General features: G+C 44.3%; 2 protein-coding genes across 10 annotated transcripts; both read left to right on the top strand.

Moving 5' to 3' along the window:
* Positions 1-37,571: 37,571 nt before the first annotated feature.
* Positions 37,572-53,843, top strand: TEX48 (testis expressed 48). Of its 7 annotated transcripts, XR_009215154.1 has the most exons (6): positions 37,572-37,725; positions 37,891-38,598; positions 48,420-48,527; positions 48,788-48,864; positions 51,941-52,072; positions 53,531-53,843. XR_009215154.1 is itself a non-coding variant. In XM_058445088.1 (5 exons), the coding sequence occupies exons 2-5, from the start codon at positions 48,524-48,526 to the stop codon at positions 53,632-53,634; spliced, it is 363 nt and encodes a 120-aa protein (XP_058301071.1). In that variant the 5' UTR covers positions 43,704-43,824; positions 48,420-48,523; the 3' UTR covers positions 53,635-53,833. The 7 variants fall into 7 exon arrangements, 1 of the variants encoding a protein (XP_058301071.1); XM_058445088.1 differs by lacking the exons at positions 37,572-37,725; positions 37,891-38,598 and adding an exon at positions 43,704-43,824 and having other exon boundaries at positions 48,742-48,864; positions 53,531-53,833; XR_009215151.1 differs by lacking the exons at positions 37,891-38,598; positions 51,941-52,072 and having other exon boundaries at positions 53,531-53,833.
* An 8,526-nt stretch (positions 53,844-62,369) lies between these two features.
* TEX53 (testis expressed 53) lies at positions 62,370-63,986 on the top strand. 3 transcript variants are annotated; one of them, XM_032162686.2, is made up of 2 exons: positions 62,370-62,624; positions 63,659-63,986. In XM_032162686.2, exons 1-2 carry the CDS (start codon positions 62,516-62,518, stop codon positions 63,760-63,762), a joined length of 213 nt encoding a protein of 70 aa, XP_032018577.1. In that variant the 5' UTR covers positions 62,370-62,515; the 3' UTR covers positions 63,763-63,986. The 3 variants fall into 3 exon arrangements, 1 of the variants encoding a protein (XP_032018577.1); XR_009215148.1 differs by having other exon boundaries at positions 62,529-62,715; positions 63,684-63,782; XR_009215147.1 differs by having other exon boundaries at positions 62,529-62,715; positions 63,659-63,782.
* Positions 63,987-71,541: the final 7,555 nt, after the last annotated feature.

Genomic DNA, 71,541 nt, shown 5'->3' with positions numbered 1-71,541 from the left:
GCTAATCCAAGCAGACACTAGCTGTAGATTCAATCATTAACAAGAGGGTCACACTCCTGCCCTCAGCAAACTTACATTCTAATGGGAGGAGGAGGGGAGAGGACAAGGAAAGAATCTTCTAATTACCAAAATCCACCCACAAAAGGAAGAGATGAGCCATCTAGGTGGACCAGGAGAATGCGTGAGTGTAGAACCTGGTTTCCAAAACCCCATGGGCGACAATCAAGAGTCATTGGATTAGATTCTGTTGGAAAAGATAATAAACCAACTAGATCAGATCTGGTGTCTGGGAAAGGGAAGGACGAGGAGATGTTGCTGAGCCAAGATTGCCCAGAAGTGTCTCCATCTCCTGACCTCTTGGCACAGTGAGCCCCTCCATGGACATGAGTGGCCTCCTTGCCCAGCCTGGCATGGGAACCTGACGCCCTCGTCCTCCTAAATGGCCCTAGGAGGGACTCTGCCATTCGCATCTTCTGTGTTTCCTGGATAAGTAAACAGAGGAACAACGAGATTACACAGCTTGACTGTGTTCACGTGGCTGGCAAGTGTCAGAGCTGAGCCTGCAGGCTGGCTCCACCAGGTATGTCCTCCTGACCACTGTGCTTTGAAAGAAGAAAACTCTCTCTCATCACTCCAATTCCAGAGTCACCAGGCAACCCTGTGACAAGTTGGCTGCAGGGAACAAAATGTCCTCCCAAAGCCCTGGAGCATTCCAGATCACATGGGGGTACATTCCTCTCTGGAAATGGATCCCTTGGCATCAGGTTTATAAATATAGATGCCATGTCTCTGAGTTGCCTGGTGTAACGCCAAGTCCTGGAGCCAGGCAGAACTGGGTTCACGTTCTACCTCTAGTCCCTGTAAGCTGTGTTGCCCTGGGCAAGTCAGGGAAGCTCCCTGAGCCTCCGTATCCCCATCTGTACAGTAAGGTGTTGACAGCTCCCACCCCAGACTCTTTGACAGCACTGAGCATGTGCCTGGCATAGAGGCAGGGCCCAGTCAAGTACCGCTGGGTTGCTCTCATTCTCAGTGGGCTGATTCTGAACTCACAGACCTGGGGGCCACCAGCCCTTACCATAGCACCAACCCCAACCCTGGCAGCCTCACCAGGATAATTGCCACTTTGTGGGCACCAGTCTGATTGTCAGCAGGTCATTCTCAGACAACCTCATGGGGCCCATTCCTCTCTCCCTCCTGCCTTGGGCTCCCCCGGGGATCAGAAGCCCATTACCATAATGGCTGTGAGAACCTAATGAGATCAGATATATCATTTGCTAGGGCTGCCATAGAAAAGTATCACAGACTGAGTGGCTTAAACAGAAATGCATTTCCCCACAGTTCTGGAGGCTAGAAATTCCAGATCAAGGTATCAGTAGGGTTGGTTTCTTCCATGGCCTCTCTTCTTGGCTTATAGATGGTCACCTTCTCTCCATGTCTGTACATGGTCTCCCCTCAGTATGTGTCTGTGTCCAGATTTCCTTTTCTTATAAGGACCCTAGTCACATTGGATTAGGACCCACCGTGATGACTTTAACTTGATTACCTCTCTAAAGACTCTATCTCCAAATATAGTCACATTCTGAAATACGGGAGATTAGGACTTCAGCAGATGAATTTGCATCATTATATGCATCAACACATGGATCAAGTATATATAATGGATCAGGCACAGTGCTTGGCATATGGTAAGCACTCAATAAGTAGTGCCAAACATGAGGGTGATGACAGAGATGATGACTCTCCAGGCTGGAAGCCACTTCAACAAGATGAAAAGCCACGGCTCAATACCCATCAGGATGTCCCTCTGGGTTAATGGGAAGCCCTGGGATTTGGGAGGCCATGGACCTAGTGAATTCATGCATACACTGGCTTTGGAGTCAGATCCATGGGGGTTCAGAGCCTCAGGGCAGCACTCACCCACTGGAGATCCTAAGCAAATCATCCCACTTATCTGAGCCTCAACTTTCCTCATGTACTGAGACAGCCAATGTCAAGGGCCTGGCAGTGAGAGGTGCCCAGGGAATTGCTCTGTCTGTGAGCAGGAAAACCAGTTTTGAGTCCCAGTTTGGCCACCTTTAAGCGCTGACCTCAGGCAAGTCACTCTCAGTCCCTTCAGCTCTTGATGGGGAACAATAATCCCGCCTCATGGAGTTGTCGAAGGGTGGAAGTGAGTCAAGGTATGTGAAAGTGCTTTGTAAACTGCAAAGTGCTCTGCACAGGTCAGCTGTTGCCCTCCTTTGAGGATGCAACCCTGCAGAGGTCTTCGTGAGAGGGCGCTCACACCCACACACCCGATTCCAAGAAAAACACAAGAGGTGGGGCCCCTGTGGTTTCATGACTCACAGAGGCCACTCCTGCCGGTGCTTTTTGACTATGCAACCAGGTTTGCTAACCACTCCCTAAGGCTGCAACTCACACCCCCTCTTCCCTGGTCCAGAAAGGAGGCATGGCAGACCAAAGATGACTTGGAAATTTATTAGAAGGCAGGGGGAGTGGGGTGTCAAGGATGTAAACAGGGAAGTCAGGAGGGCCATGAATTTTCTGATTGGGGAGAGTGGAGAGGACACCATCTTTGATAAAAGGAAACCCAGGTAGAAAACTTCAGGAGGTGGCTGGAAATGCCAGATAGGAGTCAGGAGAGAAGTAATGAATGAAGATCTTACCTACAGTGAGGCTAGAACTGAAGATGTGAAAGCCAGAGAATAGAAAAGAGAAGAAAGAGGGAAGAGTGGGAACAGGAAAGGGAAGAAGGAAGGGCATGGTATAAAGGGCAAAACCTTGAAGAATGCCAACATTTAGGATTTTAGGGAGAAAAAGGAAACAGAGAATTAGACAGGTAAAGCAGTCTGAGATAAGGGGAAGAGTAGATCTATCAGGGTCGAGAGATGTATTCTTCAGCTCAGGCTGTCATAACAAAATACCACGGGCTGGGTGACCTAAAGAACAGACATTTATTTTTTCACAGCTCTGCAAACCAGAAGTCTGAAACCAGGGTTTCAGTATGGTCGGGTTCTGGTGAGGGCTCCCTTCCTGGCTTGCAGGTGGCCACCTTCTTGCTGTGTCTTCATATGGTGAGGGGAGAGAGAAGAGAAGAGAAGAGAAGAAAGAGAAGAGAAGAGAAGAGAAGAGAAGAGAAGAGAAGAGAGAAGAGAATAGGAGAGGAGAGCGAAGAGCGAGAGACAGTAGAGAGAGAGGAGAGAGAGAGAGAGACAGAGAGCTCTCTAGTACCTTTTAAGCACCCTAAAATCCTGTTGGATCAGGGCTCTGCCCTTATGACCTCATTTAACCTTAATTATTTCTGTAAAGAGCTTGCCTCCAAATACAGTCACCTTGGGGGTTAGGGCTACAACTTTTGAATTGGGGAGGGACACAACTCAGTACACAGCAGGAGGGCAGAGGTAGGATGAAGATGGGAAAACGGTAGCCCAGGAAACACACACTGCCAGAACAGCACCCATTGGTAGCAAGAGCCTCTGCCAGCACTGGAGGAAATTTAAGCCCTTCCCCTATCTGTGTCTCAATTTCTCTGGTACACAATGTAGGAGCAGTGGTGTTCTCAAAGATCACCAGGATACAACCAACCTCTCTTCCAAGGGCAAATGTCCCAGGGGCTCAAAAAAAGAGCCAGATAGTCTTTCAAACAGCCCATTCAAGCCTAAAAGAAGGGAGGGGAGGTAATGCTAAGTTTAGAGACTCTAAATCCTCACTTGAGAGTGAGTGAGCCTGTCTCAGGCAGCCCAGGAGCAGCAGCAAGTGAAGAAGACACCTCCTGCAGCTCTGAGCTGTAAGAGAAGAGGGAGGGGGCTGCATACCCCACCCACCCAAATCCACCTCACTCCGAAATACAAACTTGTGTAGTGTTTCACTCTAGACGTAATTTTGAGAGCCACTACCTTCTCAAAAATATTTTGGTCATCTAAGCAAAGGCTGACTTCCATTTCTTCGCGTGTTTAATTAGGGAAAGGCTGTTTCCGTGATGTGAGTCTGTGAGTCTCACCCACTGAGTCAGATTGTCATCCATCCCGCAGAGTTTGACTGGAGCCCACAACTCCAATCCGGGGCCATAAAAGGGTTCCCAGCAACAAGAACAATGAAAAAGGGACGGCTGAGGCAGGGACAGCATAAAGAGCAGGAGGAGCCAAGAGGAGGACATCTAGTTGAGACTAGAGTCGGGTAGGGTGGGAGAAGCCTGGGTGGGTGGGGGGCTCCATGGAGGAGGTGCTATCTGAGCTAAACTGAAAGAGGAGGAGGAGTTCACCAGGGGAGCAGGACAGTGTTCCAATCAAAAGTACAGAAGGGGCCGGGTGTGGTGGCACATGCCCATAGTCCAAGCCACACAGGAGGCCAAGGTGGAAGGATTGCGTGAACCCAGAAGGTCAAGGCTACAGTGAGCCGTGTTCATGCCACCGCACTCAGCCTGGGCAACAGAGCAAGACTCTGTCTCAGAAAACAAAACAAAACAAAAGTGCAGAAGGGAGATAAAAGCTGTTTCAGGTTCAGGGGGTCTATGTTAAAGAGTGGGCTCTTTCCAGAAGGCAATAGGGAGCAACTGGAAAGTTTGAGCAGGAGAGTGGCTTGATGCAACTTGTTTTGTTTGCTCCTTTGTGTGTTTTGACAGGGTGCGAATTGCACAGAAAATATACTCATGGTGCTATTCATCTGCTTTTATGCATGCCTCCCTCCCCTTCTCTTTTCCCCTTTGATTTACTTTTTGTTTGAGGTAAGAGAGTTTTACTGTTCAGTTTCAGCAAGCCTCCAAGACACACATAAAATGAGATTACAGTAGTTGTTTTGCAGAATAAAACAAAGAGCAAAAATTTCCTATCTCATTTTAAAGCTATTATAACCTTGGTGCTTAAACCTGACAGGGATGGCATCATAAAATAAAATGTGAGACAAATTTCAATGTGGCCATAACTTATTTTTATCTTATACAAAATGCTAGCAATTTGAATTCCGCAATGCATAAAATACCTCATGATAGTAGTACCACAAGAATATTTCAATGTAAGATACCTGTTCTGAGCTGAATTATGTCCCCCCAAAATTCATATGTTGAGGTCCCAACTCCCAGTACCTCAGAATATGATTGTATTTGGAGATAGAATCTTTAAAGTGGTAATTAAGTTAAAATGAGGTTGTTAGGATGGGCCCTAATCTGACTGATGTCCTGGTAAGAAGAAGAAATTTGGGCAGAGACAGGTATCTGCAGAGGAAAGACCATGTGAGGACACAGGGAGAAGACAGTCATCTACAAACCAAAGAGAGGCTTCAGAAGAAACCAATCCTGCTGACACCTTGATCTCAGACGTCCAGCTGCCAGAACCATGAGAAAATAAATGTCTGTTCTTTAAGCCACTCAGTCTGTGGGACATTGGTAGGTCAGCCCCAGCAAAGTACTAGAGTAAAAGACCAAAGTAGAAAACCCATATAAACATATCAGTAAATGCAGAGAAAGCAGTGGCTACAATTCAATTCTTTTTAAGGCTTTCAATGAAGGATAACATACCTACAAAAAAAGTCTACAAATCCTCACTGTACAGTGATTTTTCACTAGCTAAACACACCTGTGTAATCAGCACTTGGGTCAAGAAACAGAACACAACAAGCATCCCAGAGCCCTCCCCATGTCCTCTTCAACACCAGTCGGGCTATGTGGGCTGAATTGTGTCCTTGTAAAGTTCATTGGTTGAGTCCCTAAATCCTCAAAGTGACTGTATTTGGAAACAGAGCCTCTAAAGAGGGTAATTAATGTTAAAGTTATAAAGTGGGGTCCTGATCCAAAAGGACTGGTGTCCTTATAAGAAAAAGAAGACAGCAGCAAGCCACAAGAGAAAATGCCATGTGAGGACACAGGGAGAAGGTGGCCTTCTACCTACAAGCCAAGGACAGAAGCCTCAGGAGAACCAACCCTGCTGACACTTTGATCTCGGACTTCCAGCCTCCAGAACCATGAGAAAATAAATGTCTGGTTTAAGACATCCAGCCTATGGTATCTTGTGATGGCAGCCCAAGCAGACTAATGAATGCTTCTCTCCTGTTTTAATTTTTATTACACACACACAAACACACTATATACATATATATATATACACACACACACACACACACACACACACACACACACACACACTTATTAATCTAGTTTCTTGTGGGGGCATGAAGAGGTGAGTAATGAAAATAGTCCCTGGCATACAGTTATGTCTAAGTGTTCACCAATAGCATAGTACTGAGTAAACAAGGCATAGAAGGAATTTAGGTAAATTTACAACACACAGGCCAGGTGCGGTGGCTCATGCCTGTAATCCCAGCACTGATCTCGGCTCACTGCAAGCTCCGCCTCCCGGGTTCATGCCATTCTCCTGCCTCAGCCTCCCTAGTAGCTGGGACTACAGGCGCCCGCCATCGCGCCCGGCCAATTTTTTGTATTTTTAGTAGAGACGGGGTTTCACCATGTTAGCCAGGATGGTCTCGATCTCCTGACCTCGTGATCCGCCCACCTCGGCCTCCCAAAGTGCTGGGATTACAGGTGTGAGCCACTGCGCCTGGCCGAAATCCATAACTTTTAATAAAATCCACTTTTATGTCTACTTTGTGTTTGGGAGGTATTGTTTGAGAAGACTTTCTCATTCCTTGGTTATAAAAATATTTCCCTATAATGTCTGGTCTCAAACTCCTGACCTCGAGTGATCTGCCCGCCTCAGCCCCCCAAAGTGCTGGGATTACAGACATGAGCCACCACACCGGGCCCTATAAGGTTTCTTATCAGCTTTATTGTTTAACCTTTGATATTTAAGTCTTTAATTTATGCTCTACTTTTATATTCTGGATAAAGTAGGTTTCTAGGTATAATTTGGTAGACAAAGTCACCCAGTTTTTCAAAGCCATCTGCAAGTCAATGAGACCTTTCCCATTAATGTGTGATACCATATTTATCATATGTCAATTTCCCATGTATGTGTGGTCTGTCTCTGAGCTATCTTATCTATTCATCTATTTTCCTGTCCTTCCATCAGAACCACACAATTCTTCTATTACTGTGACCTTGTAAATCATCTTAATATCTAGAAGACAAGTCCCTCATCTTTTTAAAAGCTGGCTCAGCTATTTGTGGACCTTTATATTTATTAATTTTAGAATATTTGTCAAGTTTATCAACATAGCCATCTGGAACTCTAATTGAAGAAAACTGACATTTTTACAATGTTCTGTTCTTCTATCACAAACATGAAACACCTCTTCACTTACTCAGAACTTCCTTTTATGTCCTTTGATTGAATTTAGATTTTTCTTCCATAGAGAACTTCTTTACTCCTTGATAAATTAATGGCTAGGTACATTTAGTTTCTGTTGCTACTGTGAATGGCACTTTATTTTCTTATGTTTGATGGTTGGTTCTGTATTTGCTGGTATGGACACATGCTATTGGTTTTTAGTAGTTGACCTTGTATCTGGAAATCTTGTCGAATCCTCTTATCAGTTCTAAAACGGAGTCTGCTGATTCAGTTGGCTTTCTATGCAGATTATTATAGCACTTACAAATAATGATAGTTTTGCCTCTTCCTTTTTTTGAGACAGAGTTTCCCTCTGTCACCCAGGCTGCAGTGCAATGGTGCAATCTCAGCTCACTGCAACCTCCGCTTCCCAGGTTGAAGCAATTCTCTGCCTCAGCCTCCCGAGTAGCTGGGACTACAGGCGTGTGCCACCACGCCCGGCTAGTTTTTGTATTTTTTGTAGAGACAGGTTTTTGCCATGTTGGCCAGGCTAGTCTCAAACTCCCGGCCTCTAGTGATCTGCCTACCTAGGCCTCCCAAAGTGCTGGGATTATGGCCAGGCAGGGTGGCTCATGCCTGTAATCCCAGCACTTTGGGAGGCCGAGGCGGGCAGATCACGAAGTCAAGAGATCCAGACCATCCCAGCCAACATGGTGAAACCCCATCTTGAGGCAGGAGAATTGTGAGAACCGGAGGCAGAGGTGGCATGACGGATTGTCCACTGCACTCATCTGGTAAAGACAAACTGTCTCAAGGGCTGGGATTATAGGCGTGAGCCACCACACCCAGCCTGCCTCTCCCTTTTCATCCTCACACACTTTTATACTAATTTGCTAGGCTGCCATTAAAAAAGAAACACACACACACCAGACTGGATGTCTTAAAGAGTAGAAATTTATTTTCTCACAATTCTTGTGATCTTTTTGGCTTGTGCATGGCTAACTTCCCCCTGTGTCTTTACAATGTCTTGTCTCTGTACCTACATGTGTCCTAATCTCCTCTTCTTATACAGATAACAGTCACATTGTATTAGGGACCAACTTAATGACCTTATTTAATTTAATTACTTCTGTAAAGACCTTGTCTCCAAATACAGTCCCATTCTGAGGTTCTAGCGGTTAGGATGTCAACATGCAAACTGGGGATACAATGCACCCATAACAATCTCACATTGCTTGCTCTTGGTTTCAACTGCAGTGACAATCCAAAGTGTTCGCATACTTTTCCATGTCACAGTTATGCCACGCAGGCACTGATGCCCTGAAGCAATGCATGGGAAAGAGGAAAGAGTAGGAGTCATGCCTGTCCCCTGGTGAGGCTCCCCGTCCATCCCCATCTGTCTCTGGCTCACATTTCCTTCTGAGTCAAGATTCCTTCCCCTGCAGTACCCCAGAGTTTTCCCACAGGTTTTGTGCTATTTCTTCAGCATCTCCATGCTTCCCTCTCCTTCCATGTGCCTCCAGAATTCAAGTTTTGTTGGTGGGGGCAGGAAGAAGGGTAGGGAGAATGAAGAAAACTATCTAGCCAGAAATCCCCATGATCTGATTGCACTTTAGAAAGGTCTCTTTGGCTGGAGTGTAGAAACTGAATCAGACATGGGCAATATTGGAGGCAGAGAAACCAGATAAGGGATTATGGCAGCAGATGACCTGTTGACATCCTACACAGAGGTCCTGGCAGTGGGCATAGAGAAATAGATGGTATTGACAGGACTCGGTGCTTTTTTACGTGTAGGATAGAAGGCAAGGAAAAGGTCAAGAATGATTCCCAGGTTTCTGGCTTGGGCCACTGGGCAAATGGTGCGGACTTTCACTGTGATACAGGATGTAGCAGAAAGGGGAGGTTTGGGGGTTGAGGGAGGTGGATGGGGAGTGCCCATAAGACATCCCAATTGAGGTGTTTAGCAGGCATTTGGAGCTCTAGCCCTTACACCCAGGGGAGAAATGTGGACTGGATGACTTTGGAAGTCAGCAGCATGTGAATGGTAATTGAAGTCACTGGAATAGATGAGCTAAAGTGAGCTTCCTGGGATGGTGTGAGAAGGAGAATAGAGGGCCCAGGATATACACCCTGAAAACCACAACATTTAAGGGCTGATCTGAAAAAGAAGAGACAGCAAAGAAGGCTCAGAAGGAGCTGCCAGTGAGATGGCAAGAAACCCAGGAGTGTCAAAAGAGCCAAGAGAAGAGCAGGTGTTAAGAAATGTGACCAAGATGGGCGCAGTGGCTCATGCCTGTAATCCCAGCACTTCGGGAGGCCGAAGAGGGAGGATCACTTGAGCCCAAGAGTTCAAGACCAGCCCCGGGCAACATGATGAAACTCCATCTCTTCAAAAATATATATATATACAAATAATAGCCAGGTGTGGGGACACATGCCTGTAGTCCCAGCTACTCGGGAGGCTGGGGCAGGAGGATCACCTGAGTCTGGGGAAGTTGAGGCTGCAGTGAGCTGTGATCACATCACTGCACTCCAACCTGGGCAACAGAGCAAAACCCTATCTCAAAAAAAATAAGTGTGACCAGAGGACTGAAAGGTGTTCCCTGGATTTAGGGACATGGAAGTCATCAGCCACCTCTGCTCCCAATAGGGGAGGCTGTCATTTTCACCATTGCGACAATAACAATGGTCACAATGATATCACCTTAGAATTATGTAACATTTTATACTTTTGTAAGCAGTTTATGTTCCACAACCTTCTTCTGTTTTATGGAAATTGTAGATCATAAAGTCACATTTTAAGGAACTAGGGAAGTTTGTTCCAGAAACAAACTATGGGATATTCTGAACATGCTGAGAGTCTTCAAATTCCCAAAAGCCTGTGCAGTCTTCCAAGCAGAGCTTCAGAGGGTGTGGACATCAGGGCCTCACTCAGATGTTTGTAAAATCAGAGTTGTCCAACAACAGGATGTGCTACCTCCAAAGATAACGAGAGCCTCACCCTCACTCTACCCACTCCACCTTCTCAAGCACTTTCAAGTTCATTGTCTCATTTCACCTTCAAAACAGTTCTGTGGGGAGAGACAGGTGGTTTTCCCTGAACTTACAGATGGAGAACCTGAAGCTCCACTTCTTGTTCCAAGAGCAGTGTTTTGGCCATGCCTTCCATTGGAGACATCTGGACTGAGCAGTCACCTGTCAGGGAAACCCAGCAAGAATTACTGCCCAGGGGGCTGGGCGCGGTGGCTCACACCTGTAATCCCAACACTTTGGGAGGCCGAGGCGGGCGGATCACGAGGTCAGGAGATCAAGACCATCCTGGATAACACGGTGAAACCCCGTCTCTACTAAAAAATACAAAAAAATTAGCTGGGCATGGTGGCGGGCGCCTGTAGTCCCAGCTACTCGGGAGGCTGAGGCAGGAGAACGGCGTGAACCCGGGAGGCAGAGCTTGCAGTGAGCCAAGATCGCACCACTGCACTCCAGCCTGGGCAACAGAGAGAGACTCCGTCTCAAAAAAAAAGAAAAAAAAAAGAATTACTGCCCAGGGGAAGGAGGCAGTGCATGTAGGGGCTGGGGTCCCCTACTAGCTGAGATTGCTTCTAGCTAAACAATCAGTAACAATGGTTTTCTTCACCACATGGGGTAACACTCTCTACAGATGAGGAAACTAAAGTACAGAGGAGACGTTATTGAAAAATAAAGGTCCTCCTAGGTTGCAGTGAGCCGAGACTGTGCCATTGTACTCCAGCCTGGGCGACAAGAGTGAAACTCCATCTCAAAAATAAATAAATGTATATAAAAATAAAATAAAGCTCCTCCCACAGACCCACCAAAGGCAGTGCTTCTACAGACCTCAGCAACAGCATTCTCATCTCACAGGGTTCGAACAGTTATTGATCGGTTATTGATGGATTTGTCTGGAGCAGTGTTCTCCACGCTGATGGAGCACTGGTCAGGGAATCTCTGTCCCTGTGCCCTGCTGCAACAACCCCTTAATGACTATGCCCTGCATGGGATCAGCAGCGCCCCACACTCAGACTCTGGGTTACTGCTCTTTGGTTCATACTCAGAAAACTCAGCTCTTCTTCTAAGAGTATCACCATGTCAGGGAATAAGGACACAAAGGACTGTGTAGAACAAATTATAAGCAGCGACACAACGTTACTATCCAGAAACAAGGGCAGCCATGGACTGTTTCAACTCTTGAGCAGAACTGATCGCTTCAACCTAAGAAAGTCACTGAGACTCCTAGACATCTTGGCGGAGGGTGGGGGGAGCGGGGAAGTGGGAAAGTGGATCCTCACGGATGAGATGGAAACTTCCTGCTAATTGGGACAGGGAATGCTTCTGCAATTAATTTGAAAGAAATGATAAGCAAACCAAGTATCTGTCAACAAGAGAACGAATTAATAAATTATGGTATTTCCACATAGTGAAATACTATATAGCATAAAAAAATGGATAAAAAAGGATATTCACATGTAAAATATCACAGTAGATTTTAAAAAGGGCAAATTGCATAAAAATTATGTCATATATGGAGTATGACATAATTTAATGTAGTTCAAAAGCCTGCAAAACAATGCTTTAGATGGCTTAAGGACGCACATGTGCCAGTACAGTAAAAGTATAAGTAAAATGACCAGGAATTATAAAAAGCTCATTCAGTGAATTTGCTACTTGTTGAGTAAGGAGGTGGCACAGAGGAGGATGTGATAGGAAAGGGGTGCACAGGAGGTTCTACCATATTGGAAATGCTTTGTTTCTTAGAATTGGTTGGGTATACCCACCTTACATTATTCTTTATGCCTTATTTCTTTCAAAATATGTTTCCTAATAAATTTTTGTGACCATGCTTATCCCCAAAGCTAGTAAGACAAGTCATAGCTATCACGTTTATTAACAAATCTGTCTCCTCTTCTGAAGTGTGAGGATATTCTTTCTTGAGGCCAGAACCACCCAGCTAACCTGGTCCCAGATTCCTGGTCCTCAGAAACTGTGTAAAATACTAAATGTTTATTGTTATATTAAGCTGCTAGGTTTGGGAATCATTTGTTCCACTAGAAAACTATTATGCGGAACAACTATTTTTGAGAAAGCAGGGACGCGATGAAATTGGTATTTTTCCAGACTATCTTGTAACCTCCTAAGGACCAAATAACCAAATTTATTTTGGATCTGCAAAGCCCCAGGGGTTAGTACAAATCAGGAAGAGCTGGTGGCCCCAGGCTTGGTGGGGGACAGAGAGCATGTTAGTAATTTCAGTGCAGCCTCAGCCGACCATTCTTGGTCAACTTTGCACTTTTTTCAATCAAATCTACTTGCCTCAAGGGGACACCCTCCCAAGGACAAAAAGTAGACCTTCAGGCTTCTCTGCAAACCTCCAAAGCTCAGGCAGGCATAGGGGAGGGGCAGCTGATGAATGATGGTTCAGAGGAGATGGGGAAAACATCCTCATCCTGGCCGGAAGTTACTGTGCAGCCATAAGGCACAAGATGGCCAGGAAAGGAATCAGAGACCTCTGACCTTCCAGCTCTCCTTGCAGCCTGGAAGGACACGATTCCTGGTTTGATGTCTTATTTACCACCTTAGGCCAACGCTTCGAGTTAGCACAAAGGTGAGGGTAGGGTAGCGATGGGTACAGGGATGCCTGTGGAAAAAATACGCAAAGGGAAAAAGAAAAACAATTTGGTAAAGCAAAGGGAGCAATCTGTTTGCCTGGGCTGCAGCATCCAAAGCTGATTCAGAAAGAAAGCTCTGCTGTCAAGTGGAAAATGGGTTTTTCCCTAAAGCAAGCTCTCAAAATTGTCCAAGAATTGAGTGCTCTGTCAGAGGGGGAGGGATGAGGTTGATCACAGAAATAGATATGGTCCCCTGAGTGGAAAACGTGTGTTATTTTCATTCCGATGTACTGTTAGGAGCTCAGCTCATGGGCATGGTAGGAAAATATTGTACTGGATTAGGAGTAATCGCTCTAAAGCTAAATTCATCTTCCCCATTTCTTGGGGGTGGAGTAGAGAATAATCAATTATATTTGGGCACAGTTCACACTATAACAAGGAAATATGCCCTCTGCCAAAAAAGGTTTAAAAGAGACGGAGTTGTTGTTTGTTTCGGGTGTTTTTATGAAACTAGTCTTTTAACAGAGCAAAACGTAAAAGACTAAGTAAGATCTTAGAATTTTACACAAAAGCCACGGAGGCCTCAGCCTTTTCCCTTAGAAGCTCTCCAAGGATCCCGTCCACCTGCAAATGGGAAAGCTGAGGTCCAGAAAAGGGAAGCTGCAGAGCCAAGGTCATATGAAGATAGTTGGCAGAGCTTACACCAGAACCCAGGAACCCACCTGGAAGAGGGCAACAGCTATGAAGTGTTTGAGCCTTTGCAGTCCAGATGGAGGATGAATGTGAGTATGAAGCACTGCTCGTTTTTTAGCCATTACTAACACTAGTCTTCTTGGAGAAAGCCTACTCTGGTCATACAAGATGCTGGTAAGGGAAAGAGAACTAGAAAGCAGGAGCTCACTGACCCAAGCAGAGCTTATAACCAAGAGCAGCATCTTAGCCTCTGGGAATTGAGTTTTCTTGTGCCTGGGCCCAGCATGGACTTCCTCAGAGCTGGGTTTGGGGAAAAGCCAACTTAGAAATATGGCAGCAGGGGCTACTTAAAAGAAAAGTAGCCATAGGCTGAATGAAAAGGCAGATAAAAATAGCAGGTGGAGTGTCTCAGTACCAAAGAGACCTGGGTGTAAATCCTAGCTCTGCCCCTTCCAGCCATGCGAGCTTGGCCAAGTCACTGTATATCTCTAGCCTCCATTTCCTCTGCTTTAAAATGGAGATAATAAATATGTATCTCGCAGTGAGCTTCAGGGTATATAGGAGGTGCTTAATAAATGTTTTTACCTTCTTCATGTTGAGCTTAAGAAAAAAAAAAAAAAGCAGGGGGAACAAGACACTGATGCATGCACAAACACATCACCTGCCCAGACTGACCCTACTTGCCTGCTACTTGTAGACCATCCTTTTAGCTACGTTAATACATACTAATTTCCTAATGACAGAGATCTAAATACACACTGTGTGTATCTGATCACCAAACTTGATGTAGGTCCTCCACCAGACTCACTCCCTGGCCACATAAAATTCCAATGATTGGGCCGGGCGTGGCAGCTCATGCCTGTGATCCCAGCACTTTGGGAGGCTGAGGCAGGTGGATCACAAAGTCAGGAGATTGAGACCAGCTGGTCAACATGGTGAAACCCCGTCTCCACTAAAAATACAAAAATTAGCTGGATGTGATGGCACGTGCCTGTAATCCCAGCTACTTAGGAGGCTGAGCAGGAGAATCGCTTGAACCCGGGAGGCGGAGATTACACCACTGTACTCCAGCCTGGCGACAGAGCAAGACTCCATCTCAAAAAAAACAAAAAATTCCAATGAATTTAGAAGCCAAGATACCCTATGCTCTCCCCTCCCCATCACCTAAGTTTTCCCTGGCGGTGCCAATGACAGGACAGAAAACAGTGGGCAAGAATGTAGGTTCCAGAGCAGGCAGAGTTGGGCTCAGATCCTGCCTCCAACTGGCTGAGTGAACTTAGGCAAAGTGTGGGCCCCTGTAAGTCTTAGTTTCCTCATCTGTGAGACTGCAGTGACAATCAATACCTATTTTGCTGGTTTTTATGATGTTTAAAAAAGAAGCAATTAAACATAGAGTCAATCAATGTTTGTGGTGGTTGCCACTGTTAATATCATATACCATGAAATCAGGGTAGGTTGCCCTCCCCAGAAGGGCAGCTAGTTGTGGCCAGTCTTGGGAATCGAGCCTCTGCTGGGGAGTCGTTACATGGTTCTAAGCAAGTCATTTAACCTCCCTGAGCCCCCATTCCTTCTTATGGATGATAGGTTTTTTTTTCCCCAGAGTTTTGCTTTCGTTGCCCAGGCTGGAGTGCAATGGCATGATCTCGGCTCATTGCAACCTCCGCCTCCCAGGTTCAAGCGATTCTCCTGCCTCAGCCTCCTGAGTAACTGGGACTACAGGTGCGTACCACACCACTCCTGGCTAATTTTTGTATTTTTTTAGTACAGATGGGGTTTCACCATGTGGACCAAACTGGTCTCAAACTCCTGACCTCAGGTGATCCACCTGCCTCGGCCTCCCAAAGTGCTGGAAATACAGGTATGAGCCACCATGCCTGGTGTGGAAAATATATTTTAATACTATCCAGACCTCAGAATGTTTCTGTAATATTCAACTAAGACAATAGAAATAATAGTGGTTAAAAAAACTCTGTAGCATGACTCCATAAAAGGAAAATTATGATTTAGATGTGACTGGACAACAGTAATTCTAAAATGCTTTCATTCCACAGTTACTCAGGATGCAGGCAGAAAAGAGTTGAAAATTAGCAGTGGGAGAGGTAAGATAAAATCAAAATATTTGGGGCCTGAAGCAGTGGCTTATGTCTGTAAACCTAGCACTTTGGGAGGCCGATATGGGAGGACTGCCTAAGGCCAGTAGTTCGAGACTAGCCCTATCAACATAGTGAGACCCCATCTATATTGGAAACCTCTAATAGCACAAAATCTACCCAAAGCAGAACATTTGGATCCCATCTGAAATCCTATTTCGTTATTTCTACTATTACTTTATTTTGGGTTGCAATCTTTTTTGTCTGTTTACTTCCCAAGAACAGTTGTCTTTTTTCTGTTCTCTGGTGTTACTGAACAATAGAAATACTCCAGTTAAGAGCTTTCATAGCAACAATCCTCCACGTGGCTAGTCAGGAACCAAGGTAAAATTCTATGGGACAGCAGACACAAAGCACCTTTAAAGCAATACTGGTCTTTCCCACAAAGGGAATGAGGAAGCCAGCTGAGCAAACGCAGGAATCCTTACGGTGGCCTAAAAACATCAGTTCCAGCCACGCATCATCTTTCCAGGTCTTGGAAAGTGGACAAGACCGAGAGATCACACCACGCCCGACTGAATCCAAATGCTGCCCTTTAAAAGGTTACCTTATGCATTAAGATGGTCTCCTCACCCAAAAACAGGGATAACAACATGTATCTAGAGGATTGTTGTGAGGGTTGTATGAATCAACTATGTAAAAGATTTATCCAAGGGCCTAGTGCCTAATTCCTAATTAAGTGCTCAATAAACAGTAGGGTTTTTCTTTTTTCTTTAAATCTCCAGCTGGACCTTTGAGGCTTTCTGTTCTTTGCTGTTTGTATCTGATTTTCCATATAGTACCCTCTTTTGCTTTCCCAATAACCCAACCAGATGTCTATAGATAGGACTCATTAGCACCACTTGACTGTTGAGAAAATCGTGTCTTGGTGAAATGAAGTGACTTGGCCTAGGTCACACTGGGGATGACTAGAAGGGAATACTCAGTGCCTTCCAAGGCCTGCAGCAAAAGGCTGGCCTCGCAGGCCCCAAGGAGAAGCCCCAGAATCGCCAGAGGAACAGAGCAAAAGCCAAGGATGCCAAATCCCATACAAAGCCCCCTACATAGAGTGAAATTCCGGACTCAGTACCCTTATGGAAGAGCAAATGTGACTCAGTTTCCCCACCCCCATCTGAGCCAGGGCCTGGTGCCAGTGCTGCCCAGCTGACTGCCATCGGAGCCACCAGCACCTGACCACAGACAGGCACCCATCAGCTTCCCACAAAGCGTGTCCTGTCGGCTTCGGATGAGCAGGCCCCTCTGTGACCAGAAAACCAGACGTTCTGCACCACAGTTTCCAAGCTCTGACGTGGGCGCCCGCTGCTCAGCTGCTGTGGGAAATCTCTTTCCACAGACCATATCAGCAGGTTTACCATAAAGTTACCATCTCACAGCTTCCAGCCCGAGTCCCTAGTTAGTCATGCTTCTTCTGGTTTCCCATTAGATACGGAACAGAGAGACCCCAGAGATGGGGGAAACTGCTCCCATGATTTTCACTCTCATGAGCCCCACAAGGCCCTGAACTTGAACAGCACACCCTGAATTGCCTAGGCTACCGGGGCCCTAGACTTGTAGATTCTGACAGTTGGAAAAACCCTCAGAGAACACCTAATCCAGGCATGGGCCAACTTTTTCTCTAAAGGGCCAAATTATAAATATATTAGTTTTGGTGGGTCACATCCAGTTTCTGTCGAATATTCTTCTATTTTTATTATGCCCTTTACAAAAAAAAAAAACCACACTCTTAGCTCAAGGGCATACACAAACAGGTCTGGGGCAGAATTTGGCCTGAAGACCATGGTTGGTGGATCCCGGCTTCACCCAACCCTCTCACCACACAGAAGGAAAAACCAAGATCCAAAGAGGTGAAGTATGCTTGCCCAAGGTCACCCAGTGATTAAGACAGGCATTTTTCAGATTTGACTCCTGGGCCACTCTGCCTCCAGGATTAAGAGTTCTTTATTGTATTTCATTTTTTAAAAAATCTGCTAACCTCTGGCTCTTAACCAATATGCTTGATTAACTGCTTTTTCAATGTTCATAGTGCAATGTTCATAATGTGAGAAGAAAAAAACATGTTATTTAAAATAAAAACTAGCTGTAATTGCTGCCTTTCAAAGATGATGTTGCTTCTGTCAGAAGCAAGATAAATCTGTGCAGTGCCCTGTTGTCTGGCCAAGCTGGTAGGGAGAGAGAAAGGAATAGACTGACATTTCAGAGTCTTTCCCAGGTTCTCTGGCACTAGTGAAAGTAGTGGGAGGTGGGGAGGCATTGAAGAAGACTGCCCATGGCTTTACAGAGTCTTTGGGTGTGCAAAGGGAGGCCCCATGCCACATGACCTGTGGTATCAGCCTAAATTGCTTAATAAAAACAGGGAAATCAGGAGGCCTGATGGGTGAAGATCCTAATAGGTAAGTAGAGAGTGAGAGGAGAAACAGCCATGTGACATAGTGGTACAGACAGAATGTAAAGATCAGGAATGTCTGATGTTAGCATGAAGGGATTTCTGTTAACATGAACTAAGCCTCCTTTATGTCCCCCGAACCTCTAATAAAGGGCGCTGCACACAAAAACCGTTGGTGAGCATTTGTAGTTTTGCTTTTTTGTTGTTTTTTGAGGAAATTGAAGACAGCTTGTTGGGGAAAGTGAGGTGGAATAGATCAGCACCTATAGGAATAGTCCATGTGCTGAATAAAGCAGAGAGGGGGATCTCGGAGTAGGGGCAACCAGGAAAATATAAACCTCTCCCAGTGCAGCGTCTCCTGTCCGATATCCTTCTCTCTTCCTTCTGGCTATCCACACCCCAATTATTTTAGTGTCTCAAAATTTCCAGCCCTATTCAAGATTCTCCTTTTCCCAGTTTTCCTTGCAGCTCAGAAGGGCCACTTGACATGGTTCTGGTTGATAAGATACTGACAGAAGTCTTGTAGGAATTCTAAAATAGTGTTTCTTTTTTAATAAAAAGGAACAAACATGGCTAACAGCATCAGCTTCTATCTTCCTTTCTTCGTTGAACAGATAAACTACACCTCCAGCAGGAGCCGTCTTGCTGACACTCACCAGAACTTCCCCCCGTGATGGCAATGTTCTACATTTGCACTGACCCAGCACAGTAGCCACTGGCCACTTGTCATGTTGCTAGTGGGATGGAGGAACTGGATTCTTTTTCATTTTTCTTTAATTCATCTCAATGTAAATAGCCACCTGTGGCTAGTGATGACCTTATTAGACAGCTAAAGTGAGAGATTCCTAGAATCTCTACTCAGTGTTGAGCCATATGTCTTCAGACTCCTTGTTATATAAGAGAAATAAATGCCTAATTTTTAAGTCACTGTAAATCAATACATTTACCTGCAGTTATATGTATTCTAGCAGATCCTACTGAAATGGGACAATTCCCTTGACCTCTTCATGGGACCCCTCGTGAAGGGGGTGGCTCGTTTACTCGGTTACCAGGCTCCATCCCTTACAGGAGGGAGCACATGAGCAGATGGGTGCAGGAACCAGAGCAAAAAAAGGCTGGAACCCCAGCCATTCTTTCCAGCAGGAGCAGGCCCTGTGCAGGCCTCACGGCTGCATCCAAGCATATGACAATGCTTTTTTAGCTCTGCCATCCAGGATGGGGTGCCTGCAACCCCTGAGCCCCAGAGGGCATGTTACCAGCTCAGTGGCCCTTTTGCCTCATCGTATAGAGCAGCTGCCCTCTGCCAACAAGAGCAAAGGGCCAGTGTGACAGCCTTTTGGGGTTCCCACACCCAGTGGGTCCCAAATTCTTGTCCAGTGTTCAGGAAGAATCAGGTCACATGAACAGTTTGAAAGGTGATGAATGCGAAGTTTTTATTGAGTGACGGGGTGTCTTTCAGTGGGATAGGGAGCTGGAAAGGGGATGCAGTGGGAAGATAATCTTCCCCTGGAGTTCAGCCATCCCAGGATGAACTCTTCTCTGACTGTCCATAGCCAAACTCCTCACCACGTTCAGACGCTTCTTCTCTGTTGCGCCACTCTGCTGCTCTGCTGCTCATGAAGCCTGGGATTTGGGGTTCTTACGGGCATAGGATAGGGGGTGGAGTGGGCCAGACTGGTCTTGGAAAGGCAACATTCCGGCACAAAAATAGGAATACCTGTTCTCGCTTAGGGCCATAGGTCCAGGCTTGAGGGTGGAGCCCTCACCAGGGACCCTGCCCTCCTGCCTGTGTCACTACCAGAGAGAGACTAGGAGATCCCCAGGGCTTCCACAGCCCATGAGATAACATTCAAGTCAATCAATCCCATTTTATTTGCATCACAAAGGATAGTTACTATCAGCTGACAATGGGTTAGGAGACTATCCCAAACAGAAAGGAAGGGGTAGAACAGAGTTCTCTTCTCTCACTCAGATCCTCTTTTTGACCAAAGTCACAGACTTCTGTAACACCCAAGGTTGGGGGAAGCTGGCTGTCTAGAGTCAAAGTGAAGAGTAGAATGAGATGTTCCAGGTCTGTCATGTCCTGGCTCCGGTCCTTTTCCTGCCACACCCACCTTAGACAAGTCACTTCTCTCTGAAGTTCACATCCCTCATGTGTAAGGTGGAGGATAATCAAGTTTTTCCTGCCTAGCTCAAGGAGTCATCGTAGGCTGAACTCAGAATGGATGGAAGTACATTGTGTAAATAGTAAAGCACTAGAGAGGAAATTTCTAGAGAATATCATTCCAGGCAACACTGAAGGCCTCAGCAAGTCTCACCACCTGCTCTGAAAAGTAGAGACACCTAACATCCTGCACTGGTTGGATGTTTGCCTCTAGCTGTACTCTTCACTTTGACTCTAAATGGCCAGCTTCCCCCAACGTTGGCTGTTGTAGAAGTTTGTGACCTTGGTCAAAAAGAGGATCTGAGTGAGGGAGGACTCTGTTCTACCCCTTCCTTTTGGTTTGGGATATTCTCCTAACCCAATGTTAGCTGATTGTAACTGTCCTTTGGGATGCAAATACAATGGGATTGATTAACTTGCACGTTATCCCTTGGGCAGTGGAAATCTGGGCTCTTTAGGCCCATATTTCGTTTCCAAGTAGTAGAGGATTCCACCACCTTGCCAGGTGTTGGGAGAGTCCCACTCTCATAAATGAAGATGGAGTAGGCACAGGCACCCGTTAGTACCTGGAATGACTGCAGGTCGGTAACCTCAGACACGTGCAACATAGCTGAACCCTTATCACTGCCCCACGGTAGGTATTTATTCCCCCCAAATGATGATAAGTCAAATCTGAACACAGATGTAGGTAGTAAGCTAGCAAAGCTTCTAGGGTAGCTTAGAAGTAGGGAGCTGGGGAGAATGGATTCCCCTCCAGGAAATGCAGAGAGAGAAGCCTGGGATCCCAGAGCGATGGCAGCGCACAGGATAAGCAGAAGCCATAGGAAGCCTGCCGGGAGGGAGCATGTCATGAAAAACGGTTTGGGCCAGAAAAGCAGCCTCCAGGCTGAAATATATAGGAAGGTTTATGTTCATATACCCCACCATCACCCTTTACCCACCAACAATGCCAAATAGAATTGGATTATACTTACCTATATACCGTTAAAGGACAATTGCTAGAAGAGCACATAATCATAACACTCATTGAAATGTCAAAGAATTGCATATCAATGATTTAGCTCATTAATTTGTGAGAGAGCTAGCAGGACGTCACATCTAGTTGCAAGGATAATTCCAAGAACCACATATACACAAGCAAGAAATACTGAAATGAATAAAGATCCAAAACTGGTTTATTCCACAGGAGATGTGGTAAGACAGTTGTATTACCACCAGAAAATGTATTTGCATATCACGGACAAGAACCATTTGCATCACTCTCAGTCATCTACAACTTACAGTTCTGAAACAGTTCAAAGGCAACGAAAGGCCCAGAGGCCCCGTAGAAACACCTAGTTTTCTGATGAAGACACCCAGTCATCTTTTCGGTGCATTTCAAAGTCATTCACCATTTTTCCTACAATATCAAGATCTTATCCCAATCACCTTACGTCCTCACTCTCAGTTGTCCATGGGAGCATGGGAATGGACAGAACTTTCCAGGAAGTGATATGGCCTATTGTGGAGCTAGGGAAAATGAACGTGAGCAGTAAGAAGTGGGCATGAAATATAGAATCCTTGAGCACAAAAAGACCTCATACCAAAGACTTTATTTTAGAGAAGCAGAAATAGACCAGATAGGAAAGGGGATTTTCCTAAAGACACTCAGCAGAGTGGACATGACACCTTCCCTTCTATAGCACACACTTTTTAAGGCAGAGGGACTGAAAAATGGAGGGTACCAAGGGATAATTCATTCTCTCTGGTCTAGGGAGAGTGACTACCAGAGCCCTCTCCCCTAAGATGTGTTATTTACCTTCCTTGAGCCACATCTACAAAACAGGTGTGGTACTCACATCTCCCTCACTGTGCATTGTCAGGTTTAAATGGGACAGGTTTAGATAGAATGCCTGTCCCATAGCAGGTGCTTCGTAGACATCATTTTCTCTCACCCTCCTGAGTAGTTGTTTGACCCCAAAGAAGTGACAGGGGTCATTCTGCTTTCACTTGGCCAGGGGTTATAATCATACAAAAAAAACTGTGGCTTCTTACCCACGATGAGTCATATGCTGCTTTCCATCTCAGATTCAATTCATCTGGAGACAATTCTGATGATTTCAGACCCTGGGATCTTTCATCCCCAAGGCCTCAGGCCACTACCACATTTCCTATGCCAAGCTGCCCCTTTGTAACAAATTTGAAGAAAACACAGAAAAAGAGGAGAAGACAAAAAAATATTAAGTATAAAAGCTTCCCCCCATTCTCCAGGAGTCAGGTGGTGGGTGAGTGGGTGGAGGGATGGCCAGGCCATGGTGGGAAGAGCCCCAGTGAATTATATACCCTTGTGCAGGGAACCCACAAACAGAGACACTGGCCTTGTTTCCCATCACTGCGAAGCCGTCATGACCTTCAAACAGCTTGCAGGGCGGGGCCCTTCACATCTTCTGAGTCCTGATATGACTGAGCATCCATTATATAACCATGTTGTGAACAACTTGGTCTCAGTCCTCGACCACAATCTCAATTTCGGGGCATCCCTAATCTCTCTCTGCAGAGAGATTCAGAAGAGGCCCCAGAGATAGTAAAAGTTGGGGGATGGTGGGAGTTGTTTTTTGCTGTTGTTTTTTTCCGATTCACACCACCATGTGATAATGGGACCTTTCCCTTTCTCTGGGAGTGAACCTTGCAAAACCACCCAAAGTCAGAGCAGGAAGGGACCTCCAAAGCTCCTGGGATTTAGTTCTCTGCCTTCTACGGGGTGAAATGGCAAACCTAATTAGGGCAAAATCCTGTCTCTTCCAGAACTGATAAAAATGTAGATCCTGCCAGGTGCAGTGGCTCACACCTATAATCCCAACACTTTGGGAGGCCGACACGGGTAGATCATCTGAGGTCAGGAGTTCGAGACCAGCCTCACCAACATGGCGAAACACTGTCTATTAAAAATACCAAATTTAGCCAGGTGTGGTGGTACACGCCTGTAATCCCAACTACTCAGGAGGCTGAGGCAGGAGAATGGTGTGAACGCGGGAGGTGGAGCTTGCAATGAGCCGAGATTGCACCACTGCACTCCAGCCTGGGCGACAGAGCCAGATTCCATCTCTAAATAAATAAATAAATAAAATCTTCAATGGGAACTTTGTGAAGCTCAACAAATCTTCAGTTAACATGCTGAGGATTACAGAACCATATATTGCATGTGGGTACCCAAATCTGAAGTCAGTAAATGAACTAATCTGTAAGCGTGGTTACGGCAAAATCAATAAGAAGCAAATTGCTTTGACAGATAACACTTTGATTGCTCGATCTTTTGGTAAATATGGTATCATCTGCACGGGGGATCTGATTCATGAGATCTATACTGTCGGAAAATGCTTCAAATAAGCAAATAACTTCCTGTGGCCCTCCAAACCATCCTCTCCGGAAGGTGGAATGAAAAAAAAAGACTACCCGTTTTGTAGAAGGTGGAAATGCTGACAACACGGAGGACCAGATCAACAGCTTTCTTAGAAGAGTAAATGAAGATGTCGACCATGATTATTTTTCTAATCTGGTCAGTTAATAAACAGTACCTGCTCTTGAATCGAAAAAAAAAAAAAAAAAAGGAAAACTCAATTATCAAACTTAGTTTTATCTCCTTTAAAATTTGTATCTTATTTAAAAAACATATTATCAGAAGCTCAAAGAACCATGAAGCCTGGGTCAAAATGCAGTGAGCCAAGATCGTGCCACTGCACTCCAGAGCCTGGGCAACAGATCAAGACTATCTCAAAAAAAAAAAAAAAAAATGTATTATTAAAACTTTTTCTGGCCAAGCACGGTGGCTAACACCTGTAATCCCAGCAGTTTGGGAGGCTGAGGTGGGTGGATCACTTGAGGTCAGGAGTTCGAGACCAGCCTGATCAACATGGTAAAACCCCGTCTCTACTAAAAGTACAAAAAAAAAAAAAATTAGCCAGGCGTGGTGGTGGGTGCCTATAATCCCAGCTACTCAGGAGGCTGAGGCAGGAGGATGGCTTGAGCCCGGGAGGCAGAGGTTGCAGTGAGCCAAGCTCATGCCACTGCACTCCAGACTGGGTGACAGAGCAAGACTTTGTCTCAAAATACAACAACAACAAAAAAAAATTTTCCTTAGCCTTCTGTCTTGCTGACAAGTTCTATAGTACTTAGAAATTGCCCAAGAGAGATTCCTACTTCTGATGTGTTTTGTTCTTGGTTTGCTTTTGTTTTTTTCCTGAGTTGGCAGAGGCGGGACTGAAACACATGTCCCTTGCTTCTCAGTTCAGTTCTCAGGCCACAGCACAACTGTTTTCATGTTATAAGCTCAGGACCTCTGAAAAGGCTTCTCATCTCCAGAATAGACTTTTCCCAACCTGAAAGTGAAGCTTAAGAAGCCTTTCGCAATGACTCACTCAGAAGCAAAGGTTCCCCAACAGAGAAGCAAGTCATCAAATAAACACTCCACAAGCTCCAAGCACCCCCGTGTGCCATGGGCAGTCTCCAATCCAGGAGGGTCTCAGAGAACATCAGAGCCATGGGAACTGCTCTCTAGTGCTTACTTTCCCCTTGTACTGGACACGGTCAAGAGAACTTCCTCCCCTCTCTGCCTTTTGTTGCCGCCTTTCCATCCATCCCTCCATTCATTCAGTCATCCATCAACAATAGATTGGACCCATTAAGGCCCCAACTTTCCTTCTACCTTACACTCATGACATAGATATAAAAGTGAGGTGTCCTCCTACTCTGTCTCTGGGCCCTAGCCATGTGTCTTGTTTTAGCCAGCAGAAAATCAGAGAACATGACACAAGCAGAGGCAAGAAAAATTACTAGCATGTTCCTATTTATCCCTTGTAGCCTCTTCCATGGGCATAAGCCAGCCTGCTGGAAGATGAGAGACATGAACCAGGGTCAAGTCACCCAGTTGTCCCAGCCATATTCATTATAGACCATCCAGTAGCCAGCCAGCTCCCCAGAGGTATGACCAACCCCAACCAATTTCAGCAGAACTGGCTGGCAATCCCGGGCACAAGAGCAAGAAACAGGCATTGCCATAAGCCACTGAGGTTTTGTATTTATTACAAAGCATTATTGTGGCAATAAATCACCTCTACATTCCAGCTAGCAGGAAGGAGGAAGGACAAAAGAATGTTTCCAGAAGTCACATAGGATGCTATCAGTTATTTGTCATTGGCAAGAACCCAGTCTCACAGCTGCCTCCACTGCAGAGAAGATTGGAAAATAATGGTCTTTATTCCAGACAGTTACATTTCCAGCCACAAATTGCAAGTTCTATTATTAAGGGAGAAGTGGAGAAAGGAAACTGAGAAACAATTAGAAGTCTTGCTGCAAGTGCAGACAGGTTTGGGATCAAACAGACCTAGGTCCATATCGCAGCTCAACCAGGGACTCAACTTGTGAGCGTGGGCAAAATGTTTCCTTCTGGGGGACCTCAGTGTTCCTATCTATACAGTGGGAGCAAGGGAGAGTTAGTCTGCATGAGCTCTTAAGCTCCTCCTGGCTCTTTCCTTTGCTAGAAATCACAGTGAAGATTTTGAAGGGGTTGGCCTTCCATCAGATGCTAGCAAAGATGTACCTATTTACACACCTAGGTGACATTGCCCCTTCAGTCTGAAGGTATTTAGTGAACAAAAAGGCCAACACCTAGCAGAAACTGGTGTTGGAAAAAGATCTGCCTGCGCTTGCTCTTGCTGCTTTTCAAGTTACATAGAAGCAGCTGTCTGGGGCAGGCATCTAGTCCATCAAGGCCTCTAGCTATAACCCTCAGGCACCCAGTAGAGGTCAGAGAACAAAGATCCGATGATGTTGCTCAACTCCTGCTTGGGACTCCATCTAAGGAAGCAGAGACCCAAAAAGATATGGAAAGGGAGTGGTCAGATAGTCAAAATCCAGCCAGGCAACATTTATATGGTCCTGTTTGGAGTAGGAATAGAGAAAACTACATTTTAATTTACCACCATCAAATTACATAGCCCATATGTGTACTTTATAAGGAAGAAAGAAACCTTTACTCAGTCTAATTACCGCTTTCTAAAAGTCCTATAAAGCTTTATGGTTCTGCAATGAAAGAAACTTCCCACTTTATATTTGATAAATCAGATTTATGTAATTTACAACTCAAGAATCCTCTTACTCTTACCTAAATCTCAAGTATTTATCTCTCCCCTTGAGGAAAAAAAAAATTTTAAATAGCACTGAAGCCCAGGGCCCTCAGAATGCTCTATCTGCCACAAAATTCATGACTGTCCTGAATTTTGTAAGAAATGCATGAATTATAACAACAAATACAGCAACATCAGGTATTGAGTGTTTACTCTGTACCTAAAACTTTGAATTCAGTGTTTCAATGAATCCTCAAAAAGCCATTAGGCATTACGATGCCACTTACAGGCATGGATACTGAAGCTCAGAGAAGCCACATAAGTCATCCAAGGTCACACAGCTAACATATGGTGAGCTGGGATTTCATCTTAGATAGTTGTCTCCACAGCAAAGCACTTGGCACAGTGTCTTACACATAGTTAACATCACAAATGTTATTATTATGCTTACTCTCCTTAAAATGATTCCTGCCAGTCAGGCACAGTGGCTCACACCTGTAATCCCAGCACTTTGGGAGGCCGAATTGGGCGGATCACTTGAGGTCAGGAGTTTGAGACCAGCCTGACCAACATGGTGAAACCCTGTCTCTACTAAAAATACAAAAAGTAGCCGGGCATGGCAGCAGGCACCTGTAATCCCAGCTACTCAGGAGGCTGAGGCAGCAGAATCGCTTGAACCCCAAGGGTGGAGGTTGCAGTGAGCCAAGATCACGTCATTGAGCTCCAGTCTGGGCGACAGGAGACCCAGGCTCAAAAGTCAATCAATCAATCAACAAAATGATTCCTGCCTATATCTGGGCAAGGTGGTCCCACAGATTCCTTAACCCACAGTGTCTAGATGATTTTCATTGGCAAACCCATAATTTTTCCTGTAAGTTTCCCACATCCCTCCCAAAGCCAGAAAATTTGTCTTATTTTGTTGGTTTCTGAGAATGTTGATTTCACTTTTTGGGGTTTCATCAGAACAATCTTAAGAAATAATCTCCTCCAGCCAGGCGCAGTGGCTCAAGCCTGTAATCCCAGCACTTTGGGAGGCTGAGGTGGGAGAATTGCTTGAGTCCCAGAGTTAGAGACCAGCCTAGGCACCATAGTGAGACTCCATCTCTACAAAAAACAGAAAAAATTAGCCGAGTGTGGTGGTGCATGCCTTTAGTTCCAGCTACCCAGGAGGCTGAGGTGGGAGGACCACTTGAGCCAGAGAAGAAGAGACTGCAGTGAGCCACAGTAGTGCCACTGCACTTCAGCCTAGGCAACTGAGCAATACCCTGTCTCAAAACAAACAAAAAAAAAGGAAAGGAAAAAAAAAAAACCTCTTCCATATCTCTGAAAATTAGCACAGTCTTGAAATCAGTTATAAGGCTCAGTACAGAATCATCATGAAGAAGCTTTAGAGCTTCATGAGCACAAAAGCATAAGAGAGGTGGGTGGCTACCGAAAGGCAGCACAGTGTGTCATCGGGGAAGGCACAGGAGTCTTTCCAAGATACAGTACACCGTGCAGTTCAAAATGTAACTTCATACATGCCAGCTCTTTTTGCCTGGAGCAAGGTGGGAATTGTGGGTGCCATTTTAAAGATGAGCAAATGAGACTCAGAGAAGGAAAGTGATTTGCCCTGCATGGGAAAGGCAGAAGTCTGAATCCAACTAGGGGTGGGTAGTATGTTTGGCCATGGACATTCCAGATGACTTGGTGACAAGAAGAAAGCATGTGTGGAAGGAAAGGGAAGCCATATTGACTCTGAATTACATGCTGCCCTACATTGCGGCGGCTCCTTCCTCCTTCTCTTCCAAAAGGGAAGCACAAAACACAGCACCAAGAGGAATGCCCACCAGATGCTCCTGAGAAATGACCTGCACTGTAACACTGTTCCATGGGCCATCTAGTGGGGGAGAGAGCCTTGGAAAGGGACAGGCACCACCTTTTCAGAACCTAAGCCCTTTCCAATGCTGCCCAAGAAGGCTCAGAGTGATGCTCTCTAGCTCCGCTCCACAGCAAATAATGGCACTGTGAAGTTTCACTGTAATAAAGAGATGATTCAGTGATTACTCAGAGAAACCATAGAATTTCAGAGATGCGCTCCTTAACCACAAACGTGTACAGCGATGCCAGCTTCATCTCCCTGCTGCAGCCTTCGCATTTGGGGTCAGATCTGAGTAATAAATGACATCTTAAATGACTGGTGACAGTGTTCACTCTTCCTTCCTCCCCAGCCCCACCACACTCAGAACTCAGCCACTGTGGCAAAATTTTAATACAAAGCCTTCAACAAGAGCAGTGAAACTTGTCTTCTCTCCATTTTCTCACAAGCCTCAAACTGATACTGGAAATTTTTTTCTCTGTCTCCAGTGTAATCGAAAAATATATTTTTATTAAGCAGAAATCCAAAAGTCAAGCCTATTTTTAGAACGGGAAATTACATTACAGAGGATGATTTTTTTTTCCAAAAGGTTTATAAGTATCAATTATGTAAGAGCCACAGAAGGGTTTCGTTTGTGACAATCACCTCAGGGCTTTGAAGAGAGCTTAGGGGCTAGGATTCCTGGAAATCAAGAATCTGAAATAGTTTGAAAGAATAAACCAAATTTCCAGCTCAAAAACCATGGACAAGTGACGAGTTTACATCCATAATGATGCCCTCCCACAGCTTCTTAGGAGGGAAACAAAAAACCATCCCATAACATTTATTGTATAGGTCACGGATACAATGGCTGTGATAGTTAATTGGATAAGTCAACTTGACAGGATCATGAAATGTTCAGCTATCCGGTTAAACATTATTTCTGGGTATGTGTGGAACAGATCAGCCTTTGAATCAATGGACTAAGTAAACTGGTTTGCCCTCCTCCATGGGGGTGGGCAGCATCCAATCTGTTGGAGGCCTGAACAGAACAAAAAGGCAGAGGAAGGGAGGAGTCAATCTCTCCCTGCCTGACTACCTTAACTTGGACATCCATCTTCACCTGCCCTCAGCACTTACAGTCCTCAGGCCTTCGGACTCATGCCAGATTGTACACCATTGGCTTTCCAGCTTGTAGATGATAAGACATACATATAGATGGAGAGAGAAAGACAGAGAGAGGTCGAGAGAGAGAGACTGAAAGAGGGAGGGAGGAGAGGGAAGGGGAAGGAGGGGGAGGGAGGGAAAGGGAGGGAGAGGGAGAGAGGGAGGGAGGGAGGGAGGGAAGGAGAGACAGAGACAGAGAGAGAGACAGAGACAGAGAGAGAGAGAGACAGAGACAGACAGAGAGACAGACAGACAGACAGAGAGACAGACAGAGACAGAGAGGCAGACAGAGACACCAAGAGAGAGACACCGAGAGAGAGACACTGAGAGAGAGACACTGAGAGAGAGGCACCGAGAGAGAGAGACACTGAGACACCGAGAGACACCGAGAGAGACACCGAGAGACACCAAGAGAGAGACAATGAGAGACACTGAGAGAGAGAGAGACACTGAGAGACACCGAGAGACACTGAGAGAGAGAGAGAGAGAGGCACCAAGAGAGACACCGAGAGAGAGACACTGAGAGAGAGACACCGAGAGAGAGAGACACCGAGAGAGAGAGAAAGAGAGAGAAAGAGAGGAAAGCAGGATCCTAGTCGTTCTGTTTTTCTGGAGAACCCTAACACAATGATGTACCTCAAAAGAGTGTTTTCTAAGCCCCATTTATTCACACATCCTGTGACTCTACTACCTCTACTCTTATTTCCTTAATATTTTCCTTTAAACCATATTATTCTTTTACGTTAAAACAAAGGTACGTATCACTACCATAAATAGAAAAGATCAACACAAAAATAAACATAACAAAAACAAAACTATGAGCTTAAATTCTAGCCTGATGCCATCACCTGCCAAAGCCTCAGAGCCTGCCTGCTGTTCTTTTTATTGTGAGGGAGGTCAGCAACTGTTTGGGGGTATTACTGAGTGGGTAGCATCCAGCTAAATTTAGGTAATTGAAAGGACTAAAAAGCGAGTCATTCCTTCATGGTGTGAACCAGTGCTATAGAATGTCATGTCCATGTTTGGCCTTAAATTTCCCTACTTCTCATGGGGGAACGGGCCCCACACTGCAGGAAAATATTTCACTAATGCCTTCACCTAGCAAATGTCTCAAGATCTCTGATTGATTAGAGCTCTTGTTCACAAACAGAGGTGGAATGAAATAAATTCATTCAACCATCATGGAAAAGTGTGGTGATTCCTCAAAGAACTAAAAATAGAACTACCATTCAACCCAGCAATCCCATCACTGGGTATATACCCAAAGGAACATAAATCATTCTATCATAAAGACACATGCACATCTATGTTCATTGCAGCACTATTTGCAATAGCAAAAACATGAATCAACCTAAATGTCCATCAGTGGTAGCCTGGATAAAGAAAATGTGATACATATGCATGATGAAATACTATGCAACCATAAAAAAGAATATGATCATGTCCTTTGCAGGAACATGGATGGAGCTGGAGAACATCATCCTTAACAAATGAATGCAGCAACAGAAAACCAAATACTGCATGCTCTCACTTATAAGTGGGAGCTAAATAACGAGTATACATGGACATAAAGAAGGGAACAATAGACACTGGGGCCTACTTGAGAGTGGAGGGTGGGCAGAGGGAGAGGATCAGAAAAAATACCTATCAGGTACTATGCTTATCACCTGGGTGATGAAATAATCTGTCCGCCAAACCCCCAAGACATGAGTTTACCTACATAACAAACCTGCACATGTACCCCTGAACCTAAAATAAAAGTTTTTTAAAAAAGAAGAAAGGGGAGTGAGTGATCTGTCCTCCCTCTCATATGGACAGTACTTCTTAGATATAAAGAGATCTTGCGCCCTGTATCTCACTTAACCACTCTGTGTAACAAACCATCCAAAAATTCAGGACAACAGTCGGTTTTCCTCACGTTCTTATCTGTGAGTAGCATGAGCGTCAATGCTGGACCTAGCTGGGTGCTTGCGTGGAATGAATGATCTATGTTTCTCATTGTCCTCCAAGGACTAATAGGTTAGTGGGGGCATACTTTTTCTTGGCACTGGCAGAAGAGCAAGATCGTAATTGGCAGCATAGGGGAACTTTAAGGCATAAGCTCAGGACTCTAATACTATTCTTCCACCCACAAGACATTGGCCAAAGCAACTTAGTCAAATCCAAAATCAAAAGCATGGAAACACATACTGTCCACGATGAGGCCATGGCAAAGGTATAACCATAGGCAGGGATAAAGAATTGGGGACAACAGTTCAATCTATCACACTCAATATCTCCTTTAATCTTTCTGGAAAACTCCATTTGAGTATCCTTTAGAGCCAAATGCAACATGCTCAGAACTAAATTTAAATTCTTACATTTATGATCAGGGAGTACAACGGCCATTTAATAGGGGAAAGAATTGTCTTTTCAACAAATGGTGCTGGGACAACTAGTTAGCTCCATGCAAAACAATGAAGTTGCATCCCACCTCACACCATATACAAAAATTAACTCAAAATGGATGATACACCTACATGTAAGAGCTAAAGCTATACAATTCTTAGAATAAGACATAGGAGTAAATTAGGCCAGGTGTGGTGGCTCATGCCTGTAATCCCAGCACTTTGGGAGGCCAAGGCAGGTAGATAACCTGAGGTCGGGAGTTCGAGAAGAGCCTGACCAACATGGTGAAACCTTGTCTCTAATAAAAATACACAAAATTAGCCAGGCGTGGTGGTGTGCACCTGTAATCCCAGCTACTTGGCAGGCTAAGGTGGAAGAATCGCTTGAACCCAGAAGGTGGAGGTTGCAGTGAGCCAAGATCATGCCACTGCACTCCAACCTGGGTAACAAAGTGAGACTCCATCTCAAAAAAAATAGAAGACAGGAGTAAATAAATCTTTATGACCTTGGGTTAGACAATTGGTTTGTTAGATGTAACACCAAAAGCACAAGCATCAAAAGAAAAAAAAAGATAAATCTAACATCAAAATTTAAAACTTTTTGCTTCAAAGGACACTATAACTATTAAGCAAATGAAAAGACAACCCACAAAATGCAAGACGTATTTGCAATCCATAGATCTGACAAAGGTCTAGTACACAGAATATATTTTTAAAACTCTTAAAACTCAACACTAGAAAGACAAATAACTCAATTTCTTAAAGGGCAAAGGATTTGAATAAACATTTCTCTTAACAGGATATGAAAATGGCCAATACATACATAAAACGATGCTCAACATCATTAGTCATTAAGAAAATACAAATCAAAACCACAATGAGATAGCACTTAAAACACACTAGGCTGAAATTTAAAAGACAGACAATATAAAGTGTCATCAAGGATGTGAAAAGACTGGAACCTTCACACATTGCTGGCAGCATTGCAGAATGGTGCAGCACCTTTGGAAAAAGTTTGGCAATTCCTCAAAATGTTAAACATAGAATTATCATATGACTTAGCAATTTCACTTCTAGGTATATAGTCCAGAGAAATAAAAATATCCGTCCACACAAAAACTTGCACACAAATATTCATAGCAGCATTATTCATAGAGCCAAAATGTGAAAACAACCTAAACATTTGTCAACAGACGAATGAATACACAAAATGTGATATATCCATATCCATACAGTGAAATTTTTTTTTTTTTTTTTTGAGACCGGGTCTTGCTCTGTCACCCATGCTGGAGTGCTGTGGTACGATCATGGCTCAATGCAGGCTCAACCTCCTGAACTCAAGGTATAAGAATGACAAAAGTAAAAAATAGTGAAAAAAAAAAAAACCCTGGAGAGGATTCAGAGAAATGTGATTACTCGTATATTGTTCATGGAAATGTAAAATGGTACAGTCACTCTGGAAAATAATATGGCAGTTTCTTTTAAAACTGAAAATGGATTGACCATACAATCCAACAATTGTATAGTAAACTGGGCATTTATCATACAGAAATGAAAACATTTTCACCAGAAACTAGTACACAAATGTTCTCAGTAGCTTTATTTGTAATAGCCAAAAACTGCAAACCATCCAAATATCTTTCAATGGGCGAATGGTCAAACATCTTTGGTACATGCATTACTATGGATTACTACTCAGCAATAAAAAAGGAGCTAACTATTGATACGTGTTCCTCATGTATATGAGGAACAAGTTGTGCCGAGAAAAGCCAACCTCAAAAACATACATATATACTGCATGTGTCCATTTATGTAATATTCATGAAATGACAATTATAGAATGTAGAACAGGTTAGTGGTTTCCAGGGTTTAGAGATGTTGGGGAGAGGGGGTGGGCGTGGCTATAAAGAGGAAGCAGAAAGGAATCTTGTGGTGATGGAACGGTTAAGTATCTTGATTGTGGTGGTAGCTACACGAAGCTACACATGTAATAAAATTTCATGCAGCTATACACATACACACACACACACACACAAATGAGTACTTGAATAACGACTGAACTTTGAATAAGCTCTGTAGATTGGGCCAATGTTAATTTCCGATTTTGATCTTGTAATATAGTAAGGCAAGATGTTAACATTGGAGGAGGCTGGGGGATGGGTTCATGGGAACTGTCTGCAGAGAGAAAGTTACAAAGTTACCTCTTTGTTTCTCTCTGAAGAGAGAAAGTTACAAAGTTGCCTCTGTAACTTTCTGTGAATTTGTAATTATTTCAAAATAAAGTTTTGGGCCAGACACAGTGGCTCAGCCTGTAATCCCACCACTTTGGGAGGCAGAGGTGGGAAGATTGCTTGAGCACAGGAGTTTGAGACTAGCCTAGGCAACATGGCAAGACCCCCTGTCTACGAAATTTAAAAATTAGCCTGGCGTGGTGGTGTGTGCCTGTGGTTCCAGCTACTCGGGAGGCTGAGGTGGGAGGATGGCTTGAGCCCAAGAGGTCGAGACTGCAGTGAGCCAAGTTCATGTCACTGCACTCTAGCCTGGGCAACAGACCGAGACTTTATTAAAAAATAAGGCTGGGCGTGGTGGCTCACGCCTGTAATCCCAGCACTTTGGAAGGCCGAGGCGGGTGGATCACAAGGTCAGGAGATCGTGACCATCCTGACTAACATGGTGAAACCCCGTCTCTACTAAAAAAAATACAAAAAAAAAAAAGAAAAGAAATTAGCTGGGCATGATGGCGGGCGCCTGCAGTCCCAGCTACTCGGGAGGCTGGGGCAGGAGAATGGCGTTAACTCAGGAGGCGGAGCTTGCAGTGAGCAGAGATAGAGTCACTGCACTCCAGCCTGGGCGACTGAGCGAGACTCTGTCTCAAAAAAATAAGTTAATTAAAAATAAAAATAAACAAAATAAAACTTTTGAAAACCTAAATTGAATTCCCTAATTTCACATCCACAGGTGTGAAAGCTAATCCTTCACTCTCAACACCAGATAATAATAAGCAAAATCTATTGAGTGCTGCCTCTCTAGCAGGCACTACATTTACAGCTTTCCATGGCTGGTCTAATTTACTCCTCACACCAACCCTACTATTATTTCTATTTTAAAGTTAAGGAAACTGAGAATTAGAGGGGTTAATGGCTATGGCCAAGGTCAGGCATTAAGTTAGGAAGGCCAGCGTCCCACCCAGGTACTCGGACCCCAGAACTTATGCACTGTGAAATCACCAGAGTAAAAATCCACCCACTTGTCTTAGCCCAGTGCATCAGGTCAAGATTTCATTATTCCCTACCTGAACCAGAAATTAATACAGAAGCCTGTTGGCCCATCTCCCCTCCCAGATCCAAGGAGAAGTAAATCACACCATACTTGCTTGAATGGTAAACCACCCCAAACAGAAGGCAGTTTCTTTATGCAAAGATTTTAAGTATTTCCTCCAATTTGAATATATACACATTTAGTGCTATGGGTGAAATAATCAAGCATCAACTTATAAGAGGTCAGTACCTGATATGTGTTTGCCAGAGCATATTATATAAAGTACATTAATTTGGAAATACCTGTGTTGCTATCCGTATTAGTCTGTTTTTACACTGCTATAAAGAAATACCCAAGACCAGGTAACTTATAAAGAAAAGAGGTTTAACTGACTCACAGTTCTGCATGACTTGGGAGGCCTCAGGAAACTTACAATCGTGGCAGAAGGGGAAGCAGACTCATCTTACATGGCAGCAGGTAAAAGAGAAGAGAGCGGGAGCAACTGCCACTCATAAAACCATCAGATCTCGTGAGAACTCACTCGCTATCAGGAGAACAGCATGGGGGAACCACCCCCATGACTTAACGACCTCCCACCAGGTCCCTCCCCAGACGTGGGGGTTACAATTTAGATTACAAATCCAGATGAGATTTGGGTAGGGACACAGCCAAACAATATCACTATCCTCAGTCTTTCACTTTCTGAAACAATTTCATTCAAATGCTTCATACACATCTTTAACCTCATCTAGCACAGGTTTTCAGAATATATTATCTTCGTTTCTAAGTTATTTTTTAAATAATGCTTTTGAATCTGTATATAAATAATGCTGTTCCTGAAAAGCTCATCCCAAGCTAAATAGGATCCATTTGTATCACGTCAATGAAATTTATGATTTAAGAAAAAAAAACCTCTATAAATCAGTAATTCTTAATGCTGGCTGCAAATTAAAATCAACTGGGGAGATGTAAAATCTATCGACACCTGGGCCCTTGCCCCCAAAATAGTGATTTTACTGACTTGGAGCAGGTGCTAGGAGTGGCATTTTCTAAAGCTCCTCCCAGGATTCTAATATACAGCCTGATCTGAGAACCACCGCTTACCTGTATATAATGACCTGCACAATGGAATTTAGCAGTTCTTGATTATACACAAGAATCACCTGGAAATCTTTGTAAACATACTGCTGCCCAGTTTCCACACCCTACGAAAATTATAATTTATCTGGGGTTAGGCCCCAGGTATTCTTTGTTTTAAAAACATTTCAAGTGAATCTCGCTTGCAGCCAAAATGGAGAACCTTCAATTACCATTTAAGAGTGTGATTTTAATCATTCTGAGCAAACTATCGCAAGGACAGAAAACCAAACACCGCATGTTCTCACTCATAGGTGAGAATTGAACAACGAGAACGCTTGGACACAGGGTGGGGAACATCACACACCGGGGCCTGTCGTGGGGTGGGGGGAGAGGGGAGGCATAGCATTAGGAGATACACCTAATGTAAATGACGAGTTAATGGGTGCAGCACACCTACATGGCACATATATACATATGTAACAAACCTGCACGTTGTGCACATGTACCCTAGAACTTAAAGTATAATTAAAAAAAAAAAAGAATGTAGCTTTACCTGTGAGCTTTCAAAGGCTGTTTAACTCACCATCAAATATTTATTAAAGGAATTCAGCACAGCTGTGGGGTCACATCACCCTCCCCAACCACCTGAATGACCCCACAGCTGTGCTGAATTCCTTTGCTTTCTTCTGTTTCTATTGTATCCAGTGACCTCTCTATGCATCAGATGACAGCACTGATTGAGAACATGTTAATCCAATGTGGCTTCCCCAAATATGAATAGTACTTCGTTGTCCTAAGGAATGGAAAGAGTGCCCCATAAGGTGAGAGATTTTGTCAGGACTCCAATACAAAGTGATTCCCTCTTTTCTGAAAAATAAATAGGGAAGAAAATGTCACTTTATTTTTGCATATGTTATTAATAACTACCCTTTCTTAAAGTGCTTACTACATCTAGATACCGTGTTAAATGTTTACCTGATTTCATTTAATACTTAAAAATGCATACAGGACATATAATTATTATTATTCCTGGCCAGGCGAAGGCCACACCTATAATCCCAGCACTTTGGGAGGTCAGGGCGGGGGGCGGAGGGAGGGGATCACTTGAAGTCAGGAGTTCGAGACCAGCCTGATCAACATGGTGAAACCCCGTCTCTACTAAAAATACAAAAATTAGCCGGATGTGATGGTGCATGCCTGTAGCCCCAGCTATTTGGGAGGCTGAGGCATGAGAATCACTTGAACCCGGGAAGCGGAGGCTGCAGTGAGCCAAGATTGCACCACTGTGCTCCAGCCTGGGTGACAGAGTGAGATTCTGTCTCAAAAAAGAAAAAAATTATTATTATTCCCATATTGCAGAGGGAGAACCTGAGCGTGAAGTCCCTTTGCCTAAGGTTACTACCCAGTGGGCGGACAGAGACAGAATGGCACCCAGATCTACAGCGTCCAGTGTTGTACTGCCCCCTTCTGGCCATCCTCTAGGTGCTTCCCGAGGCCCCAGGACCTGTGCCCCAGTAAACAGTCTGGTGGACAGCATGGCATCGTGGTCAGCAGAACTTCTCCCTCCTCCTCGCTGTTGTGGTACAGTCCAAACCCCCCAGCCCCAACATTCCCCGGTTCCCCAGCTCTGTGACATCACAGCCTTCTGTCCACTCTGCCAGCTGCAGGTGAGTGGGGCTCACAGTTTAGACCAAAGGGCGGGAGGTGATAGTTTTTCTGTACTAAAAGGCACAATGTCCCCACCACTCCTGGACGCCTATTCATTTTGCTCCAAGAAGCAATCCCCATCCTTCATTTGCGCTAACCTCACTGTTTCTCTCTCTGGGTCCCAGTCTCCGCCTGTGCTGAATGACCTCCCCCAACCCCGCCCGCGGCGCCAGAAGCCTTCCTGTTTGACCTCATTGATCCTTCTTCTGATCAAAGTGCAATGGGGTCACTAGAGACCTGAAGTTCATACCCACTGGGGACAACCCAAGGGCCCTCTTCTTTGGTTTCTGCTTCCCTCTAGAGGGGGTCACTGGTAGTGCAAGAAGTGCCACACATCCCCTAGGCATCTCCCCTACATATTCATCAGCATCAGAACCTTCATTTGTATTTATTAAGCCTTTACGACACACCAGAAAGCTGTGCTAAGCACTTTCCATCATTATTTAATCCTCAGAACTACCTTCTATTGTAGATACTATTATTCTCATCCCCATTTTACAGGTCAGAAAACAGAGATTCAAAGAGGTTATAAATTCTTCTAAATTTCCTAGCTAACAGTAGATCTCCAAGAATTATACCCCCAGAGAATGTGCTTGTGACTGATACACTGCTCTCCCTAAGAGCCTTTTCATTTCTGAAAAGGGTTCAAAATCTCAAAGCTCTCTGCTGTCAACACAGAGGAGCAAGCGGTTCCACCACCCTCTTTCTTGCAAAATTGTCTGGTAAAGATGTGGAGACAGCATTAGCACGGGGTGTCAACAAACCTACGCTTCAAATCCCTGCTGATAATATGGACGATCTCCACGGTTTATTTTTAATTGAAAAAAATCAAGGTGCAAAACATGGTGTATAGTAAGCTATCATTTGTATTAAAAAGAGAGAAAGAGAATTTGAATAACTACATTTTCTTGTATATCCATAAGCTGCTTTGGTGGAAGATGCCTCCATTCACTACATGAAACAAAAACTGAATTTATTTCTGGTTAAACAAGGGAGAACTGTGCTTGTATGGCAAAGTCTCTGAACAAAGCTCATGGTTGATGCATAAGGGGCTTTGGGAGGTGTTGAGTTCATGGACTGCTGGTGTTTCAGAGGCAGCAGTGTTTAGGAATGGTAGACCTTTAGCTATGAAATGTACCTACGGGCATGTGTCTGTTAGGATGGTTACCAAGGGAGTTTCATTAATAGATTAAATGGGTGTCACACAGGTTCTGAGGATTCGTTGTTACCGTGGTTACAGGGCAATCCATCCTTACCTAGGAATGTGGGAGCTTCTCTTTTTATTCTCATTATCTGCCTTCTGGTTTCCCTCAACTAAAGCTGCAGGAAAGGCCCTCCAAGATTGTCCAGATTTTCACCACTGTCGTTGGCTTTTCTTGAAAACACAGTTCCATTTTCCCATGTACAGAGATCTGGTTTTCATTTTGAGTATCAGTCTGCCTCATTTCTTCTCATTTTTGTCTTTGAATCATTTGTTTCACCATTTGTCAAACCAGAGGCTACATAAAAGCATTCAGCTCTCTGGACAACAGAACCCGAATGATGCAAGACAATGATAATTAAGGCCAGGCACAGTGGCTCACGCCTATAATCCCAGCACTTTGGGAGGCCAAGGCTGGCAGATCACCTGAGGTCAGGAGTTCGAGACCAGCCTGACCCAACATGGAGAAACTCCGTCTCTACTAAAAACACAAAATTAGCCAGGTGTGGTGGTGCATGCCTGTAATCTCAGCTACCCGGGAGGCTGAGGCAGGAGAATCACTTGAACCCAGGAGGCGGAGGTTGCAGTGAACCGAGATCGCACCATTGCACTCCAACCCTGGCAACAAGAGCAAAACTCCATCTCAAAAAAAAAAAAAGGGACAATGATAATTAAAAGTATTTTCAAAAAGATCTGAAAGCCTGGCATAACCATCCACCTTAGATAGCCAGGCTGCTTTTTCTTTGGGCTTAGCTATAGATTAACCTCATCTGTGATATTAATCCAGGCACAACAGGGAGTGTTAGCAATGGTGCAGACTCCCCTAATTAGCTAAAATAAAACCCGAAGGTTTCTGTGATCCATAATTACTCGAGCTAAGGGGTTTAAATTGGTCAGGTGTACCCTAGGATGTGGGCTATATGATTTGCTGTGTCAGTCAAGGTGAGGGAAAAAAAGGCACTTTAAATTGTTCAACTCAGAATCCTCAGAAGTCTGTTTCATCTACTAGTAGTTAAACCCTCAAGAAGGGTTTCAGCCCTTCAGACTCTGTGTAAGAAGACATTGTCCACCGTGGGTGCTGTAGAATCATGCACTGGAATGGTCTAAGTATTCATCATGCAGAACAATTAGTCTTAATTATAGTTGGAATAGAAGAGTCTGATCTCCACATAAGAAACAAACCATATCAACAAGCAAGCAGTATAGCTGTTCATCTATATTTATAGACAATGACCCTTGGGAGTTTAGAGGCCAAATAGGAAAGTGTTAAGTGCAAATGTCTCCTCAGAAAGACTCAGCAGGCAGATATGGACAGCTGTCCTTCTGACATGGAACATTAGTTCTTCTAATGGCCTTTCTGCATACAGTAAGTGCAAGTGTTCTCCACAGACTCCAGATTCTTAAAGAACAGAGGAGATTTAGGTCCTGTCTTTATTTTAGGGGCCAGTTGTTTTATCTAGTAGGCCATAAGATTATCTTGATTTCTAGTTAACATTTTAGGACTCTTGGAAAATGATCAAGATATCTACACTAATGGAATTTCCCATTCCAATTGATTTTTTCTAAATCCTCTATTTTAGATATGAGCTTTTGCATAAAGGGCTCCTTTTATTTATACTCTTTGTTTGCCCCAGAATGTCCTTTGAAAGTGTCCTGAAGTCTATTAAGTCACCTACTGATTCATCATTTTGTTTGTTATTCTTGAATCTTTGCCCTATCTACCCTTAAGAGAAAATCTTTTGAAATAGTTTCATGTGGCATACTTCCTATTTTTCTTACCCTCTCAAGTCCATTTTTTAAAATATTATGCATAGATAGGTTATTTGAATCTTCTGACATTTTTCATCCTGCTACTCTTAAGCATTTTCCCCATGGTTGAAGGTCAACATTTTTTTTTTTTTTTTTTTTTTTGAGTCAGGATCTCCTGTTGCCTGGGCTGGAGTGCAGTGGCATGATTATAGCTCACTGAAACCTTGATTTCTCAGGTTCAAGCAATACTCTCTCCTCAGCCTCGGAGTAACTGGAACTGCAGGTGCACACCACCATGCCCAGCTAAATTTTGATTTTTAGTAGAGATGAGGTATGTTGTCCAGGCTGGTCTCAAACTCCAAAACTCAAGCAATCTTCCTGTCTCAGCCTCCCAAAGTGCTGGGATTACAGGTGTGAGCCACTGTGCCTGGCCTGAAGGTCAACAACGAAATGAACTAATTGGTACAAATATGATAGTTCGAGACAATAAGTAATGAACAGAATCCTGAATTACACAGGATATACAAAACAAACTTTCTTTTGTTCTGAAATTTGGGAAGATTCTATTTTTACCCAACTCAACTCTTACTCAGAGTTTAAATTCGGCCTCTCTTAATCTACCTTCAGTGCAGAAGTTTTAGGTGGGTATTGTGCGATGTGATTGTTCTTTTCTAGAAAAATACTCCCTGAAAAAGTTTATATGGGCAGCCAGGGAGAGGAATAAGAGGAGTATACATGGGTGGTAAAGATCAAGTTGGGTGGAGAGAGAAAGAGAGAAGCAAAGAAAATAGGTGTCAGAAGGTTTGAGTAAGAGTAAGGTCTTTTTTATCTTTTTCTTCCTGAGGCCAGAGCATTCCAGACAAAGAAGCCTTCTATTTATGTTTGGCATTTTTGTCTTCTCTCTTCTCTAGAGCTCCTCTTAAATCTGATTTTTGACATCAAAACTTTGTCATCGTGGCTACAGTAATCCTAAGTCATCTAGTGAACTTTTGCCATTTATTAAGACAAATACATGAGAGTACCTATAGTGAGAGTATATATAAGGAGTTTTTCCAGGAAGAGGCAACAACGTTAATGCAGATGAGACCATGACAAGCAGGAAAGAGTACACTACAATTGATAAACAGTTTCTACTTATGCAGTGTCTTGAATTTCTTGGCCAAGCAGAGCCTAAAATAGGCCATATGATCAAAAACCCGAAAATTACTGACTCCCAAATATAAGCTAAAAAAAAAAGTGACCTTCTTTTATGATTGACCAAGACAGAACACATGCTGACAAAGGTTTAGAGGGACCCAAGTCCAAGTTTTAGCAATTTCTTCTAGACAAATCAATTACCACTCCAACAAAACTCCAACCACTCAGGGCTGACTCTTGGTGGAGGCTTGTCAGAGCTATGCTTCCATTCCTTTCTTATGAAGTGCTTCCTTCTACATTCAACATATACAAGGCAGTCTGGAACAAAGCCAAACCCTGTGAGGCAAGCATTTTTACAAGTGGATGAAGACAACTGAAACTAAAGCAAGTAGCAGAATAAGAAGAAGATTAATGGCAAGGATATTTGCTAAATGGTGCATCTCCAAAACAAAAGATCTAACTGCCTATATAAATTTCTATTTCTTTATAAATTACAGGAAAATGAAATAAATCCACTAAAGAGAGCTCAGTGAAATACATCAGAGCTCAAATCACGTTAAAAAAAAAAAATTCCCATGACACTGACACTAGGTCTAGGGAAAAACAAAAAAGCAAACAAACAAACAAAAAAAACACCTCACCTGGCAGCAGATCCAAAAGACTATTGGAGATTGGAGCTAAATGGACCTAGTGAGTGCCCCCACTTTGACCAAAAAATCCACACAATGGGGACATCTGTATGTGTCTAGCCTGCATCATATCTAACCACAAGGAACAGCTTATGTGCAGAAAGTTAAAAATCAGTTAGTGGAAGGGAGAAAGGAGATCTGTTGGGCATGGTTTTTTTCCAACAGTCAGAGAAGGTTCATGTGTTTATTCAACAAATATGTATAAAGTACCTATTCTGTGCCCATCCCTGGGCTGAGTGCTGAGGATACAAAAGTGAATAAAGGCCGGGCACAGTGGCTCACGCCTGGAATCCCAGCACTTTGGGAGGCCGAGACGGGCAGATCACGAGGTCAGGAGATCGAGACCATCCTGGCTAACACAGTGAAACCCCGTCTCTACTAAAAATACAAAAAATTAGCCAGGCGTGGTAGTGGGCGCCTGTAGTCTCTGCTACTCGGGAGGCTGAGGCAGGAGAATGGCGTGAACCTGGGAGGCGGAGCTTGCAGTGAGCCAAGATTGTGCCACTGCACTCCAGCCTGGGCAACAGAGCGAGACTCCGTCTCAAAAAAAAAAAAAAGGTGAATAAAATACTGTCCCTGCTTCCATGGACATTTGTCTATCTTGTGTCTTGTTCACTGCTATATCTCCAGCACCTAACAGTACCTGGCACATGGCAAGTTTTCAGTAAATACATGTTAAATAAATGAAGAAAAAAAAAAGAAAAAAGCTTGGTTGGGCTCAGTGACTCAAGCCTATAAACCCAGCACTTTTGGAGACTGAGGCAGGAGATCTCTTCAGCTGAGAAATTCGAGACGAGCCTGGGCAATATGGCAAAATCCCATCTCCACCAAAACAAAAACAAAAACAAAAAAACTATAATCGGGCATGGTAGTGCGAGCCTGTAGTCCAAGCTACTCAGGAGGCTGAGGCAGGGAAATCGCTTGAGCCTGGGAGGTTGAGGCTGGAGTGAGCCCTGATGGTGCCACTACAGTCCAGCACGGGTGTCAGAGTGAGACCCTGTCTCAAAAAATAAAAAAAAAAAGAAAAAGAAAAAGAAAAAAGCTCACGAACTAGTATCCAGACTGTCAACAATAGGCAGTTACAAGACAACGTTTCAACAAGTATTTATTGAGCATTTACCATGAGTAGGGCAGTCACTGTACAATAACAGACTGTGTACAGGAAAACATGGTGGGCCAGCGTGGGAGTGCTGTGGGAGCACAAGGAAGGGACTCCTAACTTATCCCATGCCTTCCCGTAGCCCCTGAGCTGAATCCTGGAGTTTGACGACTGACGTGTTGAGGTGAGCACATCCCAGGTAGGGGGAACAGGATGTGAACAGGATCCATTCAGTAAAAGGTGATTGGGGGAGCTGCCTATACAGCATCTCTTATGGCTGTAGGGCAGTGAGTGCAACCCAGAGAAGATGAGGCTGAAGAGAATAACAGTGGGGATCACAAAAGGAGTTGGATCTGCCATTGGTGGGGCAGAGGGTTGTTGGGGCAGAAGAGAGATAGGATTTACATGTCTACCAGATAACTCTAGGTTTAGGTGGAGGCAAACAAACCAATGAGAAAGTTTAAGCAGTGGTCCAGGTGAGAAGTGATGGTAGCTTACACTACGGTGAAGGAAATGGCAAAGGATTGACTGGGCAGACAGAGTGAAGAGATATTTGGAAAGTAAAGTTCAAAGACTGATGAACGCGAGCAGATGGCAGGAGGCTGGCAGGCTTCTGAATCTAGAGACAGAGTGAATAATAGGATCATCCCACGAAATAGGGAACATGGGAAGAAGATAGATATGCTTTGCAGCGGACGGGGAAGAAAAATAGTCCCAACCAGTACACAGAGAGCAAAACTGAAATTGACTTATGAAACCATCAGAGGTAGCTTAGCACGTAAATGAGGTAAGCTGTTCTACAGCTTGTGATATTCCTGGCACAAAAACTACCACCCACCTTTCTACTGCCCCCAGGGCCTGCAAATGCTTTTACTCAAGACAAGAATAAATGCTAGTTTATTCTACAAACACCCTCAATTTTTATTCTACAAACAATTATTGACTTCCCACACTGCACTAGGTACTGCTCTAGACACTGAGAATAGAGCAGTAAACCAAACAGCTAAAATCCATGACCTCATGTGACTTCTAATTTAGTGGGGAGAAGCAGACTTTAAACACGGTAATTTAGCAAATTATGTAGAGTATTAGGAAATGAAGCTGGGCATGGTGACTCACACCTGTAATCCCAGCACTTTGGGAGGCCAACATGGGAGGATCACTTGATTTCAAGACCAGCCTGGGCAATAGAGTGAGACTCCTTCTCTTAAAAAAAAAAAATTAAGAATTTGTTGGGCATGGTGGCATGCACCTGTAGTCCCACCTACTCAGAAGGCTGAGGCAGGAGGAGCCCAGAAGTTCAAGGCTGCAGTGAACCATGATTGTGCCACTGCACTCCAGCCTGAGCATAGAGTTAGACCCTGTCAAGAAAGAGAGCGAGAGCAAGAGAGAGAGAAGGAAAGAAGGAAGGAAGGAAGGAAGGAAGGAAGGAAGGAAGGAAGGAAGGAAGGAAGGAAGGAAGGAAGGAAGGAACGGACGGACGGAGGGAGGGAAGGAAGGAAGGAAGGAAGGAAGGAAGACAAAGAGAGAAAAAAGAAAGAAAGAAAAAAGAAAGAGAGAAAGAAAGGAAGAAAGAAAAAGAAAGAAAGAAGGAAATGAAAGAAAGAAAGAAAGAAAGAAAGAAAGAAAGAAAGAAAGAAAGAAAGAAAGAAAGAAAGAAAGAAAGAAAGAAAGAAAGAAAGAAAGAAAGAGAAAGAAAATGTTTGAAAAGTAAGCAAGGAAGAGATTAGGAAGTGCTGGGGTGCTGGGCAAGGGGGTATAATGTTAAATACAACAGAGAACGTCTCATTAGAAAAGGCAACATTTAAGCAAAGACTTGAAGGTAATGACAGAATGTTCTTATCTAAGAGAACTGAATTCCAGGCAGAGAGTAAAATAAGCACAAATTGTTGAGTTGAGAGCTTGCTGTGTTTTAAAACTCAGCAGAGGGGCAAATGGAATTGGGGAATTGAAGGAATTGAAGACAGAGTTGGTGATGAGGGTTGTGGGTGGACAGGAGAGAAGAAGGATGATTAGATTACAGAGTGTCTTAAGAGCCAGGTGAGAACTTGGGTTTTTCTTCTGAGGAATATGTGAAACCATTGAACAATTTTGGAGAAAAGAAAGACTAAGAGAAAAAATCTTTTTGGCCAGGCACAGTGACTCACTCCTGTAATCCCAGCACCTTTCGAGGCCAATGTGGGAGAATCACTTGAGCCCAGGAGTTCAAGACCAGCCTGGGCTACATAGGGAGACCCCATCTCTACAAAAAATACAAAAATTAGCCAGATGTGATGGTGCACACCTGTAGTCCCAGCTACTGGGGAAGCTGAAGCAGGAGGATCACTGGAGCCCAGGAGTTTGAGGCTGCAGTGAGCTGTGATCACGCCACTGTACTCCAGCCTGGGTGAGAGAGTAAAACTCTGTCTCAAAAAAAAAAAAAAAAAAAAAGTTTACATTTAACCCCACATATTTGCTATTTCTTATCCTATTCATCCCTTTCTATAAATGTTAATTTCCATCTGGTATCATTTTCCTTCAATCTTTTAGCATTTTTAACAGCCTGCGTCTTCTAAAGACAAATTCTCTCTATTTTTGTTTATCTTATAATGTCTTCATTTTGCCTTAATTATTGAAGGATATTTTCATGGAATATGAAGTGAAAGGTTTACGGGTTCTTTTTTTCATCTTTATTTAGTCCAGTTGTTTTAACAGCCTGTTCTTTAGTTTACTTTTTAGCCATTTGACTAAAATGTGCCTAGGTGTGAATTTTTTTTTTTTTTTTTTTGAGACAGAGTTTCACTCTTGTTGCCCAAGCTGGAGTGCAATGGCGCGATCTCGGCTCACCGCAACCTCTGCCTCCCGGGTTCAAGAGATTCTCCTGCCTCAGTCTCCCTAGTAGCTGGGATTACAGGCATGTGCCACCACGCCCAGCTAGTTTTGTATTTTTAGTAGAGGCGGGGTTTCTCCATGTTGGTCAGGCTGGTCTCGAACTCCCGATCTCAGGCGATCTGCCAGCCTCGGCCTCCCAAACTGCTGGGATTACAGGCATGAGCCACCGCGCCCGGTCGTTGTGATTTTCTTTTTGTTTTTCATGTTTGGTGCTCACTGAGTACTTATGTTGATGCTTTCCATCAAATTTAGTAACTTTTCAGCCACTATTGCTTCAAATATGTTTTCTGCCCTTCGTCCTTCTAAGAGTCCAGTAACACGTGTATGTTTCACAGCTTGGTAGCATCCCGCAAGGTCAGTGGGGTACTCTTCATCTTTTTTTTTTTTTTTTTGAGATGGAGTCTCGCTCTGTCGCCCAGGCTGGAGTGGGCGGGCGCAATTTCGGTCACCGTTTTTTGAGATGGAGTCTCGCTCTGTCGCCCAGGCTGGAGTGCAGTGGCGCAATCTCGGCTCACTGCAAGCTCCGCCTCCTGGGTTCACGCCGTTCTCCTGCCTCAGCCTCTCCAAGTAGCTGGGACTACAGGCGCCCGCCACCACGCCCGGCTAATTTTTTGTATTTTTTAGTAGAGACAGGGTTTCACCGTGGTCTGGATCTCCTGACCTCGTGATCCGCCCACCTCGGCCTCCCAAAGTGCTGGGATTACAAGCGTGAGCCACCACACCCAGCCCTCTTCATCTTTTTAAAATATTTTTTGCTTTCTCTGTTTCAGTTTGGATAATTTCTATTGACCTTTTTTGCAAGTTTACTGATCATTGCTTTTGCTTTGCCCAATCTGTTGTTAAACCTACCCAATACATATTTTCTTCAGGTACTGGTTTTTATAAAACTAGAATTTCTATTTGATTCTATTTGAGTTTCCATTTCTTCCTTCCATATGATATCTCTCCATCTACTATACTCACTTTTTCCTATCCTTGGAAGTTTTGAGCTGAAGGATGACATGATACATTTTAACAGAACTACCCCAACTTTCGTACTAATTATGGAGGAAGTCCAGGGTAAGAGAAAGAAGGAAACCAGTTAGGAGGCTATTGCAGTAACTCAGGCAAGAGATGATGGTGGCTCAGGCCAGGGTATGGCAGTAGAGAAAATGGGACTCAAGTGCCTATAATGAAGGCAAAACTCACAAAGCAAAGTGAATTAGGTATTGTGAGGGACGCCTAACCAATACCATGATAAGAATTTCCTTTTAAAGGGGGGTTTTGCCACGAGAAGGGGAGTGAGAAGAGAATGTATCCAGAGATCTGAAAAACTTGATACACAAAGGAATCTGGGACTACAGCAAGGCCTTATGATCCTGGACCTTCAAAACTAGAAAGATCCTTGAAGAGATCATCCAGCCTAACTTCTTATTACTGGTGAGAAGCCTGAGACACAGAAAGAAGCATGGACCTACCCAAAGCCCTCCAGCAAATTAGTGGCAAAACCAGAATTTAAACGTACAAGTCCATATGCTTCCTTTCCATAGGACCTGGACCAGCTGGGATCATTTGAAGCCAGTGAGCTACATAAAGAGAAGGGAGGGAAATGGAATGACAATTGATTGAGTACTTATCATATACCTAGCATCACAGGAGCTACTTTTCATATATATGATTCTTTACTCCTGCAAAGTAGGCACTGCTGTTCTCATTTTTCACGTGATAAAAGTAAGGTTCAAAAAGGGTAAAGAATCCACCTAAGAACATGCATCTGTTAATGGGGTAGGACACAGAGCTATCTGAAACCTGAGCACGTTTACGTGCATGTCTGCATGAGGTGGGATTTTGCTGTCATCAGATCCTATCTGGAGTGTGAACACAGGTGAAGGACTAGCATTTTTCAGCCACAGTCTTATGTTTACTTAGGAAACAGCCCAGCCCGTTGAATTGGACTCAAACTCAAGATTGGCTGATTCAACAAGGCACCCCTGCAGACAAAGCTGGCAGAGTAGAAGTTTCAACTCCTTTCCATGGGTAAGAAAACTTCGTACAGAATAGGAAAAAATGACCTAGGCAGAAGGATCTGCTGGCCATGGGAAGCTACAGAAGATCTGGGAGAGGGGAGGAGTATTATACTAATACCTTGGGAAAGGCTGACCCAATGATACCCCCACCACAGTCAATTTCCAATAGGCATCTGGAATTCAGATTCCAGAACCCATGCCCCTCATTCCTTTGCCTCCAACAGCAGCCCACCAAAACCTGATCTCGAAGATCTTCTGTTTATGCTGCAGGGACTGTCAGGAGCCCTATGTCATCGATGACTCCAAGGTTCCCAGTCAAACCCAAGAGCACAAGCCATCAACCCAAAGTAGGTATCAGATAAGGACACTCTGCATGGCCTCTCTAAACCTCACTTTGCTCACTCTCTGCCTGCTGGGATACCCCCAAACTGCCTTCATCTTTTGAGTGATAATTTCAATTTAAAATGAGGTGGGTGTTGGATGGCTAAGTACTCAAACCAATAAACAAGAGAGCTTAAACTCTTGTTCTTAAAGTGTAGTCTACGGGCCAGCAATATTGACATCACTTGGGAGCTTGTTAGAAATGCATTTTCAGACCCCGTTCCAGAACTACTGAATCAGAACTGGCACTTCAACAGGATCTCCAGGCAAATTTGAATGTACATGATAGTTTGAGAAGCACTGGATTAAAGACTATAAAAATAGTGGTTAAGATCCCTGTTTTGGGAGCAATACATGCTATTTCAAATCTCAGCTCTGCCACAGAAGTTGGGCGAGTCTCTTGACCTCCCTGAGTCTCACTGTCCTTGCCTGTAAAACAGGGATATTCACAATACATTATTATTTTTCAGGATCATTGGGAGAGTAAAATGAGGCAATATAAATAAGCATCTAGCTCAGGGTCTGGCACAGAGTAGGCACTCAACATAAAGAAACAATATATAGGCGTTGATCAGGATAGAGTCTGTTCTGCTGCTAAAACAAATAAGGCTTGAAATCTCAATGGTTTACAAAATAAAAATGTATTTCTTGCTTGCACAAAGTCTAGTACAAACCAGCCACCCCCCCCTTTTAATCTTTAGCCAGGGCCTCTGGAATATGAGACTTCCTAGGCTACCATGTCAAGGGAAGAGAGACAGAGAAGTCACCCTGGCCTTCAGTTTGTAATGAAAACCTTCTTGAAGATCCACAAAAAGAGATCAAGCAGAGAATATCAGGGATCAAAATCAACAATTTCAGACAGAAAAAAAAAGAAGCATTATTGTCAAAATCAGCCAAAGTTAGGACTCACACAGGTGGGAAGGGGTGAGCACAGATGGCCAGGAACCTGGCAGAGTCCCACTGAGAGACAGGATAGTACAATGATGTATTTTGACAGAAATCCACATGTGAGGGCCTTTAAAATACTTTCCCTGGAAGTAGAGTCACAATAAAAATCAGGAACCTTAAAAATATCAATGCCTTTTCCCAAGGTAAGAATGATGATAATTACTGAAACCCTATAATATGCAAAGCGCTGTCTAGGCACTGGGGACCCAGCTGTGATCAGATAAATCCCTTACTGTTTCAGAGTGTATATTTCACATTTTAACAGTAAAATGATATTATTTAATCCCCACAATAACTCTAAGAAGCGGACATTAGTATTCAAATTGAGCATGCCATTTTGCAGATATCAATGAAGAGGCAGGTGAGGGTTAAGCAATTAGTTAAGGCATGCAGCTAATAAATGACAGAGCTGCCTATCACAGAACACAGCTCAGACTATTGACAAATTTCTTTGTTGTTCTTCTAGAAACCTAGAAGTATATAAAGACTAAGTCTCATATACAACAATGTTCATCACAACAGTATTTATGGTAGCAAAATCTGGGCCGGGCACAGTGGCTCACACCTATAATCCCAGCACTTTGGGAGGCAGGAGGATCACTTGAGCCCAGGAGTTCAAGACCAGCCTGGGCAACATGGGAAGATCCCACCTCTACAAATAATAAAAAATTAGCCGGACTGGGCATGGTGGCTCATGTCTGTAATCCCAGAACTTTGGGAGGCCAAGGAAGGTGGATCACCTGAGGTTGGGAGTTTGAGACCAGCCTGACCAACATGGAGAAACCCCATCTCTACTAAAAATACAAAACTAGCTGGGCATGGTGGCACATGTCTGTAATCCCAGCTATTCGGGAGGCTGAGGCAGGAGAATCACTTGAACCCGGGAGGTGGAGGTTGCGGTGAGCCGAGATCATGCCATTGCACTCCAGCCTGGGCAACAAGAGTGAAACTCCATCTCAAAAAAAAAAAAAAATTAGCTAGGCATGGTGGCACACACCTGTAATTTCAGCTACTCAGAATGAGGTGGGAGGATCACTTGAGCCCAGGAGGTCGAGGCTGCAGTAAGTCATGATTGCACCACTGCACTCCAGCCTAGGTACCAGAGTGAGACTCTCTCAAAAAAAAATAAATAAATAAATAAATAATAAAAAATCCAACATTAGAACTTTGGTTAAATAAATCTTACCTTATTCAAAAACTAGAATATTGTACAACCATTTTTTAAATTTAGTGACATGAGAAAAATATTTATGCCATAATGTATACGAATAAAGTCAAATGCAGGGCTGGGTGAGGTGGCTCACAACTGTGATACTAGCACTTTGGGAGGCTGAGGCCAAAGGATTACTTGAGGCCAGGGGTTCGAGACCAGCCTGTCAACTGTCAACATAGTGAGACTCCTGCTCTCTACAAAAAAAAAAATTTAAAATTAGCTGGGCACAGTGACACATGCCTGTAGTCCTAGCTACTCCGGAGGCTGAGGCAGGAGGATTGCTTGAGCCTAGGAGTTCGAGGTTACAGTGAGCTATGATCACACCACTGCATTCCAGCCTGGGCAACAGAGCAGATCCCTGTCTCAAAAAATAAATAAATAAATAAGTAAAATTCATCCATAATACTTAGGATATGGTGGACTATGTAAAATATGCATAGGAAAAGACCGAAACTGTGATAATAACTTGGGGAAGAGGTGTTTGGAGGCACTTTTTCCTCCTTTATACTATTCAATATTTCCTAACTTTTCTATAAAGCGTATGCATTACATTTATAAATGGAAAAAAGTTAATGTTTTAAAAGGAATACATACTTTGCCCTGAATTGATCATTACACATTCTATGCTTGTAACAAAATTTCATACGTAGCCCATAAATACGTACAAATACAATGTATTATTTTTAAATACACACTTGGAATCCAGCACCTGCTTGTGAGGGAAGCCCTCAGAGGACAGGAGGTGGTAGTTTCAGGTACACCCCCACCCCATAATAACTCCCACTTGCCTGTGTGCGCTGCTTCAGAGCTTGCAAAACACCTTCACTTCCGTGATCTCACCTAAACCTCCCCACATGACCCTGTGGAATTCTCACTGCCAGATTTGCAGCTTCAGAAGGATGAGCTTGACAGACAAAATCCCAAGCGCATTAACGCAGTCTCCCATTTGCCTTTGAGAACGCCCCTGATCCAGCCAAAAAAGAGCACTTCCTCCAGCAGCAGTGAGTTTGAGGGTGAGTCCCAAATTGGGGTCCTAACACTGACCAGAAACCCCCAGACAGGGAACCTGGTCCTGATAACCAGACCCCATTGATACTTCAGCTAAGCGAGATGGGGAGATGGAATTGCTCCCATCAAGCAGCCCCAGTCATATTCCAGAGCACACTGGGGAGACCCTAGAGTCTAAGACCTGACTCCACTATATTCCCAGCTAGGAAGTGCAGGAGGAGGAGCAGGTCTTGGGGGAAAGGGCACACATATCCATGCTTTCCTTTCAAGGCTTTGTGGCATCATCTTTTTTTTTTTTTTTTTTTGAGATGGAGTCTCCCTCTGTTGTCCAGGCTTGAGTGCAGTGGTGCAATCTCCAATCTCAGCTCACTGCAATTTCTGCCTCCCAGGTTCAAGTGATTCTCCTGTCTCAGCTTCCTGAGTAGCTGAGATTGCAGGCACCCACCAACATGCCTGGCTAATTTTTGTATTCTTAGTAGAGAAAGGGTTTCACCATGTTGGCCAGGCTGATCTCGAACTCCTGACCTCAAGTGATCCACCTACCTTGGCCTCCCAAAGTGCTGGGATTACAGGTGTAACCACCACACCTGGCGGCATCATCTTACACGTGTATTTTTCATATGCTTACTTGATGTCTACTTTGGCCACTAAACAGTAAGTGCCAGGAGGGCAGGGGCCCACATCAGTTTTGTTCCCTGTTATGCCCCCAGATCCAGCCAGGTGCATGGCAAGTAAACAATGCCAGAAAACACTTGTGGATTGAGTTTAGTTCAACTGGGGGTGAAATGCCTCTGGGTCACAGAAGAACAGTTGCCCAATCCCAGGACAGTGGCACAGCCCAGGAAGAAGAAATGCACCCACATTGCTGGGCACCAGTTCTATGCCCAGGTGGTCTCACATAACTCACAACCACCCCAGGAGTCCTGTTGAGAACTAAGGATTATCCAACCCAGTCATTTTGAATTCTCCTAACAACTAAACCCCCTTGAAAACAACATTTCACAGAATCCAATTTCTATAAAAGATCAAAGAGGAACAGCTCTGCTTGAATCCAGCTTGAGAAGGTAGGAACCCCACTAGCTCACCCACTCCTTCCTTCTGCCCTTCCCACCCCCCATAGGGGTGAGGCTCACGGAGGGAGAGGGACTTCCCACAAGTGCACTAGGGAATGACGTAAGTGTCAGAGCCAGGATGGGCCCAAGTCTCCTACCTTCCATGTCACTGTGCTTTGCAAGACAGCCTATTGTCACTGAAGCCACCAAGGTAGCACAACACAAAACACACTGCAAGAAACTCCTCCTATCACAAAAGACTTCCAAGTCCTAGGCTAGGGTCTGCCTTGGGTCCGTTGGAATTCAAGAATCTGAGGAATGATCAGCAAAGGATACAAACAACCAGAACAGTTCATCCAAGACCAATTCAAAGGCCTTCACCCAGCATAATTTTTTCCTTTCTTCTTTCAGATCTGAATGCATATGCTTCCCAAAGAAATTTTTACAAGAGAAACTTAAACCGCTACTGCCAGGAGCACTGGCCATTCCAGCCATGCCTCATTGGGAGGCCCTGAGCATTCTAGCCGGCGGCTGCACAGCTGCTGGGGTGTCTCCATGAGGAAGAGGGCGGTGGACAGGAGTCATGAAGACTAATTCGGAAACTCCCCTGAAGGAGGAGAAGACGTCTGAGCCATCCTGTGCCACCAAGCAAGAGTCACTCCAGCTCCTAAAAAAGCCACCATGGGAAAAGCTGCCTCCAATTAAAGTTCGTGATTGCACCAGAGGATCTGTCCTCTTTTCCTTTCCCCCTTACCGAATAATGTCTTATTATTTTTAAATATATTGTCACATCTAACTAAGCTTAAAAAATGTAGCCTATTGGCCGGGCGCAGTGGCTCATGCCTGTAATCCCAACACTTTGGGAGACCGAGGCAGGTGGATCACATGAGGTCAGAAGTTCAAGACCAGCCTGGCCAACATGGCGAAACCCCATCTCTACTAAAAATTAAAAAATCAGCCAGGTGTGGTGGCGTGCTCCTGTAATCTCAGCTACTAGGGAGGCTGAGGCAGGAGAATCACTTGAACCCAGGAGGCAGAGGTTGCAATGAGCTGAGATCACGCCACTGCACTCCAGCCTGGGTAACAGAGCGAGACTCTGTGAAAGAAAGAAAGGAAGGGAAGGGGGAAGGGGGAAGGGAAGAAAGAAAAAAGAGAGAGAGGAAGGAGAAAACAAATTAGCTTTTTGGATACCTTCTGAAATAATTCCAAATTTACAGAAATGTCACAAGAATAATACAGAGAACTCCCATTTACCTTTTACCCAGAGTCACCAATTGTTTAATTCACATTTTCCCCATTGGCACCATTTTAGCTCACTGCAACCTCCACCTCCTGAGTTCAAGTGGTTGAACTCAGGAGTTCAATCCTGCCTCAGCCTTCCAAGTAGCTGGGATTACAAGTGCCCGCCAAAGTGCCTGGCTAATTTTTGTATTTTTAGTAGAGATGGGGTTTCACCATGTTGGCCAGGCTGGTCTCGAACTCCTGACCTCAGGTGATCTGCCCTCCTCAACCTCCTAAAGTGTGGGATTACAGGCGTGAGCCACTGTGCCAGGCCAAGGTATATCTTTATTAACAGCATGAGAACAGATTAATACGGTGTACCTTTAGGGTTAATTTTTCAGCATGGACTTTTGAGCCAAATGGAAAAGATATATACAGTTTTGTAAGATGCTGCCAAGTTCTCTTCTGTAAGAGTATACGATATCTGAGATACCTGTTTCCTCATGCCCTCAGCAACTGTTTAGCCTCTCCCAATCCTACAGGTGAGAAATGGTATCTCATTTTGGTTTTAACTTGCATTTCCCTTACCATGAGTGAAGACTAACATCTATTCATATGTTTAAGGGTCATTTTTATATGTTTTTATTAATTATCTGTTTATGTCTTCCACTCTTTTTTCTTTTTCCCATTAATTTTTTGAGTGCTGTTTATATACTAGAAATACTAGCTCCTCCAAGTCAAGTTTATTAATGTTTCATTGAATCTGGACTTTGGGTTGTCGTTAGAAAGCCTTTCCCTACATCCAGTTTATAGAGGAATTCACCCACACTTCTTCGTTTGCTTGTATGGCATTATACATTAGAAGTATAACCTGTTCCATTCGGCATTTATTATTATGTATTTAAGGAGTATGGATCTAACTTTACACTTTCTCCAAATGATTATATAGTCATTTCAGCATATTTATTAAGGAGAATATCTTTGGTCCAATCATCCATCTGAGATGACACCTTTATTATCATATACTAAATTTTCATATATATTTGTGTCTCTTTCTGAACTTTCTATTCTACTCCACTGGGGAGTCTGCCTGTTTTATTCTTGCTTGTTTTTTCATGTAAATGTTAGGATCAATTTGTCTAGCTTCAGAAAAAATCTTGATGTTATTTTCATCATTATTGTGCTAAATTTACAAATTAGGGAAAATTATAAATCAGGAAGAACTGACACATCTATAACATTGATTCTTCCTAGCCACCAACCAATGGCTTTTCATTTGTTCAAACCTACTTTGTTGGCTATCAGGACTATTTTCAAGTGTTCTTTATATTAATTTTGCAAATTTCTTATTAACTTTACTCCTAAGTATTTTATCTTTTGTTGCTATTGTAAATGAAGTTTTCTCTCTCACTATTGTTTTAGTTAGTTATTGCTTACAAATAATAACACTATTGAGTTCAGTGTGCTAATTGTACGCCTTGCTTCCCTCTGAATTCTTTCACTGTTTGAGTAGTTTTGTTTTTGCTTTCCTATGGTTTACCAGTAATACTATTATGTAATCTGCAGGTAGAAATACTTTAATTTCTTCTTCTTCTAATTTTTATGTCTCTGATTTACCTTTTCTGATTGCAATGGTTAATGCCACCGCTACAATGTTAAAGTTAGTAGATATCTGTGCTTCATTCCTGATTTTAAATAGCTCCAGTATTTGCAAGTTAAGGAAGAAGCTGGGTTTAGGACAAAGGCATAGAGGTAGAATTAAAGAGAGAGAGAGAGAGAGTGCCATTTTATCATATTAATATAATATCCATCAATTCCCTCTTTTTTCTTTTTTCAGCATCTATAAGAAAAAAATCACAGTTTCTTTACTCATATCGAATCAAACTTCCATTCCACAGATAAATTTCACCTGACCATGATTTATTAACTTCATGCTATGAGGTTGGATTCTTTTCACAATATTTTACTGAGAATTTTTGTATCAGTATTGGTAGGTGACATTGCCTTGTAATTTTCTTTTTGTATTATCCCTATCACATGTGGTTATCAATATACACTTGCTTCATGAAAAGAATTTGGAAGTTTTATTTTATATGCTCTAGAACAATTTATGTAGTACTGTAACTGGTCTTTAAAAGCTTGGTGAAACTCTCCTTGTGAAACCGTCTGGACCTGTTGCCTATTTGGGGGAGAATAGTTGCTTAATAAATTTCCTCTACAGAAATTGATAGTTTCTATCTTTAATGCAATCAATTTAATAAACTGTATTTTCCCAGAAAACTATCTACTTCATAGTTTTTCAAACTTTTTTACATGAAAGTATATTATGGACTCTCAAGATTTTTAAAATTTCTTTTGTTTCAACAATTATTTCCCCCTTATTCTTTCTAATTTTATGTATTTGTGCCTTCTCCTTTTTTTCCTGATTAAGCTACATAGTATTTCTATTTTGTTAATTTTTTTCAAAAAAAGATTTTGATTAATTAGATCTGCTTTTTAATACTCTAGTAAATTCTGCTTTCAATCTGATACATCCTTTTGATTACTTTGTTGTTCTTTTTCCAGCTTTTAGAATTGGGAAATTATTTCATTCTTTTATTTTCTTGATACAAGTGTTTAAACACCGTGGTAGACAGAGTGTGACCCCACTGCAAAAGATTAAAGTTGAAGATACAATTAAGGTTGCTAATCAGTGACCTTGAGATAATTCACAATTACCTGGGTGGGCCCCATCTAATCACACTGGGAGAATCTGCAGTCCACTCTGGGGCTGGTTTCTGCCACAATAGCACAGATGCCAGGACAGGAGAGGAGGTGGCAGCAGTCGGGAATTCACCAACATCCCCCTCCTGCGGAGAAGGAACTAAATTGTCATGTGACTTGCTTGGCCAATGAAAACATAGCAGATAGGACACTAACAGGGGCTTAGAAATGTGTTTTCACAGTGGGGCTTGCTGTGTCTTCCTCTAGCAGCCCCAGAAGAAGAACACACCTGGCTAGCCTACTAATCCAAAAGGGGTAAAAGACATGTGAGGCAGAACCACTCCAGCCGACCTGATAGGCACAGTGGACATTACGGCATGGTGGACAAAGGGATGGACTGCTGGGGAGGGGTTCAGCATATGTCCTCCCTCCTCCCTGCCTTTGTGGTTCAATCCAAACCCCACTGTCCCCAATATTCCCCAGTTCCCTCACTCTGTGACATCACAGACAGCCTCCTGTCCACTCTGCCAGCTGCAGCTTAGGTTAGACCTAAGGGTAGGAGGGAGTAATTTTTCTGTACTAAAACAGAAAATGTCCCTGCCACTCCTGGACACCTATTCACTTTGCTACAAGAAGCACCCCTTATTCGCCTTGACCCCACTGTTTCTCTGTCTCTGGGTCCCAGTCTCCCCCGCTGTGCTGAAAGACTCCTAAGGGCTCCCCTATCTCCAGACGACTTCCTGTTTGACCTCACTGATCTTTCTTATTCTGATCAAAGTGCTGCAGGGTCCCTAGAGACCTGAAACTCACAGCCCACTGGGGACAGCCCAAGGGCCCTTTTCTTTGGCTCCTGCTTCCCTCTAGAGACGGGTACTGGTAATGCAAGAAACACCACACCCCACTCTGTCCCAGCCAGCATCTCAGTGATATTAAACACCTACTGTGTGCCGCATACCCTGCAAAGCACTTGACATCTTTATGTCACCAAATCCTTAAAACGGCATTCTGCGGGTAGGTTTCACCATACCATTGTACAGACTGGAAAACTGAGGTTCAAGGAGGCTAAATGGCCCGAAATTACACAGCAAGGTGCAACAGGAATTAGGAACTGAAGTCCATCCAAGTTAAAAAGGAGTGTGCTCTTAACTGTTATGCTGTTCTGCCAGGCTTCAGATGGAGCCTTTCCATTTAAAAACCACTTACTATCAACTCTTGGAGGCCAAGGTGGTTCTGAACATCTCATTCTGGAATTGCATAGACAGAATAAAATCTGGCTTCAGATAAAACTACATTAAAATACCAGCTGTTCCTCTCGGCTGCCACACCTGAGCAAGTCACCTTTCTTAGGCTCAATTCCCTCCATCTGGCAAATCAGACAAAGTCCTGCCTTGCAAGGTGGAGAGGAAAATGAAATGAGCTCAGCAACGTCAAAGGACCTGCCCAAATGCGCAATGAATGTCAGTATTCTTGACACCATGGCTGTTTCTATTCCCATAACCTTCTGAGATTAAAGAAAAAAAGAAAGCCTGTTCATGGAAGGGAGAATGGGGTGAAGGATTGAGTATACCATTGTCCAACAGTCAGCCAATGTTCCTGTATTTATTCAATCAGTATGGAGAGCATATGCACTCTGCACACAGCCCCGTGCTGCATCCTGGGACCCGAAGGTGGGCTGGACCCACCCCTGCCTCCTCGAGAGTGAGGCTCTGTTGCTTTTGTCCACAGCAGTATCCCCAGCACCGCAGTCAGTGTTTGGCACCAGTAGGTCCTCAAAAGGTATATGCTGAACAAATTTTTTTAATCACTGATTTTTTGTAGGCAAATAAACAGGCAGTGAAAATACAGTCCATTCAACAAATATTACTGAGCATCCACTGTGGTTTAGGGAGACACTGGAATGACAGTCAGGTCCAGGACACAGGGAAGCCCAGGGGACAAGGGAACCATAAAGGAAATGCCTCAATTCATCCCAGGTTTAAGAGATGGCTTCCTGGCTGGGCATGGTGGCTCACACCTGTAATCCCAGCAACTTGGGAGACAGAGGCGGGCAGATCACTTGAGATCGGGAATTCAAGACCAGCCTGACCAACATGGCACAACTCAGTCTCTACTAAAAATACAAAAATTAGTTGGGTGTGATGGTGTGCACCTATAATCCCAGCTACTCAGGAGGCTGAGGCAAAAGAATCGCTTAAGCCCAAAGGGTGTAGGATGGTTGCAGTGAGCCAAGATCGCACCACTGCACTCCAGCCTGGGTGACACAGTGAGACTCCGTCTCAAAAAAAAAAAAAAAAAATTATGGCTTCTTGAAGGAAGTGACACCTGAGCTGTCTTCAAGTGTAACGGGGAGAGGACACGGAGGTGCAGGTTTCAGCTTGTGCAGAGGCACAGGGATGGAACAGTAAGAAAAAGTCTGGAGCACAGCCAGCGGCTCCTATGGCCAAAGGGTAGTGACTGAGTTGGAATGAACAGAGCTGGCAAAGTCGACAGGGGCAGATCCTCAGACAAGTTCGAGCAGCAGAACAGGGGAGCCACTGAGGGGTTAAGGCAGAGGAGGAGTGACCTAACAGGATTTGCACCAGGAGCCACCAGAGAGGCTAGTGTGAAAGCAGTGGTCAGGATCCAAACGCAGGAGGCACTAGGGGTGAGGGCAATGGGAACGGAGGGTGGCTGACAATGGAGATATTTATGGGATAGATTCAAAAGGCCTTGATGAATGTGAGTGGAGGGGAGGTAAGGGGTGCCCCATTTCTAGCTGCAGACACAAAATGAATAGTGGTACCTGTCCCCAAAATAGGAAACATGAGAAGAGGAAAAGCACGTTTGGGATGGAGAGGGTGGGGAAGAGAGGTGGTCCCACCAGAAGGCAGCCAAAGGCAACCCTATAAGTCATCCATAAAGCCATCAATCAGCTTGGCAGGTGGGTGAGGCAGGTGGTGTCCTACTGGTTGTGACATTCCTTGCTGCTCCCTGGTGACAGCACCTGCTTGGACCCTGGACCAAAGTGAGATACATACAGGTTCATCCAACCATGCCATAAACGCTGTTAACCACCTGTCCTACACCCTGCACTGGGGACGGAGCAGTGAACACAGGAGACTCCTGCCTTTCTGGGTTTACTAATGGGAAAGTGAATACGTGCACATAAATAAATTCTAGGCTACTTCTGAACATGACAAGGGCTGCAGAGAAGCATGAGGTGGGGAAGGGAAGTAGAGAGTGCTGGGAGCAGGGAGGAGGCTTAAACAGGGAATAAACAGAGAGAATTAAACAGAGTAAATAGGCTAGAGAAGCCCTCACTAGAAAAAGTGTTTATGGCCGGGCATGGTGGCTCACGCCTGTAATCCTTGCAACGTGGGAGGCCAAGGCGGGCAGATTTCCTGAGGTCAGGAGTTTGAGACCAGCCTGGCCAACATGGTGAAACCCCGTCTCTACTAAAAACACAAAAATTAGCCGGACATGGTGGTGCGCACCTGTAATCCCAGCTACTCGGGAGGCTAAGGAACGAGAATCGCCTGAACCCTGAAGGCAGAGGTTAGTGAGCTGAGATCGCCCCACTGCCCTCCAGCCTGGGCAATAGAGTGATACTCCATTTCAAAAAAAAAAAAAAAAAGATAAAGTGTTCTTTAAGCAAAGGCTTGAAACAGGTGAGAGAATGAGTCTGTGGATCTCCAGGGGAAGAGCATTCCAGCAGAAATGCAAACAGTGGTGTGTTTGGTGCGGCGGGAATGGGGTTAAGGGTAAAGTAGCAGGAGACAGTGAGGGACAAGTGGATAAATGGTTAGATTATGAGTTTTTTCAAGAGAGGCCCAGGGAAAGACTTTTCTTTTATTCTCCATGATACTGGAAGCCACTGGGAGGTTCTGGGCAGCGGTGTGACATGATCTAACGTCTGTAGGAGGAAGATTCATCTGTGTTGATGCTTAATGCTGATGCTTAGGAGTCATTGCAATAATCCAAGGAGGAGATGCTGGTGACTGAGGCTGGAGAGGAGCACTGGACGGGTGGGAAGTCACTACCCAAGGATGAGGCCATGGAGTGAACCCAGTGTGCTGTGACCGACACACGACCACCAATGATGGAAATTTCCAGAGTAGGGCTTTGGCCACAGAGAAAGGGGAGCAAAAGCAGATGGCCAGAGCCTGGAAAAGAGAAAGGAGGTTGGGAATAAGATAGACTTATAAACTTCAGTCATCAGAGCTGGGAGAATCCTTGGAAAGATAGATGATGCAGCCCACTGACTTCCTGTTCCAGACGCGGGGAGCCTCAGTATGGGCTAGCCCAAAGCCACACAGCAAGTTAGTGGCAGTGCCAGGACTGGGACCAGCAAAGCTGGGCTTCATCATCACGCTCCCATGGGACCTGGGCACAGCTGGAATAATGGAGCCAACAAACTATATGGGAAGACAATGAGCACAGAAAGCACTTTGGGGCACCTCCCATCAGAGCAGCCAGTTTACAGACAACTAAACACTCATTACTCCAAGGTGGTATTACTGTTCCCATTTTCCAGATAAGAAAGGAAGGCCAGTAGCTGGGTAAAGTGACTCATGCCTGTAATTCCAGCACCTTGGGAGGCTGAGGCAGGAGGATCTCTTGAGGCCAAGAATTTAAGACCAGCCTGGGCAGAATAGCGAAATCCCGTTTTTTTACAAAAAGTAAAAAAAAAAAAAAAAAAAAATTAGCCAAGTGTGGTGTCACACACCTGTAGTCCCAGTTACTCAGGAAGCAGAGGCAGTAAAAAGTAAAAAAAAAAAAAAAAAATTAGCCAAGTGTGGTGTCACACACCTGTAGTCCTAGCTACTCAGGAAGCGGAGGAAGGAGGATCACTTGAGCCTAGGAGTTCGAGGCTGCAGTGAGCTATGATTATGCCACTTCACTCCTGCCTGGGCTACAAAGCAAGACCTTGTCTCAAAAAATAAATAAACAAACAAAGAAACAAATAAATAAATAAATAAAATAAAGTGAGGCACAAAGAGATTACAGAACCAACCCAAGAGCACACATACACCTAGAGAGAGGGCAAATCTGACTCTTAAACACGAGCTTGTCTGTGTGGGCTGCCGCATCTCCTGGGGTTCTGCTGCCGTAGGACCTGGCAAAGAAGAGATTCACGTTTTTCAGCTACAGTCTTCAGTTCATCTAGAAAACGACACTGCCCAGAGAACTGTGCCGGGCCCCCAGCATCTGTGGTTCAAGAAGGCAATGCTACAGGTAAAGACTGGCAGAGTGGAGGCTCCACGCCCTTTCCACAGGTAGGAGAGACGTGCACAGTTGAGGAAAGACTGGCTCTCAGAGTGGTGGGCCCAGGCAGGTGGGCCTGGAACTGCCGGCCACAGGGAGCTACGGCAGGTCAGAGAGAGGGGAAGGGCCCACTATGACCCAGCGCTTCAATAACAATGGGCTTCTGAGATTGGAGCTGCAGAGCCAGGGGCCCCAGTGCCCTTTCCTCCTCCCACCGCCCACCAAAACATGGGGTCCAAGATCTTCTGTTGTTGCCGCAAGGCCAGCGAGGGGTCTTCTACCACTGTTGGCTTTCACAATCCAAGAATGTTCCAACAGCATCAGCTACGGTCCTTCAGTAGGTTCCAGACACGGGTGTGTGATAGTGTCAGGAACACCTGAATGATTCTCTGCGCCTCGGCCTCCCCGCCACCTCCTGCTGGGACATGGTCAGATTTCTTTCAGCCTTCTGGGAGAATGGAAAGGGTGTAGTTACTCAAGCCTGTAACAAGGCAGCCTAAAGACTCTATCAGTTATTAGAGATTAGTTATTAGGTAGTAGATATTCGTCGAAATCCCTGGCTTTAGTAGTCCATGGCAGTTTGATTTATTTAATTTCTCACTGAGTTTGTGGTACTTTATTAGATGGTAGTTTAAACTCTGCCTCAGCTGCTTACTGAGTGTGGGCATGTCGCCGACCCTCCCTCTCTAAGCCTCAGCATCCTTCTCTCCAAAATGAGGATAACAATAATATATTGCCCCCTGTGCAGGCTGTTAGGAGGATGAAGGGAGGCACCATGTATAAATGAATGCATATGGCCCCACACAAAGAAGACATTCAACAAGGCCGGGCGCAGTGGCTCACGCCTGTAATCCCAGCACTTTGGGAGACCGAGGCGGGCAGATCACGAGGTCAGGAGATCGAGACCATCCTAGCTAACACGGTGAAACCCCGTCTCTACTAAAAATACAAAAAATTAGCCGGGCATGATGGTGGGTGCCTGTAGTCCCAGCTACTCGGGAGGCTGAGGCAGGAGAATGGCGTGAACCCAGAGGCGGAGCTTGCAGTGAACCGAGATCGCGCCACTGCACTCCAGCCTGGGCGACAGAGCGAGACTCCGTCTCAAAAAAAAAAAAAAAAAAAAGACATTCAACAAATGATATCTGTGGATGTGTATTAGGATCAGCTGGGCCACGCTGAGGTAATGAGTAAACTCTAAAATCTCCATTGCTTTACCCAGCTTGAGATCATTCTTAGCTCATACAAGCAAACTTTTATTTTTACAACCATGAATGATTTGAGGAGTCTCCGAGTGCAGTATGGCCAAGATAGGTCATATACACATCACTCAAAGCCTTTACCCAGGATAAGTTTATTCCTCTGTTCTTTCAGATCTGAACACAAATTCTCTCCACAGTGCTGTACCAAACAGACATCCACGCCTCCCCTATGACAACCGCATGATTCTCAAGGCGTGCACCCTTAGGAGGCCATGAGCATTCTAGCCAGCGGCCCCCACGTGGTCCCTGAGGCTGCACAGCTGCTGGGCTTCCATGAGGAAGAGGGCAGTGGACAGGAGCCATGAAGACTGATTCAGAAACTCCCCTGCAGGAGGAGAAGACGTCTGAGCCGTCCCTGTGCCACCATCAAGAGTCACTCCAGCTTCTGAAAAAGCCACCGTGGGGGGAGCTGCCCGCAATTAAAGTCCTTGGTCACATCAGAGGAAGTGTCTCTCCTACTTCCCCCTTTGCCAGCCCTACCTCTGAGATTCCCAAGAACATGGAGCAATTAGACCCTGGCACCTCTTGGAAAGAAATGTGGTTTTGTCATTTTAACACATTAACACATTTGTTTCAGTCACTCCTAACCAACCTAATAAGGAAGTGCTATATTAGGAGAGGCCAGTTTGTATAACAGGCCACTGTCATAAACGTCCAGAGCTTCAGGGCACAATTCTGCTCACCTACTGTGCAACTCCATTTGATGCTCAGGGCCATAGGGAACAGCAGGGCATGTTGTGAAAAACTCTACAAGCAGCAGCCCTAGAGTTATGCAATGCATAGCCAGTGCAGATACGCAGCACTGTTCGTGCTGAAACACAGAGCATGCAACTGTGAGTAATATGCAGAAGACCCCACATGGTTTCCACATTAGCCAGGGAGCCAGGCACAGATGTGTATCACTCTGACATAACAGGGCAAAAACTTGGAGAGCAAAATGACAAAGGAGCATTTCGCAACTGACTTGGGGATTCATGGAAGGCTTCCTGGAGGAGGCGGTGCTTGAGTTTTCTGAAGGTTGAAGAGGAGTTAGCTAAAAGGAGAAGGGATGACATTCCAGAAGGAGGGAATACAATCAGCAAAGTTGGAAAATAGGGACATGACCTGGGAGGGCGTGAGGGTAGCAAAGTACCAAGTCTGGAATGACTCAAGTGAAAACCTGAGCCAGGGTTTGGTGGGAGATGAAGTGGGCAGAGCATCAAGAGCTTTGTATCCAGGGAAAGGGAGCTGAACTCTATCTCGAAAATAATGGGATGCCACAGGTGAGTTTTAAGCAAAAAAGTGACACAGCCTGATTTCCGACTTTTGTACTATGAACAGTGCCTTAGTCTGTTCAGACTACTAAAGGAAAATACCAAAACTGGGTGACTTACAAACAACAGAAGTTTATTTCTCACGGTTTTGGAGGCTGGGAAATCCAAGATCAAGCCTCCAGCAGAATCAGTGTCTGGTGAGGGCCTGTTCCTCATAGAGGGCGCTTCTCGCTGTGTTCTCACATAGCAGAAGGGGTGAGGGGTCTCTCTCAGGCTCTTTCATACAGGTACTAATCTCAATCGTGAGGGCTCCGCTCTCATGACCTAATCCTCCTAAACCTCCCAAAGACCACAATTCTTATACCATCACCTTGGGAGTTAAGATTTCAACACATGAATTTGGGGGAACATTAACATTCAGACCATAACAAACAAGGCGAGTTGGAAGACAACACTTTTTTTGTTGTTTGTTTATTTGTTTGTTTGTCTGAGACGGAGTCCTGCTCTGTCACCCAGTCTGGAGGGCAGTGGCATGATCTTGGCTGGCTGCAACCTCCACCTCCCAGGTTCAAGGATTCTCCTGCCTCAGCCTCCAAAGTAGCTACAGGAAGGTGCCACCACATCCAGCTAATTTTTGTATTTTTAGTAGAGACAGGGTTTTGCCATTTTGGTCAGGCTGGTCTTAAACTCCTGACCTCAGGTGATCTGCCCACCTCGACCTCCCAAAGTGCCGGGATTACAGGCGTGAGCCACTGCACCCGGCCAGAAGACAACTTATTAGTTAGCACTCCTTGTGCCTTCCCCGCCTCAGAAAAGAGAAGAATAAAGGAATATGATGTCTATGCCATGGAATTGTGGAGTAAAATTCCACAATGGAATTTTATGTGAAGGTAAAATTCATACCTTCAATGAAAAGCCCATCCTGGCTACAATTTGAGGGATGGATTTTTTTTTTCTTTTTTTTTTTTTTTTTTTTTTTTTGCGATGGAGTCTCGCTCTGTCATCCAGGCTGGAGTGCAGTTGCACGATCTCAGCACACTGCAACCTCCACCTCTCGGGTTCAAGTGATTCTCCTGCCTCAGCCTCCCAAGTAGCTGGGACTACAGGTGCATACCACCACGATTTGAGTGTAATAGTAATCGCAATAGACAGTCTGGTCCCTTGCTTACTCTGTGCCAGATCCTCTCCTAAGTGCTTCATAAACATCAACCCAATCAGCACAATAACCCAACAAGGTTAGAACTGTTACTACCTGATTTTACAGATTAGGGAACTGAGACACAGGTTAAATAAATCTTTTAAGGTTTACACTAATTCACATTAAGTGCCAGAGCTAAGACCTGAACTCAAGAAAACCCAGCTGCAGAGTCCACACTCTTAACCACTTGGTTATGCGGCCCCTCGATAATGGTAGAATGACATTCAGTTATTGCTCTGGACCCCAAATTGACTGTTCATCGCCTGCTCTTCAAAAATGGAGCTGGCCCTTTAAAGATTTTTCTTTTGGTAGTTGGTGCAATGCTAGGCTCTGTCAGGAGTGGGAGCTAGAGACATTGGAGGAGGAAGGGGCCTTCCGCCCTGGTTGTGCTGGGCTCCTCTTAACAGCACAGAGCTCACAGCTGCAGAGCTCACAGCTTCTCCAACATCACCCTCCCGCAGTGCAGGCAACTTTTCCAGAACAGGAATCCCGCAGAGGGTGGTGGTCAGTAGCACTTTGCAACTAGCAGTTTCTCCTAGTGTCCCCCACAAATAGGTGTGCCTCTAAGCAGACACTGTTCCATGACAGCTTTCCCTGGCACCCAAGGGCAGATTTCTAGAACATTCTCCCAGACTTCTCTGCCATTGTGAGCCACAGCCATGCCCTTCCCAGCAAGATCTGGATCTCAGGTGGGGATAGAGCTTGGGGGGGTTCTTTCTTAGTTCTAGGGGTGCTGGCTGCTCCTTATGTCCATTATTCTCTATATTCTTTAAAGCTCTCCTGACTTCTTACCACTCCTTCATTACTCCAATCCCCTCTTCTAGTTAGTACTTATATTAAACTTCTCATATTCAAATTGTAATGTGGTTTCTGTCTCCCAAGTGGATCATGACTAATGCAGAAATCAAATTAAGAGGCTGGGCTTATGTCTGTGGCCCCAGAACTATGGGAGGCAGAGGCAGGAGGATCACTTGCGGCCAGGAGTTTGAGATCAGCCTGGGCAACACAGCAAGACCCCATCTCTACTAAAACAAAACAAAACAAATTAAGCGACTGCCCAGGCGATCAGGACAGACAGTGCTACAGGCCTAAAGTAGGGCAGCAGCAGTAAGGATGAAGAAGAGGACCTCGAGTCATATTTTCAGGCAAAGCTGGCCAATTCTAACTCAGAACCATACAGGAAAGAAGATTCTAGGGAATGAGATCCTTGTGGTATTTAGGCCAAGTTGACAACACACAGCAGATCACTTAATTTTGGGCTATTCCAAGCTGAAGGAGCCTATGGGACATCCAGATGACCATATTAAGAAGGGTGGCAATATTTAGCAGGAAAAGGTAAAAGAACTATAGCCGGAAGGAGGCAGAGGGGCTTACCATATGTGTGTGGAGTTGTCAGCTCACTGCATCGTGGCACCTCTTCCCCATGGGATGAGACCCCACTGGCATCCGCTGAGTGAAGATACAGTTCACTTTCCCGGACCTCATGTCCAGAGTCCTTTTCCACTGCCCATTCTCATACTGTATCCCCTGATCCACCCTCTTACCCAGATTCCCCCTGTCCTATGCATTCCTCACCTCCTCCCACGCCAAGGTCCCACTTTCCTTCCCCAGCAAACCCCATATTCCTTATTTCTTGGACTGCTTTCCGCAACAACTATAGCAGGTGCCTTACACAAAAAAGATGCTCCTTAAATGTCGCTTCCTGCTTTGATAATTTAGAAACTCCTTCACAGAAGGGATGCAAAGAAGCCTCTATCCTGTGACTTTTTTAAAGGGCTCTCAGCTACAGGGTGACATCTTTCTCTGAGGGATTTTCAAATAATAACAATAAAAATAATCATGGAAGCCACAGCTGGATTTACTTCTGATCATGGCAAACTAGCTTGTATCAGACCAACCCTCCTGCTGACAGCAGTTTAAAAGCAACTGTTCTTTTTTCTTAAATGTGATTGAATGCATCCGAGAAATATCAACATAGTCAGGACATGAGGGGCCAAGATGCTGAAGAGAAAAGTACAGAGAGAGGAGATGAGCAACGAAGTCTTCTTATCCCCTCGAGGCACCTGCCAAGTCCTAAGCAGAGTCCAAGTAGCTGAAAAGTTGAGTAGAGATTTCAGAAGCCTCACAGCGGCCGGGCGCGGGGGCTCATGCCTGTAATCCCAGCACTTTGGGAGGCCGAGGCGGGTGGATCATGAGGTCAGGAGGTAGAGACCATACTGGCTAACACAGTGAAACCCCATCTCTACTAAAAATACAAAAAATTAGCCGGGTATGGTGGCGGGCGCCTGTAGTCCCAGCTACTGGGGAGGCTGAGGCAGGAGAATGGAGTGGACTCGGGAGGCGGAGCTTGCAGTGAGCCAAGATCGTGTCACTGCACTCCAGCCTGGGAGACACAGCAAGACTCTGTCTCAAAAAAAAAAAGTCTCACAGCTTGGGGTAACAATAATTGGAGGTTTAGGACTCACCATGAAAGAGGAGTCCTGGTTTTATATATATATATATATATATACACACACACATACACACACACGCACACACACACACACGTTTTCAGCTAAAACCCCTGAAGGGCTACAACCTGAGAGTAAGGTTTAATCACAACTAGACTAGCTCTCACAAAGCCCAGGGTCAAGTTTATCTCAAGCCTACTTTTCCCAGAAGCAAAACTAAATCCTGTCTGAGGGAAGATCCAGAGCCTTGTATACCTCTTCGATCTTTCATTTTTCAAAATGTCTAGCATTTAATGAAAAATTACCATGAATATCAAAAAATAAGACCAACTGACTGAAAAGCAAAAGAAAAAAAAAGAACCTGATATTAGAGTTTGTAGACGTGAACTTTAAAAGCAGTACAATTAAATATTGAGGAGAATAGTTGACAAGATTGGTAATTTCATTTGAGAACTGGAAACTATTTTTTAAAAAAACAAAATTATAGACCTGAACATTATGATGGATGAAATTAAAAACTCAGGCTGGGCATGGTGGCTCACACCTGTAATCCCGGTGCTTTGGCAGGCAGAGGCAGGAGGATTACTTGAGGCCAGAAGTTCGAGACCAGCCTGGGCAACACAGCAAAACCCCGTCTCTACAAAACATTTAAAAATTGGCCAGGCATGGTGGCAGCTACCTATAGTCCTAGCTACTTGGGAGTCTTAGGTCTCAGGAGTTTAAGGCTGCAGTGAGCTGTGATGGTGCTACTGCACTCCAGCCTGGGCAACAGAGCAAGACCCTGCCTCTTAAAAAAAAAAAAAAGAAAAGAAAAAAATTAGAAACTGGATTGATTCTTAAATGAAGCATAGGGTTAACAAAAAAAACTCAATTGATAGGATTAAACACAAATGAAGGCAAGATTAATGGAGAAGACGAGTCAGTAGAAAATATCCAGGCTGAATCACAAAGAGCCAAAAGAATGCAAAAATACCAAGAAGGGTCTTAGAGATATAGTGAAAAGGTCTAACACTTATCATTAGGGTCCTAAACAAGATGAGAGAGAAGAAGGTGAATGCTGTGATGAAAGATTATCATGTCACAGATTCAAGATGTGCTATGAACAAGCACAAGCAGGAAAAATACTTTAAAAGCTACAGCTAGGCACATCAGAATATAACTGCTAAAACTCAATGCAAAGAGAAAATGTTAAGAGCAGCAATGGGGCTGACAGATGACTTCTCAACAGAAACAACAGAAACCAATGACATCTTCAAAAGGTTGAAAGAAAATAACTGCACTAACCTAGAATTCCTTACTTACCAAAAATATCTTTCAAAAATAAAAACAAAATACAGACTTCTCAGCAAACAAAAATTGAATTTGTCACCATAAGATCTGTACTGAAAGGAAAATACTAAAGGTATTTCTAAATATACTATACTAAATATGATACTATATTGAAGAAAAATTCTAAAGTTAGTTCCAGAAGAAGGATCCAAAATAGATGTACAGAAATACAGAAAGGAACAAAGGGTAATAAAAAAGAAGTAACAAAGAGTAACAAAAAGAAACGTGAATAAATCCAAATGAATATTGACTATAGAAAGCATCAATAAGAATGTCTGTTGTGGCTTAAAATACATAGAAAATTGAAATCCATGACAAGACTACCGTAACAGGTAGAAAGGTGAAAGAACTGTATAGTTGTTGGGGCCAGGCACAGTGGCTCTTACCTGTAATCCCAGCACTTTGGGAGGCTGAGGCAGGTGGACCACTTGAGGTCAGGAGATCGAGACGAGCCTGGACAACATAGTGAAACTCTGTCTCTACTAAAAATACAAAAATCATCAGAGTGTGGTGGTGCACACTTGTAATTCCAGCTACTCAGGAGGCTGAGGTGGGAGAATCGCCTGAACCTGGGAGGCGGAGGTTGCAGTGAGCCAAGATTATGCCACTGCACTCTAGCCTGGGCCACAGAGGGAGACTCCGTATCAAAAAAAAAAAAGAACTGTATAGTCGCTGGGTTGTCCAGGAAATGATAAAAGTGATCACTTATAATACACTTCAATAAGTCAAAGATGCTTGTTAAATCTAGGGTAAGAACTAAAAGAAAAGTATGCTAATATGCTAATAAAGGAGAAATTACCCAAAACAAACAACCTTAATCCAAAAGAAGGAAAAAAGACAGAAAAAAAGAAAAGAACACATTAAGAGAAAAACCAACAGAATTATTAGTAAGATGGTACATTCAAATCCAAGTCTATCAGTAAACACATTAGCTATAGTATAGTAAATACTTTGAATTAGAAAAAAACTTATTTCAAAAAAGCAAATCTTACATGCCTACAAGGGTGAAACCTTAAATATAAGAATGTGAAGAGGTCAAAAGTAAAAGGATGAACAAAGATATACTATGCAATGACTAATCAAAAGAAAGCTAATTTCCTCTCAGTAAGAAAGGAATAGAGAGGAAACTTTCTCAACTTGTTAAAGAATATGTCATCTGGGCATGGTGGCTCAGGCCTGAAATCTCAACACTCTGGAAGGCTGAGGTGGGAGGATCAACTCCAGGAGTTCAAGGCCAGTCTGGGCAACATAATGAGACTCCATCTCTACAAAAAACTAAAAAATTATGGCTGGGTGTGGTGGCCCAGGCCAGGCACGGTGGCTCATGCCTGTTATCTCAGCACTTTGGGAGGCCAAGGTGGGTGGATCACCTGAACTAAGGAGTTCAAGACCAAACTGAACAACACCAACATGACAGAACCCTGTCTCTACCTTTTGGTAGCCAAGCATGGTCCCAGCTACTCAGGAGGCTGAGGTGAGAGGATCACTTGAGCCTGGGAGGCAGAGGTTGCAGTGAGCCAAGATCCCACCACTCCACTCCAATCTGGGTGACAGAGTGAGATCCCATTTCAAAAAAAAAAAAAATTAGCCAGGTGTGGTATAAACCCAGCTACTCAGGATTGCTTGAGCTCGGGAGATCAAGGCTGCAGTAAGCTGTGATCGTGCCACCGCACTCCAGCCTCCAGCCTAGGTGACAGAGTGAGATCCTGTCTCAAAACAAAACAAAACAAAACAAAACAAAAAACCTACTAGGGCTGGGCACAGC

The sequence above is a fragment of the Hylobates moloch genome, unplaced genomic scaffold (assembly GCF_009828535.3).
Source record: "Hylobates moloch isolate HMO894 unplaced genomic scaffold, HMol_V3 SCAFFOLD_10, whole genome shotgun sequence".
NCBI classification, from domain to species: domain Eukaryota; kingdom Metazoa; phylum Chordata; class Mammalia; order Primates; family Hylobatidae; genus Hylobates; species Hylobates moloch.
Note: the sequence above shows the minus strand (reverse complement) of the source record. Positions and strands in the feature narration are given on the sequence as shown.

Coding starts and splice junctions, on each gene's coding strand:
- TEX48 (XM_058445088.1), top strand. Junction 48,865..51,940: donor GCACAAGCCATCAACCCAAA/GTAGGTATCAGA, acceptor TCTCACTGCCAG/ATTTGCAGCTTCAGAAGGAT. Junction 52,073..53,530: donor CAGCAGCAGTGAGTTTGAGG/GTGAGTCCCAAA, acceptor TTCTTCTTTCAG/ATCTGAATGCATATGCTTCC.
- TEX53 (XM_032162686.2), top strand. CDS start 62,516: ATGGGGTCCAAGATCTTCTGTTGTTGCCGCAAGGCCAGCGAGGGGTCT. Junction 62,625..63,658: donor GCATCAGCTACGGTCCTTCA/GTAGGTTCCAGA, acceptor CTGTTCTTTCAG/ATCTGAACACAAATTCTCTC.